This window comes from Oncorhynchus tshawytscha, linkage group LG10 (genome assembly GCF_018296145.1).
Source record: "Oncorhynchus tshawytscha isolate Ot180627B linkage group LG10, Otsh_v2.0, whole genome shotgun sequence".
Lineage (NCBI taxonomy): Eukaryota > Metazoa > Chordata > Actinopteri > Salmoniformes > Salmonidae > Oncorhynchus > Oncorhynchus tshawytscha.
In genome coordinates this window covers 27,150,479-27,222,567 of record NC_056438.1, presented here as the reverse complement: position 1 = coordinate 27,222,567, position 72,089 = coordinate 27,150,479, and the positions used below count along the sequence as shown (strand labels likewise).

The 72,089-nt window shown below is 41.3% G+C and overlaps 2 protein-coding genes across 2 annotated transcripts; both read left to right on the top strand.

The window, feature by feature from the left end:
- The first annotated feature begins 22,801 nt into the window (after window positions 1-22,801).
- LOC112260033 (G-protein coupled receptor 26-like) lies at window positions 22,802-27,715 on the top strand. The gene is made up of 3 exons (XM_024434813.1): window positions 22,802-23,836; window positions 24,049-24,162; window positions 25,790-27,715. Exons 1-3 carry the CDS (start codon window positions 23,169-23,171, stop codon window positions 26,025-26,027), a joined length of 1,020 nt encoding a protein of 339 aa, XP_024290581.1. The 5' UTR covers window positions 22,802-23,168; the 3' UTR covers window positions 26,028-27,715.
- A 597-nt stretch (window positions 27,716-28,312) lies between these two features.
- On the top strand, window positions 28,313-48,000 carry LOC112260032 (carboxypeptidase Z). Its single transcript, XM_024434812.2, has 12 exons — window positions 28,313-28,499; window positions 29,610-29,642; window positions 30,415-30,632; window positions 30,738-30,894; window positions 32,725-32,946; window positions 33,162-33,391; window positions 33,789-33,950; window positions 38,194-38,352; window positions 40,815-40,953; window positions 44,718-44,857; window positions 44,984-45,083; window positions 46,966-48,000. The coding sequence occupies exons 1-12, from the start codon at window positions 28,394-28,396 to the stop codon at window positions 47,316-47,318; spliced, it is 2,019 nt and encodes a 672-aa protein (XP_024290580.1). The 5' UTR covers window positions 28,313-28,393; the 3' UTR covers window positions 47,319-48,000.
- The last annotated feature ends 24,089 nt before the right edge of the window (window positions 48,001-72,089 follow it).

The following is a 72,089-nucleotide window of genomic DNA, read 5'->3' as shown; positions in this document are numbered from 1 at the left end:
TGTTTACAGTTCTACACAGACGAGTGTGCTTTAATGACCTGAGCAAGCTACTAAGCCATAGTGTCTCTTCCTCTATCCATCCCTCCCTTCCTCATTTCCTCCATGCACCTGGGAGAAATCAATCCTTTAAGAGCCCTGCCTGCTTTTCCACATCTGCTAAGATCCAAACAGCCAATCGACCCGCTGCCCCACATTTCACCTGGCAATGAGCGTGAAATTATCCAGGAAGTGACACACGCATGGGGCAGCAAGTAGCCTAGTATTTAGAGCGTTGGACTAGTAACCGAAAGGTTGCAATCTCGAATCCCCGAGCTAAGAAGGTCCAAATCTGTCGTTCTGCCCCTGAACAAGGCAGTTAACCCACTATTCCTAGGCCACCATTGAAAATAAGAATTTGTTCTTAACTGACTTGCCTAGTTAAATAAAGGTAAAAACACAACGCAACCAAGCCGCACTTCTTCTTAACAGAGCGCGCATCCAACCCGGAAGCCAGACGCACCAATGTGTCGGAGGAAACACCATGCACCTGGCAACCTTGGTTAGCGCGCACTGCTCCCGGCCCGCCACAGGAGTCGCTGGTGCGCGATGAGACAAGGACATCCCTACCGGCCAAGCCCTCCCTAACCCGTACGACGCGAGGCCAATTGTGCGTCGCCCCACAGACCTCCCGGTAGCGGCCGGTTACGACAGAGCCTGGGCGCAAACCCAGAGTCTCTGATGGCACAGCTGGCGCTGCAGTACAGCGCCCTTAACCACTGCGCTGGGTTTGATTACTTTGATTTGGTGGGTAGCAAGCAAGAAACAAAGTTCAACTTTGGTTTCAGTTTACTAAGTTTTCTCCAAAGGGAAGAAAAGGGTCTTGTCTGCAGTCTCTTTTAAAAGGGTTCATAGTCAATCATGTGGTATTTAAGACAAAACGTTTCCTCAATGCAGCAACAAGTTCAAAGTTCACCCAACTCCATGCACTGATTCACTGTTCATCCCCACATAATTGTCTTCTCGTAGTCATACACATTTGTACAGTATCTGTTCCCTGTATATCATTTGTGTGTGTGTGTGTGTGTGTGCGTGCGTGCTGTGTGTGGAGGAGGAAGTCTTAAGTCTCTCCAGCTGGAGAAGGTCTGAGCTCACTCCCTGGCTGGGCCGGACAGGCGGTTGGAACACACATCGAACCCATGTGGTCAGACTGAGGTCATTGGCACCGAGCGGTTCACTGAGCGGTAAACATCACACACCAGAAAGGCCCCAAGATTTACGGCTGTGTTGTTGTGGGGAATTTTTTTATGATTGGGGGTTTGGCTCGTGAGTGGCAGATTTCATTGTGCGTGTGTGTTGTCACTCATACAGATAAACCTAGAAAAGTTTGAGAAAAGACAAATTCAATCGTTAGAAGATCAATGAAATATTTAGTCTACTGTTGCTTGACAGGACTTTAGTTGGCTTGTCATCACTATAAAATGAGCAATTCCCTCTATAACACTTATCTGATTCCAATTTCCAGATTTTTTTCTCAAGAAAATAATGATTGAATTCATTCTTCCACCACTCCCTAATGAGCGTAGCCACATCTCATGTTACAGCAGCAAAACCTAGTAAATATCGAATGTGACATGAGTAATTCAATTGGCTTATAGGCTAACTCCACAATGGAGATCCAGGGTCAGATCCAAAGCAACAAGATACAAACACAAAATGTAAATGAGTCATTAGTTAATTAGGGATTAGAGTGAAATAAACACGGACATCCGTTTTGTGTGGTACAGATGCACGAGAGATAAAGGAGCAGGATCAGAGAAGTTCAGACACAACAGACTCTTGTGGGTCTTCGTGAAGGGTATGCAGAGTCTACTAGGCCCCTTTCCAAAAACCTGAAGGAAAGGAGGAAGGAATAAAGGATCCATTTGAAAAGTATTTGAACATGGCCCTATGATATGTTAAATATATGCAAATGTGTTTTATTTATTAATTTGTCACAGACTATGCACAACCTGAAGGGATAATTAGTAATTGTGCAATAATATCAAATCCTGTTTCTTTAATTTCCCAGTAAATGTATAATTATTCCCTAACAAGCTAAATAGGCAAAATCATCAGCATTATGTGTAAATGGTCACTGAGCCTACAATGCCATTTTATTACCATAGACAGCTGGACGACAACTTTCTGATCTCATTTGAATGGGATTTTTCTCATTTCTTCATTTCTTCTTGGTCAGACAAAACCACCAGACACTCTCCTTCAGACTCTAAGGGTTTAACACAAGACCGTGTGCAACAAGATAGCCCTTGTGGTTTCTTTTCACGAGCCAATCAAGAACAATTAACCAAAAAGAGCCAATTGTGTCCCAGATCCAGTGGCTCAGCGCACAGCTTACTCAATATGAGACTCACTCCGACTCCGGGGAGAAGTCTGTGTAGCCCCATCCATCTTGGAGTCTGTGTTTAAAACCACTGTCACTCTGCTCAGCAGTGTAAAACTAAATCCGCTCCGGGAAACATTCCTGGGAACTCACCAGACCAGGAAAATCAACCAAGGATTGGACAATGTATATAACAGTCTAACAGAGTATGAAAAAGACCAGGCGCAAAAGAAAATAAAAATATTTTGAACATGAACCACTCTCATGACAACTTTGATGACAATGTGGTTGCTATTTTCAATCAGGCACTACTCGGTCAATAATCCCTATTACAGGGAAAGGTAATAATATGGGTCCGTCTTGGTGCTCTACGATTTCAGACTCACTTTAACCTATGACTCACAAAGGACTACTTGCCACTTTCTAATGTAGCCCCTCTTTTCCTCCACACATCTCTGACACACAGCGATAAGAGGGATGAAAGCTGTCATCTCTGGTGTACCTCTCCCCTGTCCCCACCTCTATCGCGCCTGTTCCCACGCGATGACGGTGTGTGAGCTGTCCACTACCCCCATGCCCTTTCCTCTGCTCGGATACCTGACGACCTGCCACTGGAAACCGAGGGATTACCACCTCTACAGAGAGCGAGAGAGAAAGAGAGAGGGAGTCATGCTGAGTGACACTCCTCCATTCAAACCCATGTTATGTTACATTAATTCTTGTTATCACAAAGTTCTGCCTCAGGCTCCAGTGTCTATGCTATGTATAGAATTGAAAGTGTCAAGTGTGACTGCCTCATGTCATTGGTGCAGTATGGTACAGACACACTTCTTCTCCATGTGTTAATGTTGGTGAGTAATTACACCTCAAGATTAGCCTGGTTTGTTTGTTCTATCAGGCCAACTAATTTTCTCTAATTGTCATGACAAACATGTTTGGCTTGACAATGAGCAGTGGAGTTGGTAAGAGCACAAACAGATCTGGAACCCAGGCTACCTCAAGATAGTTTGCTCAAATGAAAACCAGCACCAGGAACACTGCTCGGATATCAAGGAGGAGGAAGTAGGGATATCTAGGGAATACCCAGATGCATGAATGTTGCATTATGAGGAAACGTTAGAGCTGGACTGAAAAACACAATTAGCCCTAAAGGAAAAACAGAAAGCTATGTCATTTCATTAAGTTCCCCAACCACACACATCATCATTTCCAACTTTCTTCTCCCAGGCTAAATTAAACAAACAATTATTGTGATCCAGACAACCACAAAATAAAGAGAAAATCCCACCAGTTGCCCAACACTAACCCGCCACCAGGTGGTAAGGGTAGGCAAAAACATGTCTGCCATGCTGATCCTAAACACTGGGGCCACTCAGGGGTGCGTGCTTAGTCCCCTCCTGTACTCCCTGTTCACCCACGACTGTGTGGCCAAACACGACTCCAACACCATCATTAAGTTTGCTGACGACACAACAGTGGTAGCCCTGATTACCGTCAACGATGAGACAGCCTAGACCTGGCAGTGTGGTGCCAGGACAACAACCTCTCCCTCAATGTGAGCAAGACAAAGGAGCTGATTGTGGACTACAGGAAAAGGCAGGCCGAACAGGTCCCCATTAACATTGACGTGGCTGTACGGGTAGTGCGTACGGCCCAGTACATCACTGGGGCCAAGCTTCCTGCCATCCAGGACCTATATACTAGGCGGTGTCAAAGGAAAGCCCAAAGAATTGTCAAAGACTCCAGTCACCCAAGTCATAGTCTGTTCTCTCTGCTACCACATGTCAAGTGGTACCAGAGCGCCAAGTCTAGGACCAAACAGCTTCTACCCCCAAGCCATAAGACTGCTGAACATTGACCCCCCCCCCTTCATTTGTTTTTACATTGCTTCCGCTTGCTGTTTATCTATGCATAGTCACTTTACCCCCACCTACATGTACAAATGACCTTGACTAACCTGTGTCCCTGCACATTGACACGGTACCCTGTATATAGCCTTGTTATTGTTATTTTATTGTGTTACTTTTTATAATTTTTTACTTTAGTTTATTTGGGAAATATTTTCTTAACTCTTTCTTGAACATTGTTGATTAAGGGCTTGTAAGTAAGCATTTCATGGTAAAGTCTACACCTGTTGTGTTTGGCGCATGTGACAAATAAAGTTTGATTTGATTTGTTTTGAAAGTCCCACCATTTGCACAACACTAACCCGGATCACACTTGTTTTGTGCTTTGACACACATGTTTACAGCTCTATTAGGAGGGATATGAGGCGTGAGGCATATTTATTTTGAAGTTCTAATTTGTCCAAATTGTCCAAATAGATTTTTGTCTAAAAATCGAAGCAAATGTAACTCCATAATTACTTGTCACTTTCACTTTGTGCTATAAAAGAGAACTCAACTCAGAAATGAAAACCTTTGCTACATGAAAAAATCATTCAGCATGGAAATATTCCCTCAGAGAATATGGGCAACTGCTTATCGTCTATTCCAGGAACATTTTGTCTCTCTCATCCTATTCAATTGCTTTATGTTTAGACTATGGATGGACGTGTCTTGAAGAGACAAAATTTGAAAATGATTGTCTATTGTTGAGAAAAGCTTTTGAAGACGGTGCTGCTCTATAAGATGTGAAAAATATTGCTCGGTTAATTTTCTTCCTCTAGGAGTTCCCTTCCAGCAGTAGGTAGACCATCACATATTCCCTTGGCAGGGCTTTTAATGGAACGACTGTAATGGAAAGAGGTGACTAAGAGTAAAAGTGCCAAAGAAACTCAGGCTGTCTCTGCCACTCCACTACCTACCTGTTTGGTCTGTCTGTGTCTGCCTGTTTGTCCATCTCTCTGCCTGCCTGGCTGCCTGGCTGCCTGCCTGCCCGCCAAATGGCTGTAAATGGATGACCTGGGGAAAGATGGGAACAGCATGTTCACCCTCAGAAACGCTGTACAAACACTCCCACTAACGCTTCGAACACCCCGACAGCGTCGTTGCGAAAAATAGAACGCAGCATCATCTGGATATGTGTGCGACAAAAGTTCAACATTCACCTTCTGCTACCATTTCTGTCAAGCCGTCCACGCATACAATTTGACGCTAATCGATACATCCAACATATGCACCACACCGAACGCACTGCAACTGTCTCTGCAACGCAATGCTGCAAGGCAAACGCAGCGTTTCATTGGAAATGAATGTAATTCTGGTGTACCAAAATGCAATATCACTGTCGCTGTGTTCAAAGCGTTACTGCAAACCTGAGGACTCCCTGTCACAACACTGACGGCACGATGACCTCATTCTGGGCGCAGTTGGCTACGGTTTTTCTGTCTCTTATCTCACTGGGCCCTTGACATTTTGTCCCAGATCATATCACAGGCAAATCCTACCAGGCCAGAGGCAACAGTATAGGAAGAGTCACTTGTACTGTACAATACAGTGAGCTGACCACAGAGAGAACACTAACAAACTCCCCTTACATAAAACAGTATGCACTTCATGTCATAGTATATACACACCCTGTCACACAGGGCGTCACTCCACATGACAACTGACATAGCCATTCAATACCTTAATACCTTAATGATATTTGGGCTAGGAAAATGTGGTTCCCTAGCTGACAAAGTGGGTGTTATATTGCCATACACAGCTTTGATGCAGGAAGGGGAATGGGGTTACCATAGATGCCAGACTGGAGGGGGTTGTTTCCATGGCATCCGAATCACAGCTGTGGTTAACAAACTGAGACGTAGACAGCTCTTTTTACACAATCGCCCCCAAATATTGCTGTTTGATAACGTCTAAATAACATTGTAACAGTGTCACACCCAGATTCCTTGTGAAAGTGCTGCCTACCTGTTGAGCCAGGCACACAAATAATCATCATAATACACTGTATTTGAACACAAAATGTGTATTTGCCTTGTGTATTTGCCTCTCCAAATACACTGACACAAGCCAGTGTTTAAGCTGGTCAGGCATGTTGTTGTCACGCCCTGACCTTAGATATCTCTGTTTTTCTATACATTTTGGTTAGGTCAGGGTGTGACTAGGGTGGGTACTCTAGTTTTTGTATGTATAGGGGTTTTTGTATGTCTATGTTGGCCTGATATGGTTCCCAATCAGAGACAGCTGTTTATCGTTGTCTCTGATTGGGGATCATATTTAGGTAGCCATTTTCCTCATTTGTGTTGTGGGATCTTGTCTACATTTAGTTGCCTGAGTGCACAACAGTAGCTTCACGTTTCGTTTGGTTGTTTGTTGTTTTTGTTCAGTGGGTTTCGGTTTATTAAAATTATGTGGAACTCTACGCACGCTGCGCCTTGATCTACTCATTTCGACTAGCGTGGCAGTTGTGTCTGGCAGCAAATATGAAAAAGTCAAACAGCAACATGTGGACCAGGAGTGGGCAAAAAGTAACATCAAAACATAGAGCCACTACTGTAAGCCGTGCTGTTTGTTTATTAAGGGGGTAAGATCAAATCGTACTATACCGGCTCTGACACTCGTCGGATGTGGCAGGGCTTGCAAACCATTACAGACTACAAAGGGAAGCACCGCTGAGAGCTGCCCGGTGGCACGAGCCTACCAGACGAGCTAAACTACTTCTATGCTCCGCTTCAAGGGAAATAACACTGAAACTTGCATGAGAGCACCAGCTGTTCCGGACGACTGTGTGATCACGCTCTCTGCAGCCGATGTGATTAAGACTCCAACACTATCATTAAGTTTGCCGATGACACAACAGTGGTAGGCTTGATCACCGACAAAGACGAAACAGCCTATAGAGAGGAGGTCAGAGACCTGGCCGTGTGGTGCCAGGACAATAACCTCTCCCTCAACGTGAGATGAGGAGATGATTTTGGACTACAGGAAAAGGAGGGCTGAGCATGCGCCCATTCTCATTGACAGGGCTGTAGTGGAGCAGGTTGAGAGCTTCATGTTCCTTGGTGTCCACATAATCAACAAACTAACATGGTCCAAGCACACCAAGACAGTCGTGAAGCGGGCACGACAAAACCTATTCCCCCTCAGGAGACTGAAAAGAATTGGCATGGGTCCTCAGATCCTCAAAAGGTTCTACAGCTGCACCATTGAGAGCATCCTGAATGGTTGCATCACTGCCTGATATGGCAACTACTCAGCCTCTGACCGCAAGGCACTACAGAGGGTAGTGCGTATGACCCAGTAAGGCTCCTGAACATGTTTCTGGACATTTTGAGCCTGTTATCGAACCCACAAATGCTGATGCTCCAGATACTCAACTAGTCTAAAGAAGATTTTATTGCTTCTTTAATCAGAACAACAGTTTTCAGCTGTGCTAACATAATTGCAAAAGGGTTTCCTAATGATCAATTAGCCTTTTAAAATGATCAACTTGGATTAGCTAACACTGAAAATTGGCCTCTGTACACCTATGTAGATATTCCATAAAGAATCAGCCGTTTCCAGCTACAATAGTCATTTACAACATTAACAATGTCTACACTGTATTTCTGATCAATTTGATGTTATTTTAATGGACAAAAAAATGTGCTTTTCTTTTAAAAAAAAGGACATTTCTAAGTGACCCCAAACTTTTGAACGGTAGTATTGCTGAGTAGATAGGAACAAACTGGTTTTAATACCTGCCTGACATGTCAAAAAACTAAACAGGTCCATTCTTTAAGGAAGTAGAGCTGTTCAATACAATCACATTTTACCAGGATATTTTTTATAGCCCTTCGTTCTTTTAAAGACTCCCCTCTTCCTTCCCCAGAGAGTGTCGGAGAGTGGGCAACGACGGCTGAAAATAGATCTTGTCGAGTACAGATGAATCAACGCTGCACCTTATGCTTAATTAAAGATGAACGAGAAATCGGCTGGTGGTGCGGCGGAGGTTTCTAGAAGCCTTCACTTACTTCCCTGATTAGACTTATGTAACACTGGTTAGTTAATACTGCATGGGCCTGTTGAAAAAGTAATGACATCCGAGACTGTGGCAGAATCATTCTTCTGATGACTGCCTTGTGTGAAATTGGGACCCAATATATTGGCAAAGTGCTCGTTTATAAAAGAGAAAGTTTCCCAATTGCAACTACTCAATCACTTACAAAGTACATTTTTATGAAATCACTTTGAATAGATAATGAAGCCCTCCCAAAAAGCATGTCACAGGTTTTGTTTTTCTTGCCTCTCATGCAACAAGTTACAGTGCCTTCAGAAAGTATTCACACCCCTTGCCTTTTTCCACATTTTGTTGTGTTACAGCCTGAATTTAAAATGGATTACATTGAGATTTTATGTCACTGGCCTACACACAATACCCCATAATGTCAAAGTTGAATTAAGTTTATAGCAATTTTTACAAATTAGTAAAAAATGAAAAGCTGAAACTCCTTGAGTCAATTAGTTAAATAAGTTAAGGAGTAAACATTTGCTTAACAAGTCACATAATAAGTTGCATGGACTCAATAATAGTGTTCAGCATGATTGTTTTGTGACTACCTCATCTTTGTAAACCACACATTATCTGTAAGGTCCCTCAGTCGAGCAGTGAATTTCAAACACAGATTCAATTACAAAGACCAGGGAGGTTTCCCAATGTCGCCTATTGGTAGATGGGTAAAAAAAAAAGCAGACACTGAATATCCTTTTGAGCATGGTGAAGTTATTAATTACACTTTTGATGGTTAATCAATACACCCAGTCACTACAAAGATACAGGAGTCCTTCCTAACTCAGTTGTCGGAGAGGAAGGAAACAGCACAGGGATTTCACCATGAGGACATTGGTGACTTTAAAACAGCTACAGAATTGAATGGCTGTGATTGGAGAAAACTGAGGATGGATCAACAACATTGTAGTTACTCCACAAGACTAACCTAAATGACAGAGTGAAAAGTAGGAGGCCTGTACAGAATAAAAGTATTCCAAAACATGCATCCTGTTTTCAATAAGGCACGAAAGTACAACTGAAAAAAAAATGGGGCACAAAGGTTAACTTTATGTCCTGAATACAACGAGTTATGTTTGGGGCAAGTCCAATAGAACATATCATTCAGTTCCACGTGTTTTCAAGCATGGTGGTGGTTGCATCATGTAATGGGTATGTTTGTCATCGGCATGGACTAGGCAGTTCTTTTGGGGAATAAAAGGAAACGGAATGGAGCTAAGCACAGGCAAAATCCTAGAGGAAAACCTGGTTCAGTCTCCTTTCCAACAGACATTGTGCGACAAATTCACCTTTCAGCAGGACAATAACCTAAAACACAAGGCCAAATATACACAAGGCTAAATATACACTTGAGATGCTTACCAAGACAACACTGAATGTTCCTGAGTGACTTAGTTATAGTTTTGACTTAAAATGGCTTGAAAATCTATGGCCATACTTGAAAATGGCTGTCTAGCAATGATCAACAATGAACTTGACAGAGCTTGAAGAATTTAAAAAATAATAATGTGCATATATTGTACAATCTTGGCGTGCAAAGCTCTTAGAGAGTTACCCAGAAAGACTCACAGCTGTAATTGCTGCTAAATATGATTCTAACATGTATACTCAGGGATATGAATACTTAAATTAACGAGATATTTCTGTATTTCATTTTCAATAAATGAGCAACAGTTTATAAAAACGGGTTTTCATTTTGCCATTATGGGGTATTGTGTGTAGATGGGCGAGGAAAACGTTGATTTATTAAATGATGAATTAAGGCTGTAACACACCAACATGTAGAATAAGTCAAGAGGCATGAATACTTTCCGAAGGCACTGTATGTTAAACATATATAACAACATTGCCCAACACACTCACTTACCACAATAACACATCCCAAATGATTATAACAGGTGACATAATGTAGTTGTTTAGTGCTAGATCAGAGTGCATTATGGAGGCCCTTATAATGTTCAATGAATGTATTGCTCAGCAATGTAAGCATAAGACCTCCTGCTCCAGGCTGAGTGCTGAAGTCTGTATAGTAGTGAGTGTGGTGCCCAGGGGCTTTGGGACATAAGTCATGCATCGTTCACCCATTACGTAACACTGGCCCAGCACTTTCAGGGGCCCCCGGTCGAACCCAGGAACAGAGTGGCCATGTCTGTGTGGCGTTGATGGATCTTGATGGATGGCTTAAGTGCCGAAACTGTCAGTTTACTTCTTCTGTATTAGATGCAGACCATGTATAACTGCCCGCTAGGACATTTCCTCCCCCTGGGAAAAGGAAAAGGTAAAGAAGGGGATGGGGGACGAACGAGAGAAAAATGGTTATTGTGGGAAGAACTGAGGGATGTTTCTTAGAACTCGGCCTTTTTAAACTGCAATCTATTAAATCAAATCAAATCAAATTGTATTTGTCACATACACACAGTTAGCAGATGTTAATGCGAGTGTAGCGAAATGCTTGTGCTTCTAGTTCCGACAATGCAGTAATAACCAACCAGTAATCTAACCTAACAATTCCACAACTACTACCTTTTACACACACGTGTAAAGGGATAAATAATATGTACATAAAGATATATGAATGAGTGACAGAACGGCACAGAACGGCATAGGCGAGATGCAGTAGATGGTATCGAGTACAGTATACACATATGAGATGAGTAATGTAGGGTATGTAAACATAAAGTGGCATAGTTTAAAGTGGCTAGTGATACATGTATTACATAAAGATGGCAAGATACAGTAGATGATATAGAGTACAGTATATACATATACATATGAGATGAGTAATGTAGGGTATGTAAATATTATATTAAGTGGCATTGTTTAAAGTGGCTAGTGATACATTTTTTACATCAATTTCCATTATTAAAGTGGCTGGAGTTGAGTCAGTATGTTGGCAGCAGCCACTCAATGTTAGTGGTGGCTGTTTAACAGTCTGATGGCCTTGAGATAGAAGCTGTTTTTCAGTCTCTCGGTCCCTGCTTTGATGCACCTGTACTGACCTCGCCTTCTGGATGATAGCGGGGTGAACAGGCAGTGGCTCGGGTGGTTGTTGTCCTTGATGATCTTTATGGCCTTCCTGTGACATCGGGTGGTGTAGGTGTCCTGGAGGGCAGGTAGTTTTCCCCCAGTGATGCGTTGTGCAGACCTCACTACCCTCTGGAGAGCCTTACGGTTGTGGGCGGAGCAGTTGCCGTACCAGTCGGTGATACAGCCCGACAGGATGCTCTCGATTGTGCATCTGTAGAAGTTTGTGAGTGCTTTTGGTGACAAGCCGAATTTCTTCAGCCTCCTGAGGTTGAAGAGGCGCTGCTGCTGTGTGGGTGGACCAATTCAGTTTGTCCGTGATGTGTACGCCGGGGAACTTAAAACTTACTACCCTCTCCACTACTGTCCCGTCGATGTGGATAGGGGGGTGCTCCCTCTGCTGTTTCCTGAAGTCCACAATTATCTCCATTGTTTTGTTGACGTTGAGTGTGAGGTTATTTTCCTGACACCACACTCCGAGGGCCCTCACCTCCTCCCTGTATGCCGTCTCGTCGTTGTTGGTAATCAAGCCTACCACTGTAGTGTCGTCCGCAAACTTGATGATTGAGTTGGAGGCGTGGGTGAACAGGGAGTACAGGAGAGTGCTCAGAACGCACCTTTGTGGGGCCCCAGTGTTGAGGATCAGCGGGGTGGAGATGTTGTTACCTACCCTCACCACCTGATGGTGTGTGTGTGTGGACTTGTATGTATGGGGGGTGAACAGGTGGTGAAATCCTGAATATCCTACATATCCGCTGAACAGAAGAGAAAGTGAGAGGAGAGCACTTTCAAAGCACACCTGTTTTGTTTGCCTTAATGATTTACTGTCAAAGGTTGTAAAAGCCAAATCAATCAGAATTTCTCAGAACAACAAACCCATAAAAACAACACTAGAATATCGAGAACTGGGATCAAAAACCAGTGCTCAGATAACCGGCATATCATCAAATAACACTCGCCAGGCATTAGTAATCAATCATCATCAACTCCAATCTGCAGTCTTCCAATCATAGAATTATATTTCTATGTTTACAATAACATTAAAGAATTATGTAACACAGACAGTAGTACAACATTAATCTATGTTACATAGTAGCTCCATTTAACATGATGATATAATTGCAGGGGGTCATAATATGAATGGGATCATTATCGTGTAGAGACGATTGTTATCACTGTATAGACAAGTGTCAACAACCTGCACTTCCATTTTACTCCCTCCGTTGCAGAACCAAACGTGATACACTAAACTTTTCTTCAGTAGGCACACAGAGGCAGCTCAAATCTGCCAAATATTTCAGATGTACAATCTGTATTTCAATCTGTGTTCAAACAAACATATCAAACTTTGACAGTGGCCGTGTAACCGTTAATAAAACTCCCTAAACATATTTTTGTCACCGCCACACAAATAACATTATACACACATAATCCCAAGTGACCCATTATGTCATTACACCATCACCCTTTTTATAAGCTGTTTGGTGGTGTTTTCTCTATCACTGGTCTAGTTTTTTTTTACGAGGGCCTTTTCATTGCGTGCTGCAGAAGCTGTTAGCGCTGCCTGCCTGCCGGCCACTCCTGTCTGCTAGTTGATTCCTGGGCTGGCTTCAAAGAGATCCTGTCTCCGGATGATAATGAATGCAGCGTGTCTGCCTGTGCTGTGCCATGGCTCACTGTCAATCTGTTCCCACAGTCTCCGTTTACACGTTACTGTAAACTCACTGAGTTCAGAGCTCGACTTTCATAGTCCTCTCTCACTGAATAGCTGCTATGGGCTTTTCCTCAGTTACCTCAGTCACTTTCTGAATTCTGTTCATTCTTTTAATGTATTTTGTTGTCTATTTTACTGTAAAGTGTATGAGGACGTTCAAAGCTTTAATTATATAAATGCTCTTTGAATATAGTTTAATTTGATTTGTTCACTTCTTTGTTTGCGAAAGGGCTGTTAATGGTCAGTCACTGAATGTTCTCACTTCAATGTCCGTCTTGCATGGCATGACCTTATAGCACCCCTATGCTCTACAGGGAGTGAAGAGGACACAGTTAGTATGGTGAGTCAGAAATGTGACCTCTTTCTACCCAATTAAAATGACTATCTGCATGATGACTCAACAGTTATGAGCAGTCAAGGCAGAGAGTAGGGATCGTACACGTGCTATATACTACTGCTGATATCGTTGAAGAAAATGAAAAAAACACATGGATAGAATGATAGATAACCAAATACTGTAGAGAAACCGGGTCATCAATAAAAGAAGAAAGGAGCCCTTTCAAAAGTGACCACACTGTGTTATGGCCGGGTCGAAGGGATTCATTCTATTCATCCAACTGAAAAGGCATTATTTATGCGTCCTGCCTACCTCTCTACCTGCTTGCTCTCTGTCCACACTGTTTGGTCTCCACATAAAAGAGGGTGGCCTGGTGAACAAAGCAAAGGTTTGACAGAGCTCTGGCCACCTGTGGTCGAGCAACCAAAACATTTCATCAGCAAGGGGTTGAGTCAGGCTGTAGTCATGTGAAGTGGGCTAGACCATTTCACCTACTCCTACTGTATGGGGGTGGGTAAGCAAGTCTAACTCGCAAAAAGGAATTTGGTTATTATAGAGAAACACACCTTCTTAGAGGCTATTGATGGTACAGTTTAACTAGGAAAGTGTTGTAATATTAGGGCATATGATACAAATATCATGTGGAATGTTTAGATATTGGCAAGGTTATTGGACTTTAAGCTTGCAACACACACTCAGGCCATGTCTAGACAGCTCGTGCAGCTTTAGTGTTCTGCTCATGGAATTACAAATGCATCATTTTATTTATTTAACCAGGCAAGTCAGTTGAGAACAAATTCTTATTTACAATGACAGCCTACCCCTAACAACACTGGGCCAATTGTGCACCGCCCTATGGGACTCCCAATCCCAGCCGGTTATCGAACCTCTAGCACTGAGATGCAGTGCCTTAGACCACTGCGCCACTCTGGAGCCCACGTCTACACTTACATTTAAATGTGTCTACCGTATCCACAATGTGTCCGGATTCCCTTTTCCTGCACTATATTCAAATGCCAGTATGCATTCTACAAACGGTGGAATAAGCTAAATAGATAATAACACGACACCTGATGTCAGTAGCTAACTACTGGAGCTAACTACACAGCTAACCTCTGTAGCTACAGTAGCTAGCAAGCTAGCAAGCAACGCTAAAGGGATTGCAAACGTGTTAGCATAACTCTAGCCAAACCAAAAAGCGTTTTTTGAAATATTAGCTAGCTGGCTAGCATTTATGAGGCCAGTAAGCACGTTCCTCACACGCTAGGAACATATTTCCTCTAACTTTATAATGAAAAGGTCCCTCTCGGTCCCAAAACAGTTTTCTGGAGACTTGTGGGAGGAGTGCTGATGGCGTCGCCCACTGTATGTGCTATCGGTAGCCTGATTGTGTCCAGACTGAGGAGAAATCCAAACACAATGCATCCCTGACCACCTCCTGAAGCGGTCAGCCAGATCTGAAGACAATTAGACCACAAACCCATCTTTTCAATACGATTTTCATATTCCGATAGCAGAAATCGCATGTAAATGTCAAGTGTAGGCAGTTGTGTAAAATACATAAGTACAAATATCTGTACTTTACTATTTATATTTTTGACAACTTGTACTTTTACTTCACTACATTCCTTATGAAAATATTTTACATTTTACTCCATACATTTTCCCTGACACCCAAAAGTACTTGTTACATTTTGAATGCTTAGCAGGACAGGAAAATGGTCCAATTCACACACTTATCAACAGAACATCCCTGGTCATCCCTATGTCTGCATGTAGGAGTGTGCCCCTGGCTGTGCGTAAATGTAAAAAACAAGAAAATGGTGCCATCTGGTTTAGGTAATATAAGGAATTTGAAAGGATTTATACTTTTACTTTTGATACTTAAGTATATTTTAGCAATTACATTTACTTTTGATACTTAAGTATATTTTAAACCAAACACTTGTAGACTTTTGCTCAAGTAGAATTTTACTGGGTGACTTTTACATTTACTTGAGTCCTTTTCTATTAAGGTATCTTTACCATTACTCAAGTATGACAATTGGGTACTTTTTTCCACCACTGAGTGTAGACACTTAGTGCGCTGGAATACTGTCAAAAAAAGTTACTATTATTACAACTATTAAACGTGAGAAGCAGAGTCACAGTTGACATGATTCCTTTACTCCCCATGTCAGAGAGGAAATACTGTTCTACAAAATATATATCTATCTGAATGTTCCGCAATGTTGTTCCCTGTTGAATTTGGCCCATGTCAAAATCTCATTTTGCAGTGGAGTTCCCCTTCAAATATAGAAATCAAGGATCTCATTGTTTTTATGGTAGCTATTAAGAACAACAACCTGTTGACTTTTTCACAGTCAACTTTTGTATTTATTTATTTTATTTAACCTTTATTTAACCAGGTAGGCAAGTTGAGAACAAGTTCTCATTTACAATTGCGACCTGGCCAAGATAAAGCAAAGCAGTTCGACACATACGACACAGAGTTACACATGGAGTAAAACAAACATACAGTCAATAATACAGTAGAAACAAGTCTGTATACGATGTGAGCAAATGAGGTGAGATAAGGGAGGTAAAGGTAAAAAAAAAAGGTCATGGTGGCAAAGTAAATACAATATAGCAAGTAAAACACTGGAATGGTGGATTTGCAGTGGAAGAATGTGCAAAGTAGAAATAAAAATAATGGGGTGCAAAGGAGCAAAATAAAAAATAAAAAATAAATAAATACAGTAGGGAAAGAGGTAGTTGTTTGGGCTAAATTATAAGTGGGCTATGTACAGGTGCAGTAATCTGTGAGCTGCTCTGACAGCTGATGCTTAAAGCTAGTGAGGGAGTTCCAGTCATTGGCAGCAGAGAACTGGAAGGAGACGCGGCCAAAGAAAGAATTGGTTCTGGGGGTGACCAGAGAGATATACCTGCTGGAGCGCGTGCTACAGGTGGGTGATGCTATGGTGACCAGCGAGCTGAGATAAGGGGGGACTTTACCTAGCAGGGTCTTGTAGATGACATGGAGCCAGTGGGTTTGGCGACGAGTATGAAGCGAGGGCCAGCCAATGAGAGCGTACAGGTCGCAATGGTGGGTAGTATATGGGGCTGGCTGACCAATAAACAAAGGTTAAATAAGGTGCCACACATATCTATCTATAGGCAATTAAAGGAAAACTCCACCTAAAAACAATATTTTGGTATTTGTTTCATAAGTCCGTTGTTGATATAGTCCCAGCATTTTTTTGCTTGTCAGCAATCAAGTTTTCAAGATATGTAACATTCAAAATACAGAAATCATCAATCCGAATGATGCATTTTGTGTCATATGATGCTGCGTTTTATTCCATAATATTTCTATGTTTTGAAAGTCAAATGTCTTGTAAACTTGGTTGCTGGCAAGCGTCAAATTAGTATGCTAGACCTGAGAATGTAATGCGTTTAGTGTTCTAGTGTCTGGGGTTTCAGGTATGTTGTGCAGTATGCTGTGCAGACCTGTCCCTGACTGCTATTAACTGTAAACACTACACAAAGCAGACAATCAACATCAGCCTAGCCAGTGCCATATATCTAGATCATAAATAAATATACATTTTGTATAAATATACTGTATGTCCCTGGCCTAGCCCAGCTCTATCGCTGCACCCCCATTGGGTTACTTTTCTATTACTTCCCATTCAGGTTTGAATGGCATTGTCAAACCTATGCCTTAGGATGTTGACTGTATGTTAAAAAATGATAATGTATGACCCTAATGTCATAGTACAGAGCTGTCTTTTACGTCTGTCTCTGCCAATGACGAAGAACTAAGTGACATAATTACATAAGAATTAAGTGAAGTATAATCATTATTTTCAGAACTATAGGCCTACTTTCACAATATTTCTAACCTCGGAGATAAGACAATGATCTATACTTGACGGTGTAATGTTCCTTGAGGGTGAGGAAAGATTGACAGGCTTAAGGATTAAATGACCTTATAACCTTATGTTCCTAGCCCTAGGTAACTATCTCTACATCATCAAACCGACTGAATAAGTCGTGAGGTGACCTCTGACTCTTAGGTCTCTATTGGAATCAATTACTTCTAACTAACTGTTTTATAATGTTTTTCCAAACGTTTTCATAATGTATAAACTGTGCTTTTTTCCCACTGTCTCTGGACCAGACATGGTTTAGGCATGTAGCATTTCGAACAGGCACAAAAAGTTAACTTTGCTGCAAGGGAATGCTCATGCCAACTGCACTTGGAATTTGCATCTATCCGTATAAATAGGCCGCATTTCTTGAAATAAACTTTACTCACTGCTGCTCCAGAACTCATGGGTGTATAAGCCATAGAATGTGCATTCTCCCTACTTCCACTTCCGCTACAACCAGCACTACAGCTGCATTGAAGGAGTAGCTTATAGCAAAGTGTTTCTGATAAGTTTGCGTTGTTATCATTAGCAGCATGTGTCTTTTTTAATATCTAGGAATATTTCACTTTATCTGATCATAGGAGTAACAGCATGAATTAGTGCATGAGGAATTAATGCAGTGCAACTTCAGTTTCGCCATCAGCTGGAAGACTGTGTCCCCTTTTCTCAGCCAAGGGAGGGAGAGAGAAGGGACAGTGAGTCGGGAGCCTCACCGTTGATCCCTCCCTCCCCTCAGACTGACCATCAGATGCAGGCCACCAGTCCAGTAAAATATATATACAGTGCCTTGCGAAAGTATTTGGCCCCCTTGAACTTTGCGACCTTTTGCCACATTTCAGGCTTCAAACATAAAGATATAAAACTGTATTTTTTTGTGAAGAATCAACAACAAGTGGGACACAATCATGAAGTGGAACGACATTTATTGGATATTTCATATTTCTGAAAACTGCTGTTCACAAATGCTCTCCATCCAACCTCACTGAGCTCGAGCTGTTTTGCAAGGAGGAATGGGAAAAAATTTGAGTCTCTCGATGTGCAAAACTGATAGAGACATACCCCAAGCGACTTACAGCTGTAATCGCAGCAAAAGGTGGCGCTACAAAGTATTAACTTAAGGGGGCTGAATAATTTTGCACGCCCAATTTTTCAGTTTTTGATTTGTTAAAAAAGTTTGAAATATCCAATAAATGTTGTTCCACTTCATGATTGTGTCCCACTTGTTGTTGATTCTTCACAAAAAAATACAGTTTTATATCTTTATGTTTGAAGCCTGAAATGTGGCAAAAGGTCGCAAAGTTCAAGGAGGCCGAATACTTTCGCAAGGCACTGTATATATATATTATTATGTTCAGTCAGCTGTGCCTCACAAGTAATACAACAAATTTACCAGTGTGGTCATATACCTCGTTTTTTCAAATCTAATCTTAAGATGGTCTGAGATGAACAACATTAACAGGGCAATTGAAGCATAGCAATATTCAATGATAATGTATTGGGCCTGTAGCCTACTGCACATACCTCATTGCAACATAACTGTTTTAATTGGTTAATGTTGCATAGGTTAACGTTTAAGTCATGTTTAAAAAAATCTGAGTGGTAGATCTCGGTTTGCATTTTGACTACCAAACTTGCCAACTGCCTGGTATTCAGCACTCTATCGCCCAACTAATCACTCTGACATCAATGCAGATGTCATTAAAATCTAATCAAACACTACATGAGAGCCCATGAGCTCATGTTGCGCAACATATGCAATTGCACGAGAAAACAGAGTGATGGCCTCTATTATCTAAACATGTAGCCCAACCTTTGTAGAACAACTCAAATTACATTAATAATTCTAAATTAAGCATATAGGAGTACCTATTTCTTTGTTAACCCCTCAATGTGAAATAGCTGCATGTGCACACTCCCTCAAATATCCTTTCTATTTTATTCAACTTTGTTCAATTGTATTCTTCATACTATAAAATAGTATAAAATTATGCCACGGAATTCTATGCAAATCTTGTCTGCTAAATTAACTAGTGTAGCCCACAGTCATTTGGCATAGCTAGATCAGGGCCTAATATAGGGACAACTCAGAGTATGCTATTCTGTTCTTCTGAAATAGATTACATTTTCTTCATATCATGCTTCTTTAGACCTGTCTAAAATAAATCATGGATTTACTGTAAAGGTGTATTCTATATTATATGGATTTATAAGACTTCTTGAAATGTAGATGTTCCAAAGGTCTGCATCAGTAGCTTGTAGTCTATGTGTGAAAGCCAGGAAATCCTAAATGTGCTTATTTTAATTAATGTCAATTACCATGAGACCGACAGTTAATTGCTTGACAATCACCGGCTGATGACATTTCGGGACCGCCACAGTCCTTGTGACCACTGCTGATTCTCAGAAACCTGCCATTCTGTGGGTGACTTCCTCAACCTGTGACCATCCAAGAGCCATTTTCCCTCACCTATGCTATGTACTTACATGCACTTCACAGCAGGCTGCTATTTTAAGGTTGCTACCGTATGGCTACACACTAACAGACATCCCAGGTACATTGTCAGCCATGGGGGAATATGAGGGGAATAACATCACTTCTCTTGATCGTCTTAGTTGCTATCCTAAGGTGAGGACTGTTGGTTTGGGTGAAGCTCAACCACGGTTACATAAGCGCCGAAGAACATAGCCTCACACTGAGCACTGTGATGCACTTTTGCAAAGCAATATAGAAGTGCAAAGTAAACACATTCCTTGTCAGACAGACACCTCTTCATCTCTGTGATCCATTGTCAGTTGGTGCCAATTGTGTAAATCATTGCTCAGGGGACAGTACACATCCACTGTTCTAAATGACATGATGTCAAGTGTGTAATCCCCATTTGACTAACCTGTCAGACTATACCGTATTTTATGTATTTATGCACTTCCAATCTTCAGTAAGTCCTCATAGATCTTGTGCCAACAAAGAAAGATTATCATCAATCAAATTGTAAAGCCTGCCTTTAACTAGGTCACAGTAAGTGTAAACTTAGAGCCGTTATTAATCCAGACCTGTTGTCTTCAAATAGCACGGCTAACAACTCCAACAAAGCAAACCCTCCAAGAACCTTATCATATTTGGTGCCCAATACTGCGCTTCACACCAGTGCCCACCTGAGGTTTGTTAATGCAGCGGGAGCTGGGAGAGTTATATTGGATGTGACACCCAATCATGGCTATAAATAGCCATCCATTTCCCTCCCAGGAGCTCAGTTATAGCTAGCCCGCTCACAGCCATTTGATCAGTCATTTGTAGGGAGCTGACATTGCACGCTGCCTCACTTCACCTCCCTTAATCTCTGACACACACACACACACACACACACACACACACACACACACACACACACACACACACACACACACACACACACACACACACACACACACACACACACACACACACACACACACACACACACACACACACACAGAGAGAATGCATGGGCTAACCAAGGCTGTATAGCCCAGGGGCCCCAGCTGGGTAGGGGGTCATTGGCCAGATCATTTTTTATTTATTTTGGGGGTGGGTTGCCCCCCCCCCCGCCTCCCAAAAAGGCATTATTAGGAACACATCATAAGGATATCAAACATTTTTTGAATGACAGGAAATTAGCTTTACAACAGCAACATTTTCTCCCAGACTCATGGCAAAATGTGTAGAATAGCATGAGATTAGCTATAAAACTGCACATGTTTCTCTTTGCTCCATGTCAAAATGTGTAGAATAGTAGGAAGTTAGCTGTTTTCCTCATAAAACAGGGGAGGGGGACTCATAAAGTGCCTTACCTTCATCAGGGCTGTTTATTAGTTATAATACTAGTCTGCAGTAACTAGCACATTGATTTAGTACTGCAAATGTGGGTTATATTCACTGATTTACTTGCTTAGAGCTGGAGATTAGTTTTCATGGCCTACATTACAGTAACCATTTACTCCTTTGGTATTGAACTGTTGCACCTTCTATAACCACTATGGTTATTATTTGAACATCATAAAGAACGATCTTACCTTGTACTTTTATTATCTCCACCCGTAACAGCCAGAAGAGGCCTGGCCACCCTTCGGAGCCTGGTTTCCCTCTAGGCTTCTGCATCTGCACTGCTGGCTATTTGGCGTTTTAGGCTGGGTTTCTGTATAACACTTTGTGACACATGCTTATGTAAAAAGTGCTTTGTAAAATACATTTGATTGATTGTGTAGCACTGCTTTTACTTGGAAGAGTTATTCATACAATAGAGACAGTACAGGTGGTACATATGGTCTTGCATACTGTCATTTATTCTGTATTTTAACAGTAGACTTACCATATTAGTGATTGTGATTATAAGAGCCAGATGGACTCTGTGGGGGCTGGATTTTATTGCTCCTTGTGGAATTATAAAAAAATGAGAAATACATGAGGAATCAATTGGACTAGCAAAAACCATAGCTATAAGAGACTATCTGACATTTATTGACCCCCATTGACCAATGACGCATATTAGTCTTTGTCCATTACAAGGCTGCTATTCTGGGCTTTGGAGTTCTAATATATTAGAACTGTTATATTTTCACTTTATGTTTGACAAAATATTAATTTACATAATTGAGGCCGGTGATGACAGTTATAGTTGCTCTGATGATGGTTATTTTCAGATACAGGACATTTACTGCATTAGCATCAGTGATGAGTTAATCTCTGGCATGTCAATTATGCTAGTAGGCTGTAGGGATGTACAGTACTTTTCCACCAAATGAGGTAAGAGTTATTGCCTCATGAATATGCAAACACATCATTTTCCAGTGTGTCTTTCTTTGACATGATGATATCCAGTCAAATATTACACCAATATTATAATGAAAGAATCTAAACCTTTGGGGCTGCATGGATTTCAGCAATACAGGTATGTCTACCTTCTCTTCCAACCTTGCATTCATAATTGGTCACATTCATATTTTACTACAAAACAGTTGAGACAGATTTCAGTTCTAACAATCGTACACAATTGTTCAGGGTTTGTGAATAATTCATGTCAGGGAAACGGATATATTTGCCTGTTTCCCTGCATGCCTCTCCAATGTGCAGCTGGTGCCGTTCGACTACGGGAGACGCGCATAATTATTGAATATCTGTCAAGCAGGCCTATCACTGCTCGGTGTCGCTGAGCCACTATCGATTTGGGAAAGTTAATCATTAAATGAGGATGCAGTAAAGGTGTATATATTCGTTCATTATGAAACATAATTTTGCCATCTGTAGTCTAATGTGTATCACTTCGCAAACACATCAGTAAATTACAAAACTTATCAATGACCCAATGGGGGAAACTTCCCCATATTATAAAACTATATGGATGACATTCTCTTTAGCTTAATGTGATAGCTTATTTTTATTATTCAAACGACTGCGCTAGACAGGGCAGGCTCCCCTAACAGTCACCTTGTTTCTCTAGTACGCATGTTCTGTTTACAAGACAATGCGGCACGTAGCGGTCCCACTGTGTTCTTGTGGAGGTAGTCGTAGGAGGGAGAGGAGATATGAAACATCAGCCCATGTGGGACCCAAACGCTAAATTACACATACCAGTGAATGCTGTTCCAAATACGTGTGTGATCTGTTGTGAGAGTAGAACAATCCACAAGTTTGACTAACGAAATGGTCTGCGGTTCGAAAGGCGCGCCCGCGTCTCCTCACTTCAGCACTCTGGACAGCGCTCCGCCAACTTGGAGACGGCGAGACTTGCAGGAGTTACGTTCTGTAATGAGGACCAACTGGAGATAAACGACGGTGCAATCATGGTGGATATTACGTGTTTATTATTTACAGGTGTATGTAAAACGCAAGTGGACTTTTCGAAGTGAGACATGGACTTTGTGGAAATTATCTTCGCGTTGTTCATTATTGTGGTCGCAATTGTCTCGTTGTTGTCGAACTTGTTGGTGCTGCTATGTTTTGTCCAGAGCACCGAGATCCGCCGACAGGTGCCGGGAATATTCACCATGAACCTGTCTTTCTGCAACATACTTATCACCCTTTTGAACATGCCATCGACATTGGTGGGGATTATCGGAAACCAGCAGCCTTTTGGGGATTGCCTTTGCCATACAGTGAGCTTTCTGGAGACCTTTTTGACTGCGAACACTATGTTGAGTATGGCAGCACTCAGTATAGACCGCTGGATAGCGGTGGTCTTTCCCTTGAGTTACTCCAGTAAAATGCGCTACAAGGACGCAGTGATCATGATGTGCTACTCGTGGCTCCACTCCCTCACGTTTTCCGTCATCGCCCTCCTGTTCTCCTGGGTTGACTATAGCCACATTTACGCCTCGTGCACCTTGCATTTGAGCGAGGAGAGCGACAGGATAAAGTTTACCATTTTCACCGTCGTTTTCCACGCCACTAGTTTCATGCTCTCTCTACTGATCCTGTGCTTCACCTATCTGAAGGTGTTAAAAGTTGCACGCTTCCACTGCAAGAGGATTGACGTTATAACCATGCAGACCCTGTTCTTGCTGGTGGATATTCACCCAACGTATGTATGTTCCTTTACTTATGTGGTGTGGAATGAATAGCCGTTACAATGGGCTGTAATAACTTTACAGTAGTCTATGATAAGAGGTTATAGCGTCAACCCTGAGGAAACATGCTTAGAAGAAGGTGTTCGAAAAATGTAAGGAAATATTACATGTATAATGTTTTGTCATTTGTTCTGCTGGACTAATACAAGTTCATTTCTGTTTTCAGTGTGAAACAAAGGTGCCTGGTAGAGCAAAAGCGGAGGAAACAGAGAGCCACCAAGAAAATCAGCATTTTCATTGGGTCGTTCATCATCTGTTTTGCTCCCTATGTTATTACGAGGTAAGTGGATTTCCAGTAAACTGCAATACAGGCAGCTGTACAAACAGGTGTTTTATTCACCTACTGTAAACACACACTATTAAAGGGGTATTATAAGGTTTATGAGATTAACACATCACCTGGTGAACAGACTTCGCTCATAAAACTCAGTTAATGAACAGTAAATATGTAGGCTATAATCAAATGGTATATACACTGTCTAATAACTTTTGCCACACAGCAAAATAACTGATTGAACAAAGTTCAGTTGTAAGGTGAGGCAATATGCATGCAAGATTGAGCCATATGCATGCACAACAGAAGGTTTAATTCAATTTCACCCAATGAGGATTTTTTGGTGTTTATGACAATGATCTCCATCTGTAACTGAAACATCCATCATTAAACAATCCATTATCTGTTGTCATCTAATTTCACTGAACCATGAGATTACATTTATCATACAAAGAGACTTTAATTAACAAGAATGCACAGCATGACCTAGAGCAGTGGTTCCCAACTCCAGTCCTCCAGTACCCACAACAGTACACATTTCTATTGTAGCCCCGGACAAGAACAACAGTTTCAACTCATCAACTAATCATCAGGACCTAAATTAGTTGAAACAGGTTTTTTTTTCTGGGGCTACAACAAAAGTGTGTGCTGTTGGGGGTACTCGACAACTGGAGTTGGGAACCACTGGTCTAGAGATGGTAGTTATGGGCAGGTGCCTAACTAGGAATAACAGGGGTTCCATAGAACTCCACATTAATTCAAGAGGAATGTTTTTAGATGCATCAGTCCGAAACTTTACTTCAGAGCAATAAAAATGCATCAAAGAACATTACATGAAATCCGATGCAGGTGTGTTATACAGACCTGGGTGATAGTTTAGATCCCTAAAACTAAACTCTGGACCTCGAAGCCAGTTCCACTACTTGTTTTAATTGTTCCGCGCCAGGTTTAGACCTGGCACACCAGGTGGGTGCAATTAATTATCAGGTAGAAGAACAGAAAACCAGCTCCGGCTCCGGACCTCGTAGGGTAAGAGTGAAATACCCCTGGTTTAGATAGTGTGTGGGTGTGGGACTCTAGACCCCACCTGACCCCACCTGATAGGTGGGGTCTAGAGGGGGGTGGGGGTGGTATAACGGAAAACATTTTAATGAGGAAATCTGTCTCAGTAATTGGCATGACTTTTAACCTCCTATGCACACAATGGAAAGAGTCGGAATTACTTGATGAAGGGGAAATTTCTGCTTATTGGCAGGATTTATCCTCTATCACTCAACTGCATGCGTCATTAGCATTTATGCATACCAGTGGGCCATAATAATGTAGCAATGTTCATGTTATACATATTTCTTATGAATAAATATTTTATGTGTATTATTATTACCTTTAGTACAATGTTAGTCGACCACGCTGTTTATCGGCTGAACAATAAAGCCACATTTATTCTGTTCTACCTTGCAACCTTAGAGCCTCATGGCATTTCATAAAATAACAACTGAGTTACCACAAAACACTCTCAATAGCAAACAGAACAACTCGCTGCAAGATAAATACCATGCTTTGAATATGGGATTACATTTGCCCTTTCTAAAAGGCTATTTTCCGAACTCTAACTTGACCTCTGCCTTCTCAGGCTGACGGAGCTGCTTCCCGTCGTGGGCATCAATCGCCACTGGGGAATCTTCAGTAAGTGCCTGACATACAGCAAGGCTGCGTCCGACCCCTTTGCCTACTCCCTCCTGCGTCAACAGTACAAGAAGGTCCTGGTTACCGTCATCAACCGGCTGCTGCGCCGTGACCTGTACCCATCATCTGGCCACAACAGCTCTCTGGACACAGAGAATGACTACTCTCTCCATAGGATCAGTTAATAGCACCATTTTGGACATAACAAATATACCACAGACAGACAGCCCAAAAATAAAGGTTTCCTTATGGCAAAAGGGCAGGAGCTGAGAGAGAGATGGTCAGAAAAAGGGATTGTTGGAGAAGAAAAGAGATAGTGAGAGAGAGAGAGGGAGATGTTGTGGGAGGAAAAGCAAGAGGGGAGGAGTAGGATAGAGGGAGACAGGAAAACCGGAGGGGTAGACAGAGGAAGATGGCAAGATGGACTGTGCAAAGAATGATCGTATTCGGGGACGTTTGCTCCAGGCTTATTGGTAAAAAAGGAAGTTTATTGATCTATGGTTCACTGGTAGAACCACACACACACTCGATGGCACAGAGCCAGAATCAAATGAATCAATGTTATTGAATCAGCCAGGGGCTCGGGTTGAATCATAAACGGATGAATCACACCATTAGAGACTGAATTATTGTCTCTGCTGAGTAGCAAGGTATGCTAGTGGGCACTTATCTACCATATAACAACCTCTTTATAAAGAAGCTGACATAGCCAAATGTACAGACCTTTTGACACCCATATAGAACACAGGGAAGTGCTATGAAGGTTATTAATTTCTTGTTGACAGATGCACATAACATACATGGTAGTACCATATGCCGACAGACTGTTGGATGCGACGACTAACGAGGAACTCTGTTCCGGTACGCTGTTTTTTCGTCACTGATCAGTTGAACGAATCACAATTTCGCAGGTGCTCACATCTTTCGAATTTCGGTAGGGGAAGGGACATTAGGCCCATGGACTTGCCTGAAATGGCTGAGAGTTTCCGTTTAGAGGGGTGGCGACTTCGCTCGTCACGTTCGTAAATTTTCTATCACGTCTCCCCCCCAGAACTTAATGGAGCATTTGACGCAATTACTCAAAATGTTAGTTCTGGGTGCCCGAGCTTACAAGGTTATGGACTGTTAACAGTGCATAGGGAGGATGGGAACGCTTAACTAGCTGCTGGCTAGTAGCCATTGGGCCACTGGTGCAATTTCTTGAAGTTAAAATGTGTACTTGTCAATGAATGGTACTCGCTGTGGCAAGTACTGCTAAATAGATGGCCATGTTATGTAGACTATGGACTGTGTTAGACTCATTGGGTTACACTACTACTGCAGTTGTTCACAATTTCTTCATGTCAATCACTGGAAATTAATGCACTTTGTATTTCTCTCAGAGCTACTAGTTACAGGAGCCAAAGGCAAATATCATGTTTACTATGATATTAGCATGTTGTAACTGAATGTACTACATAAAGATCATTTTGACTGAAATGGCTTTGTACTACTGTGTATAATACTTTATTTTGCCAAATATCCATATAAATATTTCCAGTGATTGCTGGTAATATTGGATATTTATAAGTACCTGATGTTATCTTTATCAAACTATGTTGCACTGTATTAGAAACGATATTATTTATTTGATCTTAAAATGCTAAAGGGGAATAATGTTATGTTCAATAAGTGCTTTAAACACGTTATTGTGTGTGTGCCAGAATTCAATATACAGTATGACTGTTTAGCTCCTATAGTTGCTTTATCAGAACTGGTTTCATTAGATGTATAGACACAAAGTATGTCATACTGTAAGCCACTTGCTGTAGCCTACATTGGCAGTGTGTGAGTAAAGATGTTGGTGAAAAATGTGCAATAAAGCTGTCCAATAACAAGCATCATTTGATACCAGGCCATATGAGACAACATAACAGGGACATTTAGAAGCATTATCTCATATCTTAATGCCCAATCTGGCATTTTATCTTGGCAGATGCATCACCAGCTGTTTTGCAGGTGCTAGACTAGAGGCTGCCTGGATACACAATTCAACGTTTGTGTCACCACACCTCGATCGAATAACCCAATAACTAGTTGCCATGCAGTAAGTAGGAGTACAGCGATATTATTAAACGCCTCTGTATGATTGATTGTTGATTAGTTAAAAGGGGTCAAAGGATTGGCTCGAGCGACTGAAGGGCGGGAAAAATTTATCGAGCAACAGGTATCAAGCCTATTTATCTTATAGAGCATATGTACTGTCAACATACATGTCCAATAAATTAATGCACTTTAAGGTAAGAAATTAAAGGTTAATATATGTGGAAATGGTTGAGTAAAACTGTTTACAGTATAGGATTGGTAAAAGGTGTATTTCAGAAAGTTTATTTGCAGCATGTTTTCAAGCACAATCCTCCCAACTCCAGCCTTCTGCCACTTCTGTCCGGAACATTTCCCTCTGTAATTTGATAGTCGACCGTAATACTTGTAATAAATTCACTTTTTAGGGAAGCTCTCAAAGTTTTCGTGTAATTAGGCGCAGTAGGCTTGAGGTGCCACATCACAAAATATGGAATTTATGCGGAGGAAAATGAAGACTATTGTTTTTCTGAATGCACTTGTAACGGTTATCTGGTGTGCCTCTCCGCGCTGCAACCCTGAAGACGAATTTCTCGGTAAAGTACTCCGCTTGCTATGATAACACACATGGTGTGTTTTGTTCCTAGGAGTGATGTGACAGTGTTTAGGCTATTCCTGAAATATGTTTATCTACAAGGCAATGGTTCAGAGGAATTTAATCTAAAACATAGAGAAACTATTGTGGCCTATTTTAATTCACAAGCTGCCAACAGTAACAAAAGTAAAAGTAACCTCTTACAGCATGTGTCTTAAATGAGTGCGAAATAAAATGCTTAATTTCTTTAGAGAATTATAGAATTGTAGAGTTATATAGAAATATTGAGGTAGATATTCATCACTAGTGAGAGGTCATCTGATCCTAAGAATGAGAGTTCTTAGAAAATGAATACGATTTTACTGACAGACCAACCTGGTCTCAGAGCATTTCGTTTTTTTATTTTTACGTAAATCCGATACTTTCTCTTTAGTATGATATGTTAAGTTTCGTATGGTATGTATTAATTTGTGGTTGTCCATCAGCCATTTAGTATGACATGTTAGAAAGTACAATTTGTATTATATGTTACAAATTTGCAAATGTACAATTTGTTAAGAATTTGCTAAACGTATTCTATGTTACGAATTCTAGCTAGGTGGCTAGGTGACTAACGTTAGCTAGCTGGCTAACATTTAAAGGGTTATGGTTAGCATCAGGGGAAGGGTTAGCTAAAATAGTTAAGGTTAGGGTTAGGAAAAGGGTTAAGGTTGGGATTAGGGTTACGTGAAAGGTTAGCTAACATGCTAAGTAAGTTACAAAGAGCTAAATAGTAGTAAGTAGTTGAAAAGTTGCTAATTAGATAAAAAGTTGTGCGTGATGAGATATGAACTTGTAACCTTCATTTTTGCCTAAAGTAACCATCTGTCTTTTGTAACCATACCAATCATAACATATCATACTAATTTAAGTGTCTTGGATTCATGTTTACTATATTACGTCTAATCTATGAGATCAGGCTGGACAGGCAGACATTTGTGAGGAGAGATGTTAAAGCCAGATAGAGGGTTCATAAAAACAAACTAAAGTCACCAATAACGGTGGTGATAAATGTTATTCTGCCATCTAGTGTTGAAGATATGAAATAAACTAACAATGGTTTGTCTTTCAGGTCGTTTTTGCAAAGAACCAGAACCTGAAAAACGTATGTATTTCTTTCATCAAGAAACCCTTCAAACTTATGTAAATGTAATGTGTGTACAGGCTTGACTGACAACATCTAGTAAGGTTATTATGGCTTTAGGTGGGCAGTGGGATATTCAATGGGATATTATGGCCTTAAGGCATCTCCGAGCTACCAAGTGTATTTTTGGATGATAAATAGCTGTATGAAATATTCACATTTTAATCTCCAGACATAATAGAAATATTTGGACTTCATCCTTTTTGGTACTGCATAGAGGTAGCTATATATGAGATAATAAAAACGTTTTAGACAAAGGGATGGATTCTTGCATGCATATACATATGAGAATTTAATATCAGGTTATGTATATTTTCCATGTCAAGGAAATGAGTGATGGTTGCTTACTGAACATCTTAGCTATATTTCTTAAATAAATGAACTGAGAACAAATGTAAAGATACAAGAGGAAAACACCTGGCCAATACCTCTAAACATACTGATTTACAATGGAGAGAACATATGGAACCATAGAAACCATCTTGCAAGCGAGTTGACACTACGCCCCCACCTGAAAATAATTGATAACAAATCAATTGTTATAAGATTATTTTGCCACCCACATTTGCATAATGATGTTACATTACAGCCTTTTGATGTACTATGTGTATTTTATACATGAATGATTCAACATGGTAAACTATGAGTCTACATTCAGATCAGTCACCATATAACACTTAATCTCTTCCATCTTTCTGAACCTGCTTCTTGGTTGCTTCTCTCCTCTACCCAGCCAAGTGCGTGGACATCATGATGAACTACTGCGACGACATGTCCTACATCCACACCATGTTCCCCAACATCCTGGGCCACAGGACCCGTGAGGAGGCCGAGCTGGGCCCCGAGTACCTCCTCCTCAGTGTGGTCCACAACCTGCTCAATGGAGAGTGCACCCCGGACATCCGCATGCTGGGCTGCTCAGTGCTGGTGCCACGCTGTGAGAAGGAGAAAGTGTGTAGCTAACAAAGGATAATGTAATAACACTGGATAATGTAATAACGTTCAATAATGTCATAACTTTCATTAAAGTCAGAACGTTTTATTTTATAATGTAAGGTGCTCAAGCCGTGCAGGAGTACCTGCGAGGCAGTGCGTAAGAGTTGTCGCCACGCCTTCGAGGGCATCGAGATGGCCTGGCCCTACTTCTTGGACTGTGACCGTTTCTTTGTCAGCGACCAGGAGGGTTGTTACGACCCACTGGAGGGCCTACGAGGTAACAACCACAGTTTAACTGGTGTCATATCATACAAGTAACTACCAATCTATGATAGAGACTACAATAGGACACTAACTACTGTACAGTAGGATGTTGACTCAAATAGTATTTACAGACATAAAACAACCACATGAGCAAAATGTACGACTAGGGAGAACCATGTGTGCCAATATTATTACAAGATTATATCAATCTAAAGAAAAATAACACCCAAACCCCCTCTAATAACAGAAGCATCCTTGGACGGCCAACGGAGAATGGTGTTGCTACGCAGATTTATGATAGTCGCCTGGTTGCCACATGAGCCCTTATGGTAAGGTGACCAGATGTCCCCGATTTCCCCAATTTTAATGGCCTGTCCCCGGCTCGAGTTGTCTCCGAAAATGTCCCCAATTAGCCCCTCAGAAAGAAAAAAACAACTCTGAAGTTAGAGGGCTGATATTTCAATAATCAAACTTTGTATCCAATCAGATTTGAATGTAAAAATTATGTCTAACACAGTACCAAACTTGTTTGCTCTGCTTCGCCGCTGACCTTTTATGAGAATGTTTGATTACTTCACAGGATTAAGAAAATTGTGGAAGGGTAATCAATTCCTGTGTTATAATTAATACAAGTAGCCTATTAGAAAGGAACATAGCGAAAATGTGTAGTTAAATATTGTTCCATGCCATTGTTTATTATATTTCCGTGCAGCTGCCCCCACGTAGGCTTTTGTGACCTAGAAAGGATCTATATTTGTAGCAACTATACAAAGCCCTCAAAAAGAACCCATAAGCAAGATGTTAGAGATTTGACAACTGCAATAACATCATGTGAGCCATATGGGAACACATACAAATGATGTCACCTTATGTCCACAGGCAACGCTGTTATCATATCTGCCATTAATATCTTGACTCAAAGCAAGATATACTTTGTGCTTTTTAACAAGTCTATGAATTCACGCAGAGAAGTGATCAGTCTAACTTGAGTTCCGTACAGTTTGTTTCTCTCTGTGGCTGCAACCAATGCACACTCCAGCTGTGAAATTGCTCTCAATGAGTGTTAATGAGTCCTCTATTCCTATGTACCCTCTCTATTTAACTCCACAGCTACTCTTTCCCACCATAAACAGGTCCTACAGTAGCCTATACCGTCAAAATAACCGTTGAATGTTCATATAGCCACTTCCCAGAAACATATCATAGATATGAATTTACATATTACACATACAATATGATATGGTTATAGATATGCACACAGATGTTGGTATAAAGTTTTGCATAACAGTTTTTAGTATAGTATGAAATCTGTTTCCAAACCGATCTTAGATTCTAACTGAAACACAAGTCTGGCAACCCTACTAAGGTTTATAATTATTTCCATGCAGATATTTATGTTGAACTGATATCTTTGGTCTTATGTCTCAACTTTGATTGGTTGCTTACCTTTCAGGTCTGGCACATTTGCCTAAATGAGCACATTTATATAGAAGTGCAGACCGGGGCTAGAATGTAGACTTTCCACTTTCTCTAATTCGTCAGTCTCCTGACATTTTACAGGGCTTTACTCGGCATGAGATGAAAGACTAAGGCCGTATTTGGTAAAATGGTATTCTGATATGGATCCAATTTATTTAAGTGAGGCGGTTTGTTGAAGCATGGTTATGCTTTCAAATGTAAACTTTTCTATGACATTGAATCAAAGTCACGCTTGCTAGTTAATACAAAAGTGTCTTAACTGGCTTGAAACACTATTGATCTTTATATCTTTGGCTACACTTTATAACAACTTTTACGAATAAGCCATTATTATAAAAATGTCACCATCTCTTCTTTCTCATAGTAACACAGGAAGAAGACCAGGCCAGTATAGATAATACCCCTGAGGAGCCTCATACTGTCATCCAGTTTAGCTATCAGTCTAACACCCAGATGAACAGCATCCTGAAGAAGACTGCAGCGCAATGCCCCGAAATCGCCACAACTTACAGCATCGGCCGCAGTGTGGAGGGCAAAGACCTGCTAGTGATTGAGTTCTCAAACAACCCTGGAGTACATGAATTACGTGAGTACAAATGGTCCTCAAATATACAGTACAGTGAGAGGGAGTCCTCGGTTCAGAGTTCAACCGGAGATAGTGTGTCTTTTTTGATTGTTGCACTAGACTGTAAGCTGCTGTCTTGGCCAGGTATCCCTTGAAAAACAGATCATTCATCTCAAGCGACTTTCTTGCTGAATAAATGTTAAGTAAGTCCCTATCCTGTTGCCTCATATCAACAGTTGAACCGGAGATGAAGTACATAGGCAACATGCACGGGAACGAGGTGCTGGGTCGCCAGCTGTTGATCTATCTGACCCAGTACCTGTGTTCAGAATACCTGCTGGGGAACCAGCGCATCCAGAGCCTGATCAACACCACGCGTATCCACATCCTGCCCTCCATGAACCCTGACGGCTATGAGTTGGCTGCTGCTGAGGTCCAGGGCACCAACGACCCCGAGAATGAGGAGGTAGGTTGAATCAATGTTGTTGCTATGTTATTTGAACGTAATTCCAACATGATGGTGAATCAACATGGAAGACTTATTGGCTTTGAAAGTATACACACATTCTACCAGGTTTTTACCAGAATTCAACGGCAGGTCGGAACGTTAAGTTTATTCAGCACCACATTAGGTTGGTGGCACCTTAATTGGGGAGGCCAGATTTGTGGTCATGGTTGGAACAGAATCAGTGGAATGGTATCATCAGACACATGGTTTCCATTATTATGAGCTGCCTCCCCTCAGCAGTCTCCTGTGTTCAACACTGAATTCACATTAGTCAACAACACCAATCAAATATCAATCATATAATATTCACTGCTCGATACTTACAGTATACTACCCACTGTATGAAACTCTACAGGCTCAGAACTACTACAGCTGGACGCTGGGTCGAGGTAATGCCCAAAACATTGACCTGAACAGGAACTTCCCTGACCTGACCGCTGTCGCCTACGGCCGCCGCAGACACCGGCATTTCCGTAGCGACCACATCCCAATCCCAGACGCTTACTGGTTTGATAAGGTACAGTATGAATTCCTATCGATTTATATGCATGTTTGCATTGATTGTGTGGTGTTTATGCTACTGGATATAAATACTTGACAATTGACAATGCCTTACGTGTATTTTGGCATTAGGACAGACAAAGTTTATTTACTGTTTAACTGATTTTAGTTCCCGAAAGTGAGGCAAAAAAACTAAACAGAAAAACAAATGAATCCAAATTGATACCAAGTGAGAGGGTTTTTCATAAATAGTGGAGAAGGAAAAAATGAGTACTTTACCACATTGTCCTACACACCTGTGCAAGCTCTAGGCCTAATGTGGGTTTCAAGAGTTATATTATTTCAAGTGAAAATCTACGCTAGGAAATCCTTCTTGTGTTATTTTGAAAAAGAATGCAGATGATGTTACAATGTTAATTGTTATAATCATGGGAAATTAAGCAATGGGCAGTATATCTTGTAACAGTTTCTTTATTCTGAACATATCACTGATAAACATCAATAGCAGTATTATTAACATATGATGTATAATAGGATACAATATAAACTGTGTGAAAAAATTATTGACTTAATGTATAATCAGTTAATTCCTTAAATGTATAGCCTAACTCGACTTCAACAAAATATTAATACAATACAAATATTAAAAGGCCTATCATAGACGAGACATTATAGGAGAAATAGACTACTGAATGTAAAGAGGGCCAATCATTCAAGTTAGGTCTGTCAAATGAATGCAGCACGGGAAAAAGTACAATCCAATCCCTGTCATCTACAGGATAAAAACTTAATTTAATGTTCAGTGGCTTGCGAAAGTTTTCACCCCCCTGGCATTTTTCCTATTTTGTTGCCTTATAACCTGGAATAAAATAGATTTTGGGGGGGTATGTATAATTTGATTTACACAACATGCCTACCACTTTGAAGATGCTAAATATTTTTTATTGTGAAACAAACAAGAAAAGGACAAAAAAGCAGAAAACTTGAGCGTGCATAACTATTCACCCCCCCACCCCACCAAATCAATACTTTGTAGAGCCACCCTTTGCAGCAATTACAGCTGCAAGTCTCTTGGGGTATGTCTCTATAAGCTTGGCACATCTAGCCATTGGGATTTCTGCCCATTCTTCAATGCAAAACGGCTTCAGCTCCTTCAAGTTGGATGGGTTCCGCTTGTGTATAGCAATTTTTAAGTCATACCACAGCTTCTCAATTGGATTGAGGTCTGGGCTTTGACTAGGCCATTCCAAGACATTTACATGTTTCCCTTTAAACCACTCGAGTGTTGCTTTAGCAGTATGCTTAGGGTCATTGTCCTGCTGGAAGGTGAACCCCCGTCCCAGTCTCAAATCTCTGGAAGACTGAAACAGGTTTCCCTCAAGAATTTCCCTGTATTTAGCGCCATCCATCATTCCTTACATTCTGACCAGTTTCCCAGTCCCTGCCAATGAAAAACATCCCCACAGCATGATGATGCCACCACCATGCTTCACTGTGGGGATGTTGTTCTTGGGGTGATGAGAGGTGTTGGGTTTGCGCCAGACATGGCGTTTTCCTTGATGGCCAAAAAGCTCAGTTTTAGTCTCATCTGACCAGAGTACCTTCTTCTATATGTTTGGGGAGTCTCCCACATGCCTTTTGGCGAACACAAAACATGTTTGCTTATTTTTTTCTGGCCACACTTCTGTAAAGCCCAGCTCTGTGGAGTGTACGGCTTAAAGTGGTCCTATGGACAGATACTCCAATCTCCGCTGTGGAGCTTTGCAGCTTCTTCAGGGTTATCTTTGGTATCTTTGTTGCCTCACTGATTAATGACCTCCATGCCTGGTCCATGAGTGGGTGGCCCTCGCTTGGCAGGTTTGTTGTGGTGCCATATTCTTTCATTTTTTAAATAATGGATTTAATGGTGCTCCGTGGGATGTTCAAAGTTTCAGATTTTTTATGACCCAACCCTGATCTGTACTTCCCTAACTTTGTCCCTGACCTGTTTGGAGACCTCCTTGGTCTTCATAATGCCGCTTGCTTGGTGGTGTTGCAGACTCTGGGGCCTCTCAGAACAGGTCTATATATACTAAGATCATGTGATAGATCATGTGACACTTAGATTGCGCACAGTTGGACTTTATTTAACTAATTATGTGACTTCTGAAGGTAATTGGTTAAACCAGATCTTATTTAGGGGCTTCATAGCAAAGGGGGTGAATACATATGCATGCACAACTTTTTTTTTTTTTTTTTTTTTTTGAATTTCTTTTTTTTTTTAAAGTTATTTAATTTCACTTCACCGTTTTGGACTATATTGTGTATGTCCATTACATGAAATCCAAATAAAAATCAATTTAAATTACAGGTTGTAATGCAACACAATAGGAAAAACGCCAAAGGGGTGAATACCTTTGCAAGGCACTGTATATAGGGTAATAGAGTAGAATATTTGTATTTTTTTCTAATTCAAGATTGATTGACAATAAATAATTGTAATAAAAGGAAATGTTAATGTATAATGAGTTCATTACCTGAATGTATCATATACTGTAGCCTATAGGCTTTAACAAAATATGTGTAAAGGAGTGCGTAACTGGCTGCAGGGAAGTCAGGCGCAGGAGAGCAGAAATGGGTAGCAAACGGGTGCCCTTTATTGAGGCGAACAGAACACGGTACTAAGAAAACTAAACACACACGAGTTGCAATAACCCGGCGCAAACCAGCCTGGAGTACACATACATTTACATATAACAATTCCACACACAGACATGGGGGGAAACAGAGGGTTATATACAAAACGAGTAATGAGGGAATGCAAACCAGGTGTGCGGGAAAACAAGACAAAACAAACGGAAAATGAAAGGTGGATCGGCGATGGCTAGAAGACCGGTGACATCGACGGGCGAATGCCGCCCGAACAAGGAGAGGGACCGACCTTGGCGGAAGTCGTGACAATATGAATAGGCCTATCATAGACAAGGCCTTTAATTTGAAGAAAGAGGGACACTCATTCAAGTTAGGTCTGTCAAATTAATGTAGCTTTGAAAAAAGTTAATTTAAATCTGGCAATAGAGTATAGCCTATCTATCGTATAATCTACAGAATATTTGTTTTATTTAAAATGCGCAATTAGAAGCATCATTCCATTACAGAGTAAGCGTTATTAAATTCGAGGTCAGTAGGCCTATACAGTCAATCACTCACAGCATCCTCCTTCAATTTCCTCATCCGGCTGCCAGGAAAACCACACAGCTTGGAGATAGTCGACCACATCATTGTGGAGGTCCTTATCTGCGCAAAGTGTGTGTGTGCCACTGGCGATGCATTTTGCAGGATATGCTGTTCTCGGTGCACATGATAACTTCAAACACATTCTGTCTACTGGCAGTAGGCTTCTGGTCAAATGTAAGTTATGATTCGCAAATCATCATACAGCCGACACACTTCAATGTCATCACTCATTTTGACTTCAATTTGGTTTTGCAAAATACTCTCAGCTTGCACTGGGGAATGCTGAGGAATGCCCTGATCTCTGGTCAGTCGTTTGGTTCGATGATGACATTGTTGTTTTGGGTTATTAATTGAGGCGACGGCCTCAATTATGCTGGCATGCAAGAGAAATTAAACGTCTTCACATACATGTCCCGAGCATGTGTCACTGTTCAATTAGAGGCCTGAACATAACAATCGCATGATCTGAAGGGCTTAGGTATTTTATTCTCACGTATCAGTTTGGGAAATCTTCAAGGTAGAGCGGACAGTGCATTACAGAAAATGAACAAAGTACAGCATAAATTGAGAAGGGTGCAATTGTGGCCTGCAATTCGGGGCATTCCTGCATCTGCAGGAACCCCGCTTTATACTTCAATTTGTCCATTTTTAAACTAGGACAGGCGGGAGGCATTCATGCAGGAACCAATGAGATGCTCGATGGGGGGTGATCATGAAGGAACCAATGGGATGCTTGAGGGGTGGCATTCCTGCAGAATCAGGAATGTCCACATGCAGGAACGCCCTGAATAGCGGGCTGCAGTTGCACACTATTGCATTTTTAAAAGAAAAGTCAAGCAGGGCATCCGTTAAATAGTAAATCAAGTTTGTGTGTCCTTATTGATGTATTGTCAATATTTGATATCAAGATATGTAATTGAGCTTTGAGCTTCACCAATAATTTCCTGTTGTCATGCCATCATTCATTTTTGTTGTGATATGACCAGCTGAAGATGGTGACATTTGATTTATAAGCCGGTCTGTATGTGTTTTAAATAAATCAGGTAGCTCCAGAGACATACGCAGTCATGAAGTGGATCAGGTCCATTCCCTTTGTGCTCTCAGCTAACTTCCACGGAGGAGAGCTGGTGGTGTCCTATCCCTACGACCTCTCCAAACACCCACTAGAGGAGAAGATGTTCTCCCCCACGCCAGACGAACAGGTACAGTGCCTTGCGAAAGTATTCGGCCCCCTTGAACTTTGCGACCTTTTGCCACATTTCAGGCTTCAAACATAAAGATATAAAACTGTATTTTTTTGTGAAGAATCAACAACAAGTGGGACACAATCATGAAGTGGAACGACATTTATTGGATATTTCAAACTTTTTTAACAAATCAAAAACTGAAAAATTGGGCGTGCAACATTATTCAGCCCCTTTACTTTCAGTGCAGCAAACTCTCTCCAGAAGTTCAGTGAGGATCTCTGAATGATCCAATGTTGACCTAAGTGACTAATGATGATAAATACAATCCACCTGTGTGTAATCAAGTCTCTGTATAAATGCACCTGCACTGTGATAGTCTCGTTAAAAGCGTCCGTTAAAAGCGCAGAGAGCATCATGAAGAACAAGGAACACACCAGGCAGGTCCGAGATACTGTTGTGAAGAAGTTTAAAGCCGGATTTGGATACAAAAAGATTTCCCAAGCTTTAAACATCCCAAGGAGCACTGTGCAAGCGATAATATTGAAATGGAAGGAGTATCAGACCACTGCAAATCTACCAAGACCTGGCCGTCCCTCTAAACTTTCAGCTCATACAAGGAGAAGACTGATCAGAGATGCAGCCAAGAGGCCCATGATCACTCTGGATGAACTGCAGAGATCTACAGCTGACGTGGGAGACTCTGTCCATCGGACAACAATCAGTCGTATATTGCACAAATCTGGCCTTTATGGAAGAGTGGCAAGAAGAAAGCCATTTCTTAAAGATATCCATAAAAAGTGTCGTTTAAAGTTTGCCACAAGCCACCTGGGAGACACACCAAACATGTGGAAGAAGGTGCTCTGGTCAGATGAAACCAAAATTGAACTTTTTGGTAACAATGCAAAACGTTATGTTTGGCGTAAAAGCAACACAGCTCATCACCCAGAACACACCATCCCCACTGTCAAACATGGTGGTGGCAGCATCATGGTTTGGGCCTGCTTTTCTTCAGCAGGGACAGGGAAGATGGTTAAAATTGATGGGAAGATGGATGGAGCCAAATACAGGACCATTCTGGAAGAAAACCTGATGGAGTCTGCAAAAGACCTGAGACTGGGACGGAGATTTGTCTTCCAACAAGACAATGATCCAAAACATAAAGCAAAATCTACAATGGAATGGTTCAAAAATAAACATATCCAGGTGTTAGAATGGCCAAGTCAAAGTCCAGACCTGAATCCAATCGAGAATCTGTGGAAAGAACTGAAAACTGCTGTTCACAAATGCTCTCCATCCAACCTCACTGAGCTTGAGCTGTTTTGCAAGGAGGAATGGGAAAAAATTTCCGTCTCTCGATGTGCAAAACTGATAGAGACATACCCCAAGCGACTTACAGCTGTAATCGCAGCAAAAGGTGGCGCTACAAAGTATTAACTTAAGGGGGCTGAATAATTTTGCACGCCCAATTTTTCAGTTTCTGATTTGTTAAAAAAGTTTGAAATATCCAATAAATGTCGTTCCACTTCATGATTGTGTCCCACTTGTTGATGATTCTTCACAAAAAAATACAGTTTTATATCTTTATGTTTGAAGCCTGAAATGTGGCAAAAGGTCGCAAAGTTCAAGGGGGCCGAATACTTTCGCAAGGCACTGTATGTAGGACTGACAGCAAAATGTATCCTTCACTCCAACATGAACAATACTCTCCAGAATGGACTGCACTCTATGACCTGAAGTGTGTCTATTGCAGAGAGCTGTCCAATTGATTGTTCATGCTCTGCATTTATGATGATTCATTACCACATTCTTGAGAAAAAAAGGTTCATTTTGGAGATTACCTTTGCGGTCACATGTAAAGGAAATGTATCTTAGCTGCAAACAAATCAAACTAACATTTCAAATCTATTTTTTTTTGTAAATGTATCTGTTATTTTACCAGGTAAGTTGACTGAGAACACATTCTCATTTGCAGCAATAACCTTGGGAATAGTTACAGGAGGAGAGGAGAGGGATGAATGAGCCAATTGTAAACTGGGGATTATTAGGTGACCGTGAGATGGCCAGATTGGGAATTTAGTCAGGACACCGGGGTTAACACCCTTACTCTTACAATAAGTGCCATGGGATCTTTAATGACCGCAGAGATTCAGGACACCCATTTAATGTCCCATCTGAAAGACAGCACCCTACACAGAGCAGTGTCCCCAATCACTGCCCTGGGGCATTGGGATATTTTTTTAGACCAGAGGAAAGAGTGCCTCCTACTGGCCCTCCAACACCACTTCCAGCAGCATCTGGTCTCCCAACCAGAGACTGACCAGGACCAACCCTGCTTAGCTTCTGAAGCAAGCCAGCAGTGGTATGGAGGGTGGTATGCTGCTGGCAAGGGTGGTATGCTGCTATTTAACAGTAAACAGAACTTGCTGTTATCTTGCCGTTATCTCGAGAAAGACATATGTTTTATTTTTTTGCTGCAGGTATTCAAGCAGATAGCGAGAACATATGCAGATGCCCATGCCACCATGTCAGGAAATAACTCTGAAAGGTGTGGGAGCTTTGGCAGCATCGGCCAGGATGGAATCATTAATGGAGCAAAGTGGTACAGTTTCGCAGGTGGTGAGTTTAAAGTAACTGTCCAGTGTTTCCAGATTTCTAATAAATACGACCTATAAATATAGCTGCGAGCAGCATTGAACAGGGTTCACAGGATGACAGAAAGGAGACAATATCAGTTGGATAACAAAGCAAGCACTCCATCATGTAGGAACTATCCCCCTTTATGTGCCATCAGTGAAAGCATTACCATGTTTATCTCTCAAAACCACAAGGATGACACAAGTGAAGTTTAGTCTAGTGCTGTAGCTTGAAATACAGCAGGTATTCATTCTTAAAGTAATTACTTGATGTTTTGAGTTTATATACAATGCTTGGGTCAATTTCACTAATGCTAAGATTTGTTGAATATTTTCATCTTATTTTCATGATATTTCACGTTGTTCATCTGCATAATTTATATCTAGCATTCATTTGCACAAGACAAAGTCTGCTTGATCAATAGTTATTGGTGCCACTGGTGCCAATGACCTCTATAGTGCCACCGGGTGAAGCCACCTAAGGTTGCAGTGACTATAGCCACACAGATTCTAAGGACATATACATAAGGTTTACATACCAAATTTCATGGCTCCATGTCCATCAGTTAAGTTCTTATAGCCCTGGTGTGATATGGTGCCATCTAGTGGTTTAGCGTGGCCGACTTTGAATGCAGCAACTAATCATTCTCAAATTCATCAGAGGCTAATTCATTGAGTATATCTGGAGTCAATCTGACTTATTAGGGATGTGCATCTCTCCTTACAAGCACGATTCGTTATGCATCTAGATACATGTGCTCCGATACGATACAACACACATTTCGTTTTAATCAATTTGGTGCGATTCAGTTTGATTAGTGGAACGAATCGATGTGATTCTTTTTGATACGATTCATGTGTGTCTAGGGACCTGAGCTAAGCCTTAGGGCAGACTGAGCATCTACCACTATGAGATAAGGATGGGCTATTTATGTTTTTGTCCCCCTACCTTTTATCTGAAATCCACATCACCCACTGATTAATTTGTCATATAGCAGATTAAAATGTTTTGAGCTAGTAACATGTCAATATTTATCTTTCAAAATTAGCTATGACATACAGTACATGGCAAATTAATATAACACAGCTTTTGTTTTCACCCCGTCTCAAAAGGTAATGGTTTTGACCGTTTGGAGCTTTACTGAGGAGAGGTGTCCAACCAGAGCGGCTCTCAAAAAGTATTGCTGTCCTTGTTATAAAATGACAACTGCCCTGTCCATGTAAAAATGACCAAATGCACTGACTGGTTAAAGCAGAACTACCAAATATATTGAAATCTCATATGCAATTAAATCCATAAAAGTAAAGGAAAAAAAATAAAAGGATAGGACGCATCAATTCAGTCACAAAAGATTATCTGTATTTTCAGAACAATGTTTCGTAGCGTTTTAATCGATTTTTTTACCGTTTGGATCGGTTCGGGCTCCCGTGGACCGATGCACTCATATCTTAAACATTTGAACCGGGATTAAACATTTGAACCGGGGCCGATGCCTATCAGCGAATCGATACATCCCTATTACTTATGATTCATGAGAAGTTTTTTGTTCGTTTGTGTTTTTAGCATTAGGATAATATGCTAATGCTAAAAATGATGTGCTAGCCATATTTGAATGCAGCAACAATTATTTTTCAAAACCATTAAAGACTGATGTAATGAGTCTAAATACAACATCTGGAGAGAATCTGATGTATGGTTCATGTGGAGAAGATGATTGCAGATGATTTTGAGCGTAAGCGTTTCATATGCAAAGAATGAGTTGTCAAAAATGTCCTTGTTTTTTGAGATATCAATACCAAATTCAGTGTCTTAGGGACCTCCATGATAGCGAGTTTCAAGTTGAATAGGCCAAATGGACATGTTTAAATGGACACGTAAATGGACACGTAAAATCTGATTTTCTCAAGCTAAGTTAAGACGTAAATAAAGGTTACAATTTTTTTAAATTTTTAAAAATGCACCATGGGCCTACATGAGAAGATTTTTGAAAGTTTTCTTGAGCATATGTTAGCGTATTAGCATATGTACTCATATGCATCTACTGGTATTGTGTGGACATCTTTGAATGCATCAACGTTATTTTATCAAACTCTTTAGGGACTATTGTAATGAGTCCAAAGACCAAATTTGGAGTGAATCTGACTTTTAGATGATTTTTTAATTTTTTAATACTGAACAAAAATATAAACGCAACATGTAAAGTGTTGGTCCCATGTTTCATGAGCTGAAATAAAAGATCCCTGAAATGTTCCATAAGCACAAAATGTTTCAGCATGATAATGCACTGCCCCATGTTGCAAGGATCTGTACAGAATTCCTGAAATCTGAAAATGTCCCAGTTCTTCCACAGCCATTGAAGAGTAGTGGGACAACATTCCACAGGCCACAATCAACAGCCTGATAAATTCTATATGAAGGAGATGTGTCGCACTGCATGAGAAAAACAGTGGTCACACAATATACTGACTGATATTCTGATCCACACCCCTACCTTTTTTTAAAAGTATCCGTGACCAGATGCATATATGTATTCCCAGTCATGTGAAATCCACAGATAAGGGCCTCATTTATTTATTTAAATTGAATGATTTTCTTATATGAACTGTAACACATTAAAATCTTTGAAATTGTTGCATGTTGCATTTATAATTTTATTCAGTGTATTTTAAGCATTAGCATAACATAGTCAAAAAAGTTCATTATTAATAGTTTCCTTATTCTTTAAGATATCAATGCCAAACTAACATGGCTCATCATGGTAATGTCTTTGATGACCCTAAAAAGTTTCAAGTTGATAAGCCATTGTGAAGTGGATTTAAAAAAGGATTTAAATGGATGCATAAAATCTGATTTCCTGATTTATCACTAACTCAGACATTTCTTAACCAACGCCTTAGCTTTTCTCAAACTAAATTAAGAGATGTACCATGGGCCTACTACATAACACATGTGGTGTTATCTGGTCTTATGGTTCATGAGAAGTTTTCCCAAGGTTTTCCAAAATCTATACTGATGGACCTTATGGTTCCTTGATACAAATGTGTTAATCATCAGGAAAGACACCTACATACAATGTTTCAAGTCTATAGGTCAAATGGGGCGACAGATATGAGGGTTTAAGTGAGACTGCTAATAACAGCGCCGCCTATAGGCCAATCAGTGCCATTATTTTTGACCAAGTTACATATGGCCTGAAGTATCTGTGTCAAATTAGAAAAAAGTTACCAATCTATGCTTGAGTTATTTGACCATATCAAGGGGGAAAAATGTATAATAACAATAGGTTTCACAGCTTCGCTAATTGGAATAGTTTTCCTTCCAAAAAAGCTAATCTCAGGAGCCTTACATCATCCTCTATGAGAAAATTGCAAATATTAAAAAAAATATATAAATACATTCTCCACTTTAAGCTTTGGCCACGAATAGCATATAGGAGTGTAAGATGAGTCAACAACATTATTTGGGTATGAGTTAACAGAATATTAACTTTTATAAGTTAGATTTTCAGTGGACATTTACTTTAAAAAACAACGTAAAATCAGTCGATAAGTCTAGGACTGTTGAAGTGAATGTATAACATTAGATTAAAATAGCTGATGAAGGCTCAATGAAAACCTGCACTTACTAAGCAAATTGTATTTTGAAGTATGAATGCCACCTGGTGGTGCTTCTAGTTATTGTCTTTCTATGATGATGAGTTTGTCATTTCTTTCACTGGTACATATTTCCTCTTGTAATGTGGCCAGGTATGCAGGACTTCAACTACCTCCACACTAACTGTTTGGAAGTGACGGTGGAGTTGGGCTGTGATAAATTCCCAGCTGAGGAGGAGTTATACACAGGCTGGCAGGACAACAAAGAGGCTCTGCTCACATTCATGGAGTCGGTGAGAGACCTCAAACCCAGCAATTTATTCCAAAACATCCCCCAATCAACCCTTCTGTTTTCAATCACTCCTTTTAACAGATCTGAGAGGACTTCTCCACTAACACTGCTTCTCAATGTTTCCCAGGTCCACCGTGGAATAAAGGGAATAGTAAAGGATGCGGATGGGAATGGAATCAAAGGTGCAAGGATATCTGTCCGAGGAATAAGGCATGACATCACAACAGGTAATATCTATAGTCTGCCTTACAGATTGCGATTGGTCATTTTTATTGTATGCTTTGGGAATCTAAGTGATAGTTATTAGATGAATACATACATTTGAAGTCTGAATTTTACATACACTTAGGTTGGAGTCATTAAAACTTGTTTTTAAACAACTCCAAAAATTTCTTGATAACAAACTATAGTTTTGGCAAGTCGATTAGGACATCTACTTTGTGCATGACACAAGTAATTTTTCCAACAATTGTTGACAGACAGATTATTTCATTCATAATTCACTGTATCACAATTCCAGTGGGTCACAAGTTTACATACACTAAGTTGACTGTGCCTTTAAACAGCTTGGAAAATTCCAGAAAATTATGTCATGGCTTTAGAAGCTTCTGATAGGCTAATTGACATAATTTGAGTCAATTGGAGGTGTACATGTGGATGTAGTTCAAGGCCTACCTTCTAACGCAGTGCCTCTGCTTGACATCATGGGAAAATCCAAAGAAATCAGCCAAGACCTCAGAAAAAAAGTTGTAGACCTCCACAAGTCTGGTTCATCCTTGGGAGCAATTTCCAAACGCCTGAAGGTACCACGTTCATCTGTACAAATAATAGTGCGCAACTATAACACCATGGGACCACATAGCCGTCATACCGCTCAGGAAGGAGATGTGTTCTGTCTTCTAGAGATGAACGTACTTTGGTGCAAAAAGTGCAAATCAATCCCAAAACAACAGCAAAGGACCTTGTGAAGATGCTAGAGGAAACAGGTACAAAAGTATCTATACCTACAGTAAAACGAGTCCTATATCGACATATCCTGAAAGGCCGCTCAGCAAGGAAGAAGCCACTGCTCAAAAACCGCCATGAAAAAGCCAGACTACGGTTTGCAACTGCACATGGGGACAAAGATTGTACTTTTTGGAGAAATGTCCTCTGGTCTGATGAAACAAAAATAGAACTGTTTGGCCATAATGGCTATTCTTATGTTTGGAGGAAAAAGGGGGAGGCTTGCAAGCCAAAGAACACCATCCCAACCATGAAGCACGGGGGTGGCAGCATCATGTTGTGGGGGTGCCTTGCTGCAGGAGGGCCTGGTACACTTCACAAAATAGATGGCAACATCAGGAAGCAAAATGGTGTGGATATATTGAAGCAACATCTCAAGACATCAGTTAAAGCTTGGTCGCAAATGGGTCTTCCAAATGGACAATGACCCCAAGCGTACTTCAAAGTTGTGGCAAAATGGCTTAAGGACAACAAAGTCAATGTATTGGAGTGGCCATCACAAAGCCCTAACCTCAATCCTATAGAAAATTTGTGGGCAGAACTGAAAAAGCGTGTGCGAGCAAGGAGGCCTACAAACCTGACTCAGTTACACCAGCTCTGTCAGGAGGAATGGGCCGAAATTCACCCAACTTATTGTTGGAAGTTTGTGGAAGGCTGCCCGAAACGTTTGACCCAAGTGAAACAATTTAAAGGCAATGCTACCAAATATTAATTGAGTGTATGTAAACTTCTGACCCACTGGGAATGTGATGAAAGAAATAAAAGCTTAAATAAATCATTCTCTCTGCTATTATTCTGACATTTCACATACTTAAAATAAAGTGGTGATCGTAACTGACCTAAGACAGGGAATTTTTACTAGGATTAAATGTCAGGAATTGTGAAAAACTGAGTTTCAATGTGTTTGGCTAAGGTGTATGTAAACTTCCAACTTCAACTGTAGCTTTGAGGATTTTAGTAGTAGTTTGAAGTAGTTTCATTTTCTATAATGCTAAAGCTCTAAGAGATCCCATTTTAATTGTGTAAAATAACAGTCATGTCCTGTTTGAGATGTCAGGCTATTGAGTCAAAAGACCCTCTCTCCCTTCCACCCTTTCTTTCTAGCTGAAAACGGAGACTACTGGCGCATGCTAACTGCTGGCATCCACATCCTGACTGCCTCTGCACCAGGCTACACCAGGGCCATGAAGAAGATCCACCTCCCGGCACGCATGCAGAAAGCAGGCCGGGTGGACTTTGTTCTACAGAAGGCAGTGGTGGAGCCTGACATAGAGGAGGACTATAACATCCCTTCCATGGGAACCTATGAGCGCTTTGACCCCTACAACCAGTTTGAGCGCTATTCCATTAGGGAGCAGAACCAGAACAGAGAGGAGAGGCAGGAGAAACCATGGTGGTGGAGCTACTTTAGCCGCGCCCACGGATCTGCTCCCACCTGGCTTCTCAGAATTGATTAGAGCTTCTCCACTCCAATAAAATAGAATATTCTATGGCTAATTCTATGGCTCTCGTTCCTCCTATAGCCCTCTTTCTCAACTCTGGTCCCTGAGTACCATCAAGGTTTGCAGATGTCTGTTACAACTCAATACTAGCAAACATAATTCAATTCATCAACGGCTTGATAATTAGTTGAATCATGTGTGCCTGTATAGGGCTTGAATAAAAAATGTGCAACCCTGGGGTTTCTCGGGGACCAGATTTGAGAACACTGCATTACAGGATCAAAGACAGGCTACTATTTGAGTTGAATATGATTTACATAATCTTATCATAAAAGTAACACATTTTAACGTTACCATTATTATCCGTTGCTTCAAACTTGTCATAACTGAATTTAAAGAGGAAATAGCTAGTTGGCTGGCCATCAAGTTGTTCATGATAGCAATATGTAAATTTAACAAGGCATAGTTAATTTAAAGTGTTTTCTCCTAAAGGTAGCCCCCATTCTCAAGCTTTTGCCCTGTTATGCTGCTTCACTTTATGCCCATAATGCAACACCGGAAGGTTGAACGACTCAAACCATTTGTCTCTCCACCCTCACATATTTGTACGTGTTTATAATAAAACATGATTAAATAACAATAACTATTGCTACTACTGGCTTTTTGTATGTTAAATAAAATAGAGAAACATTGTTAACACATTCTCTTCAGTTAAATTTGACCTCCTTTTAAATCTTCCAAAATGAGGTAAGTTCAATTCTTATAACACTGTAAAGTATCTAATTCTCAGACAGTCACAGTTCCACTTTACAATAAGTGTTCCTAAAATGTGTCTACATGGTAGTAAATGGGTCCCTAGTCTCTTTAAAAGATGTAATGAAACTCATTGGCCAGAAGAGGGCAGCCTAATTTCACTTGTTGTTGCCCATGTTACATATTCAACTGACCTGCCATCCCAGACAAGACAACCATTCCAGCCAACCCCATACTGCATCCCCCCTCTCTACCACACAACCACGTATAGCATCTGTTAAAGTAGAACCAGAGGCAGTGATATGTCAGTCTGTGGTACCAGTCAACCGTGCTTTATGAACTAGAAAGTGTGTCATTTCACATAGCGCTCGGCATCAATTTACTCTTGTGGCTCTAGATGTTATCTTCAGTATTTGTCTTACATTTTACCTAGATATGAATTGATCTGAAACAAAATGTTTAGTCATATCTTGTAATGTCTTGTTTGGCCACCAATGTCACAATTGATGTTAACTTGTGAATATCATTAAGGTAACCCCTTAACAGGTATGCCAACACTGTGCCTGTTCCTTGAAAGAAGAGAACAATCTCCTTTGCTAATGGTAAAGGAGGCTGTATAGGCTTGCAATAGCTTACATTATTTAATACCAATGGACACCACTCCACAGTATTCAGCTAGCAATGAGAATAAATGCTTTCTTCAATCTCCCCTACATACATTTGAGCTGATGTTTAGTTATGATTAGTAAACGGAGGTCTAATCTGATTTGTGTTTGTGTATATTTCCAGATGTCAGCATTCCTGACATACCAAACAGTTGACCACTGTCTGCTGTACTTGCGAGGCTGTTGTCCCTTGACCCTATCTGACCAAACATCATCTCCTTGAATCACAAAGCTAGACCCAACTCTGGCAAACACATCCCTCATTGAGCCACTGCTGGTAAGAATTTATAAGCACTTCAATAATGCATAAATATACATTATTTTAAAGGGATTATTCACACAAATTATGAAATTACTTAGTTTCATTACCTTGAAAGCATGGGCAAAGGGAGATTGCTACCCACACTTAGTCAAACATGGCTTCACACAGACCCTTTTAGAATTCATGACCAAAAATGTAATCGAGTGGATGGATCCCAATTAGCATTTTGGTGTTTGCATGCACAAATCATACACATTGCATAGTAAAAAAAATTCTCAGTAATATTGTAATTTCGGTGGTCTATCCCTTTTAGATAACCCAATGGCATGGACTTCTCTCTCTTGCTCCACAATGATGTGCATTTATCATTCATGTAATTCAGTCTGTTATAAATAAATAACACATAACATTTACATTTTAGTTATTTAGCAGATGCTCTTATCCAGTGCATTCATCTTAAAGCTACATGTAAACCTTTTGGGCGACCTGACCAAATTCATATAGAAATGTGAGTTATAGGTCTTTCATTCCCATTGAAAGCAAGTCTAGGTGCACTATGTCTATGCTTCCTGTTCTTAAATTTAGTTTTTGAGAATGTACTTCCGGTTTTGTACACCAGCGTCAAAAGCTGAAAATACAATATTTCTGGTTATGGAAAAGATATTTCACAGCGGTTTAGATGGAACAATGATTCTCTACACAATGACTGCTTGTTATGTTACAAATCAAATCAAATCAATCAAATCAAATTTTATTTGTCACATACACATGGTTAGCAGATGTTAATGCGAGTGTAGCGAAATGCTTGTGCTTCTAGTTCCGACAATGCAGTAATAACCAACAAGTAATCTAACTAACAATTCCAAAACTACTGTCTTATACACAGTGTAAGGGGATAAAGAATATGTACATAAGGATATATGAATGAGTGATGGTACAGAGCAGCATAGGCAAGATACAGTAGATGGTATTGAGTACAGTATATACATATGAGATGAGTATGTAAACAAAGTGGCATAGTTAAAGTGGCTAGTGATACATGTATTACATAAGGATACAGTCGATGATATAGAGTACAGTATATACGTATGCATATGAGATGAATAATGTAGGGTAAGTAACATTATATAAGGTAGCATTGTTTAAAGTGGCTAGTGATATATTTACATCATTTCCCATCAATTCCCATTATTAAAGTGGCTGGAGTTGAGTCAGTTTCAGTGTGTTGGCAGCAGCCACTCAATGTTAGTGGTGGCTGTTTAACAGTCTGATGGCCTTGAGATGGAAGCTGTTTTTCAGTCTCTCGGTCCCAGCTTTGATGCACCTGTACTGACCTCGCCTTCTGGATGATAGCAGGGTGAACAGGCAGTGGCTCGGGTGGTTGATGTCCTTGATGATCTTTATGGCCTTCCTGTAACATCGGGTGGTGTAGGTGTCCTGGAGGGCAGGTAGTTTGCCCCCGGTGATGCGTTGTGCAGACCTCACTACCCTCTGGAGAGCCTTACGGTTGAGGGCGGAGCAGTTGCCGTACCAGGCGGTGATACAGCCCGCCAGGATGCTCTCGATTGTGCATCTGTAGAAGTTTGTGAGTGCTTTTGGTGACAAGCCGAATTTCTTCAGCCTCCTGAGGTTGAAGAGGCGCTGCTGCGCCTTCTTCACGATGCTGTCTGTGTGAGTGGACCAATTCAATTTGTCTGTGATGTGTATGCAGAGGAACTTAAAACTTGCTACCCTCTCCACTACTGTTCCATCGATGTGGATAGGGGGGTGTTCCCTCTGCTGTTTCCTGAAGTCCACAATCATCTCCTTAGTTTTGTTGACGTACATAAACTGAAATTAGGATAAATGTTATAATTTTAGCAACCAGGAAATGGCATGGCAATTTCTGCATAGTGCATTTTTAAAATAGCTTGTGGGACAACCTTATACAGGTAACTGACATAATGGAAACACTTGAGTAAATGAGGGATACAAAATATTTTGAAATCAGGTGCTTCCACACAGGTGTGGTTCCTGAGTTAATTAAGCAATTAACATCCCATCAAGCTTAGGGTCATGTATAAAAATGCTGGGCAGGCCATTATTTTGGCTACCATGGCTATGCTCCCATAGGATAACAATACCCCCATCCACAGGGCACAAGTGTTTACAGAATGGTTTGATGAGCATGAAAACGATGTAATTATTTATATAGCCCTTCGTACATCAGCTGATATCTCAAAGTGCTGTACAGAAACCCAGCCTAAAACCCCAAACAGCAAGCAATGCAGGTGTAGAAGCACGGTGGCTAGGAAAAACTCCCTAGAAAGGTCAAAACCTAGGAAGAAACCTAGAGAGGAACCAGGCTATGTGGGGTGGCCAGTCCTCTTCTGGCTGTGCCGGGTGGAGATTATAACAGAACATGGCCAAGATGTTCAAATGTTCATAAATTACCAGCATGGTCCAATAATAATAAGGCAGAACAGTTGAAAATGGAGCAGCAGCACGGCCAGGTGGACTGGGGACAGCAAGGAGTCATCATGTCAGGTAGTCCTGAGGCATGGTCCTAGGGCTCAGGTCCTCTGAGAGAGAGAAAGAAAGAGAGAAAGAGAGAATTAGAGAGAGCACACTTAAATTCACACAGGACACTGAATAGGACAGGAGAAGTACTCCAGATATAACAAACTGACCCTAGCCCCCCGACACATAAACTACTGCAGCATAAATACTGGAGGCTGAGACAGGAGGGTTCAGGAGACACTGTGGCCACATCCGAGGGGAATTCTGGGGAATTCTGGAGCAGCGCCTGAGACTGTTTTCCACCACCATCAACAAAACACCAAATGATGGACTCATGGATGAATGGTGCCTCATCAAAAGCAAATTGTATTTGTCACATGCTCAGAATACAACAGATGTAGACCTTAAAGTTAAATGCTTACATACAAGCCCTTCAACAATGCAGTTCCAATAGAGTTCGCGACACTTGTAGAATCTATGCCAAGTTACATTGGAGCTGTTCTGGCTTCTACACCTGCATTGCTTGCTGTTTGGGGTTTTAGGCTGGGTTTCTGTACAGCACTTTGATATATCAGCTGATGTAAGAAGGGCTATACACATACATTTGATTTCAATTTGATTTGATTCTGGCTCTGGGTGGCCAAGTGACCTATTAAGAGACTTTATGTTGGTGTTTCCTTTATTTTGGAAGTTACCTGAATCTCAGTAATAGTAAGTGAATGTTTTCTCAATCAGCAAAGTCAGTGCTAGTTGGAAAAAAAGTATAAAGTGCAAGTGTTAGTTCAGGAAATGCAAGTGAGTTATTTTCTTTTGGGGCGGGGGGTAAGGGGGGTGGGTGGGGGGTTCTATGGGATTATTTAGCAAACTCTTTGAAGAGGTAGGGTTTCAGAAATTTTTGGAAGATGAGCAGAGACTTTGTTGTCCTCAGGTAGGTTTGTAAGGTTTGAGCATAGCCTGAAGGTAGACATCTACATGAAAGTAGGGTACTGTAGATTAGAACAGAGTTTATTAGTCTTTGTTTAAGTCCGGGGTATAAGCAGGATAATCAACTCCACTTCTATGGAAAATACCACTTCCCAATTTATGCCTTGGGAGCCGTATCACCTCCTGCATCATGGTATATTTCCATAAAACTGCACAAAGCATCATTGATGATCCCGCACAAAGCCTCATTGATGATCCCTTACATAACACAAGAAAATATAGCAGAAAAGTTTTATAGAAAATATGCACTGTGTGTGAACACAGTGGACACAAGCACCGCAGGCCTACCGACTCTTACTGTCGGCCTACACTGACATTAGGCTGCTCCTGTACGTCTGACTGGACTGATGCTCAAGACAAACTGAACAGCGTGCACTGTTCAAACTGAAATCTCATGGGCCTGAGGCCAGCCAAGGACTTCCTCTCTGACTATGAGAGAGGGAATAATGGGAAGAAGGTCACATGCTTCCTAGTGAGTCTGAGGACAATTCTATATGGGATTGACCTGTTTGCCTTGGTGGGACCTGCTCATGTGAGTTGGGGTGCTGGGTCACCAATTACTAAGGAAGGCTGAGAAAGTTTCATGGAGCTGCTCTTCTCTGCTATGTCATGTTAGCATCGGGCTGCTTAGGTAGGTAGAGTCTACTGCAAAGCAATGCTTCGGTTCAGTTCAATGAATCTGCTGCTTTTATTCCCAAATCAGCTGTAAAAGTATCTTCCTCAAGCCATATCTACTTCAGGACTGATTATGAACACAGCTGTCTACTCAAAATAGTTACAGCTTTCAGGTGAACTATGAAGTATTTGACTATCGGTGTTTAGTTTCAATGCTATGATCACGTTGATAAACAGTACTGTAGGCCTACTAGGGATGTAACAATGAGTTTCAAACTTTGTTTTGTTCAATGTCTTTTTTCTCTTGCTTTACTTTTAAAACAAAAACAAAATAAGATGTAATTTATGGTACCATCAGTTCATGTTTTTGAATTCAATTCAAAACCCAGACTGGTGGTGCCTCTGAATGGGAATGGGATGGTACATAACCACATCACAGTTGTAGAAATGTCCCACCAATGCCCTAAATAACCCTTTCTTGTTGAAAATAATTAAATAAACTCAAATGCCCCCACAGTCAAAACAAACAAACTTTAAAACTGTGGTAGGGATGTACCTTTAATGTCCAGTCCACCATTTCACAAACCCCCCCCACCCCATTCACATTCAGAGGCACCACAATTCTGGGTTTGGATAGTGGAGCTCCGAGTCGCTGCTCTCAAACTTTTCCTGCGGCCTCATTGTCCTTCACGTGGTACCGCTGAAGCCCTGTGATTGTGGCTAGATTAACTTTTTATGGGCTTCACAAGGGCGATTCACTGTGCTCAGCCAAACTAACATAATTGCAAAAACAGCATTTGATTTCCTAATAATGGCTCAGTGTCACGTCCAATTCAGTCTGCTTGTTCAGCGGCAGCAATTACTGAATCGTACATGTGCAGACAACTCCTCCAGCGGGCGATAATAAGCCACTTTCTTTGTTACAGACCCTGAACAAACTTGGGTGAAACACGTGAAGCAGAGATAATGTGCCAAGTCGAGCGTGAACGCATACAAAAACCAGCAGATCGTTCGTTGTCGAAAACTCCTCAACTATAACAAAAGCAGGTCCAACTGGGTTAAGGTGATTCCACTTTAATAGTGTTGGGATCCCTGACCACAATAGAAATATAACAAGACGAAATACAGCTGCTCGTTTGTGGAAGTCACTTCCTTGAGAATCTAAAGAGGGCGCTTACGGCTTGATTGACCACCAGGGGTTTATGAACCGGGGAGGCTTATGGAAGGATGGGTGGGTTTCTGTTGATTTATTTGGTGTTCCCTCCAGAAGCATGACGACCGGAGGTCACTGTACAAAAAGGCCTGTTCAGACGTGACCCTAAGATTAATTTGACTCCCTTGTGAATGATGACTGAGATACAGCCGCCAAGTTTGTCTTTATTTTGTTTGTTTTGATCCGTCTCTGAAACGCTCTGCTACTTCCTCGTTGTTCCTGTCCAAAGGCGAGGCCCTATAACGAGTGGGCCTTTTTTTCCAGGTCAAAACCTGACCCTAGTGGGCCCCTCCTCTTGGCAGAGGAGCAGCTTAAATGTGTGAGACAGCTAACCCTCTACCCAGTGTTAACCCAATTCAAGCTTACCTACTTATTTCAATTGGCAACACTATCAAAGGGAAGGTGTGATTTGAATGAAGGATTTATTTTGCTATATTATACAGTACTTTATGGGGCTTGGGCAGGCAGCGGGGCCTAAAAATAATTTTCACCTTCATTTCAGAAAGGTATGAAATTGTAAAAATTTGACTCTGAATCCACCTAATCCATAGGCCTGCTGTAAATAAACTTAAACTAGGCAGAAGTGTACACATCACCTTAACCTTAGTGGTAGAGTTTGGTTTCAAACATGTTTTTCACAAGAAATAGAATACTGCTGGAGGTATGTATTTGACTGATGACAAACACGCAGCATCAAACAACTTCTCTGTAACGTAGACATTCTGTTATTCTCATGTGAGTTCTGCCCCCTTGAGACAGATACTATAAAACCCAGAGGAAAATTACAAACGTCTGCCTTCGTCTTCCATCTGACAATAGCTGTATGCTGTACGATACATCCAGACGTTTTTGCCAAACACCTGAGAGGATTTCATAGAGAGCAATGGTGAAAAATAGGGCACTCAGTTCACAGAACCCAGACGGCAGTGAGGCGGAGCAGTCTAACCCAACAGAAGGTCTGAGGAGCCTGAGGCACAACCACTTCAGATCAAATTGCAGCATGAGAAGCATCCTACTACATTGTAGTAGTGTGTAGCTCAACTAAGGAAAACTGGAAGAATGTACCTCGTCTATGCATTATAAAGCAAAAATGATTTGATCGTAAACGTAATGTTCAGTAGCATAGCCAGTAATGCTGTCAAATTAACCTTAGGTTAAGCATGATAAAGTAGTTCAAACTGGGCTCTGTAAGAATCATTATTTGATTGTTTAGTCTCGACCAATTTTATGTGTTTCCTTGCTTAAAATAACTGACACTTTAAAAATCTATTTACATGCATCCACAGTCCAACCCAATTTACCAAGGTTGAATAGGTGCATGCCTTGAAGCAAATGAAGTTCAAACAATACAAGTGGACTCTGAAGTCTGTGGGAACATTAGGGCACTTGGGAAGATAGTAATGAATGCATATGCCTAAGGTAAAAAGTCATAATCGGATCATTTGCTTGAGCGAAATTAAATTTACATTTTTTGTAAAGTTAACATAGCAGGAGATGAATTCCACAGTCCACCATGGCCCTATCCTTGGTGTGTGTGTGTGTGTGTGTGTGTGTGTGTGTGTGTGTGTGTGTGTGTGTGTGTGTGTGTGTGTGTGTGTGTGTGTGTGTGTGTGTGTGTGTGTGTGTGTGTGTGTGTGTGTGTGTGAACTCGCTGTGAAAATAATACATGAACATGGGTTATACAACACACAAAAAAATTATATGACCTGAGATGTTAATTCATTATAATGCATAGCAATTTTTTTGTATGGTAAATAAGCGAAATGCCTTATTAATAGCACTACGATGTGGGTTATGGGGTTTTGTAATTGAGTCTTATTTACATTAAGCACTTTTAGTCATTAGGCAGTACTTTTTGCCTTTGCATAAATGTACTTAGTGTAGTAACTATTCTATTCAATTGGATCCAGCCCCTAGGCACTGGTGATGCAGCCCTTTTTGATCTGAAGTTCTCATGCACTTACATAACACATTAGTCTACCAAATACATGCTTGTGAACATTATGCTTGCTTTTGAATACGATACAGGGAACCTTTTATGAACTCTTTCTTTAGGCTATGCATTGTACAGAACACTTAAGAGTGTGCATTATTTCCGCAGTGCAATAATGAATAAATGCTTGAAGTATAAACACATTAAAACAGATAACAAGTAGATGACTAGGCTTCAGTGGTAGTTTCAATGTGCAAAACAAAAATGTGCTTGCTTACTTTTTGTAAAAGACCTGTATTACATTTTGCAAGCTGTTTTAGTGACGCCATGGCAGATGTAAGGTCACATTTCACTCGAGCCACTTTGGTGACATGTTGTTGTGGTGGACTTGGCATCAGATGGTGTCCTGTGATGCACTGAGATCGTAGATCATGTGTCAACACTCTGTCTGACTAAGATTTACAGTGACTGTGACTGTCTGCTAAAATGTGATCCACGTTTGGGGGGATGCCAGTGCCTGCAGCTTATGAGTATAGGTATTTATTAATATTTGGGCTGTTCTACATCAGGATGTATTTGTGATCATTGGAGAAAGCATGTCACCAAGAGTATTCTATTACAGGCCCAATTCATGTTCAGTTTCTAGCTTTGGCTTTAGGGTTTAGTGTTCTCAATATCTTGTGTAAAAGTTTCAAGATCTTGATATCAGCCTTGTCTCTATCTTTGCTGGCTTAAAAACAAATCAGGGCCAGACAACAATGGGCTTTTTTTTTTAAGCATAATGACAACACCCCCTGTTATGGAAAGAGCAAGTGTTCTTAATGTTTTGTACACTCAGTGTACACAGTGTTATGTTGGTGAAAAGCCTGTACTAATTTGTTTTGTTTTCTATAGAAAGCAATGCAAACATTTAAAAAATGCACAACATTTGAATTTTTGGACCATTTACATGGTAAATTTATTCCTACACTTTCTTCCAATTTTTATTTTTTAAAACTTTTCAAACCCATTAACTATTAACCATTCTGTACTATACTTCCTAAAATGCCTTGCAAAAATTTAGAACAAATCATTTGTCATAAACTATGATGAAAATTATGAAGAGTGTCATGTTGTCTATTATACACAGTCGACTGACTCACAGTTGATGTCAAGTGTTCGTGCTCAGGCATTTGACTGCCCTGAATGTTCCTGAGGCAGCCTGTAGCTGTGACTGTGTCACTACTGAACAGACGTTGCAGAGGTTTGCCTGTCTGAATAAGCCACAGGGGCTAAAGCAAGAGCTGCCATATGTGTCCTTCCAACATCAAATGCATTACACACTGTACAGCACTTTTCCTCTGAACTCAGTCCCTTATGGCACTATGTACGTTTCGTCTCTTTGCAATCTGTTGAGGAAAGATTTCTCAGTGCCCTCTGGTTTTCAGAGTGAATAACTCAATAAGCATGGGAGGGACTGTGCTAATACACTGAAGCTTATACACCCAACTGCTCTCTCGCAATGGGGGGTTCTCTCTCTTGCATATGTGAGCTATTCTAGACTTAGCACAGTCTAGACACAGCCAAATTAAAGGGCAGGAATAAAACATAAAGCGCAATCAAAATAAGTGTTCTTGATCTTAATGCACATTATTGCCGTGTCCCACAGATAAAACACTTAAAAGTGAGTCAGGAAGAAGAGAAAAGCCGGAGGGCTCTGGAAGCTGGGTACATGTCCGTGATGCACCCGGCTACTTTAGCTGTCATGCAGCAATATCTCAGTGCATTCGCTGAGTGCACTCATGCTTGGCCTAAGCCATTTAGCAGCGCCCTGGTTAACTGAAACTGACAAAACTTCTGATTCCAGCCTGATCTTAGAAAAACACCCCTGGCGAGTGTGAAGCTGTCTTTGTGAATTTCGTCCCAGCAAAGCCCCATAACTGCATTTGTAGCTGACACAAATACAGATGAAGATTCCTTATGATGTTGCCAATGTTGCCCAGAGAGGGATATTAAATGACAAATAGCCAAGGATGCAAAAGCCAAGGCTTTGAAAGTGCTATAACTCAAATTAAATAAGACGACATTGGGGCCTTTTGAGCTAATGGGTGCTCCATAGGGTAAAGTGCAGGCTGGTTTCAGCCTAATATTGGCCAAGATTTGCCTGTTTAATAGGGTAGTTACCCAAATCCATCTGGTTCCACATCAATACATCACAAGATGTTGTGATGTTTACAATCAACTGGAGAAGTCTAATTGTCCAATGGGCATGTGAAATGTCTGATTTAATCAAGCACTAAATTTCACTGAACATAACAAATAAGGCAAGTGGTACAATGGTTAATGAGGTAAAAGCACCAGGCACTTGAGAATATGACGTTGGCTGCTAAGGCCTACAGGGCAGCATAATACTTCTGGTGCTAACGTACATGCAATTGAGGTCATTTAGTCAACTTCCACTTTTTCTCGGTAATCTCCAGATTGTATTAGATAATAAGAGGGTGAAAACAAGACTAATGATGTAGTATTAGTGGAGTACAGTAGAAATGTGATGATAGCTACAACAGCAGGGGACCAAATATTGAGCCCTGTTGGTCACCAGAATCAGAAGGTTGTTAAGTCGAAACATCTGTTTATGAGCAGATCCCCTGTGCAGTGAAACTGATTTATATTTTTGTGTGCGGATCTATTATATTTTTGTTTATCACTTCTGTGAATTCATTATTGGAGCGAAAAAAAAGACTGACTAGTTGTGTTTATCATGGAATAATCCATTGCCCGGGAAATACTTCCCGTGGATCAGCTTTCCTTACCTAAAGTCCAAATGTAATATAAGGTACTGGACCAGTTCATTACCTTATACATTTTGACATAGTCCCAAAATGTTTGGCATGTCAGCAATCAAGTTTTCAAGATGTACATTTCAAAATACAGAAATCTGGCCCGGTATGATGCATTTTGTAACTTTCTGTATTTTGAAAGTTACATATCTTGAAAACTTGGTTTCTGACATGCCAAACTATATCAACAATGGACTAATGAAACAAATACCAAAAGATAGTTTTCGGGTGGAGATTTCCTTTAAAGACAAAACACGTATGCCATTTTTGAGGAACTAACTTTGAATATGCACCAATTGCAAAACCTTGCAAAAACTTTCATGTGCACATTTGTGTAAGCAGCAGTGTCTTCCAGATTCTCTCTTGCTTCTTGTTTCCGGAATATAAATGAGATAACGATATTTCACATCCCTGCTGTGATGAGACAAAAAAGTAGCCCTAAGCTATTTCAGGCATTTTTAAGTAATATTCTTCAAAAACCAAAGAGAAGTCGACATGATTGTTGAATGTTACAGACAGCACCTTTAAGACACTCCAAACGCCTGTCACTTTGACACATAATTGCTGTACTTGTCAAAGCAATATCTCATTCTAAACTGTTGCCCATGCCACCCTGCAGTTGTTATGAAGGTATAACATAACACACAAGCACCGAGCCTGGACAATTTCTATTATAAACGTGGTAAAATAAAAAAATGTAATGCTCATCATAGCGTGTACAAGCTAACAAGTTAATTAAGCGTAATCCTCTGCACATGAACTTTAAGCTCGTATTAGTAGTCAAAACCGATCTGCCGTTAGGTGCACTGAGATAATTATGTGATGATAAATCTTCTACGGCGTGAGGTAATTTCTCAATGCTCTTAAAAGATAGCGGAGGATATGGCAGATAACTGCTTGAAGCTTTTGCGAGTCAGGCTGCGGCTAGGCTAAATGTGGCAGCAAGTGTCAGGTCAAATCAATATACGCTTCCCAGGGTTCCTTTGGTGCTGTAATCCAGGCCTTGGTGGGCACTGACCCAGAGGGATGCCTGAGCTCTTGTTTTCTTGTCCCATTTTTTCAAGAGCAACTGCACTTATGGATATGACAGCAATGAGCAGAAGCTAATTACCTTAAAAAAAACATAGTTTGTCTGTGCGCTAAACCGCTTAGCTCACATCTGAGACACTTTTAACTTCCCGTTTCAACACTTGACAGCTAATGTAAAGGGCTGCTCATGGGAAATGGAATATAATGGTACACTATATATACAAAAGTATGTGGACACACCTTCAAATGCACACAGTCATGCAATCTCCATAGACAAACATTGGCAGTAGAATAGCCTTACTGAAGAGCTCAGAGACTTTCAAGGTGGAGCTGTCATAGGATGCCACCTTTCCAACAAGTCAGTTAGTCAAATTCCTGCCCTGCTAGACCTGCCCTGGTCAACTGTAAGGACTGTTATTGTGAAGTGGAAACGTCTACAAGCAATAATGGCTCAGCTGCGAAGTGGCAGAAAACACAAGATCACAGAACGGGACTACCGAGTGCTGAAGCATGTAGCGTGTAAAGATTGTTTGTCCTCGGTTGCAAAACTTACTACCGAGTTCCAAACGGCCTCTGGAAACAACGTCAGCACAGGAACTGTTCGTCAGGAGCTTCATGAAATGGGTTTCATGGCCAAGCAGCCGCACACAAGCCTACGATCATCAAGCGCCATGGGAAGCGTCGGCTGAAGTGGTGTAAAGCTCGCCGCCATTGGACTCTGGAGCAGTGGAAACGCATTCTCTGAAGTGATGAATCACGCGTCACCATCTGGCAGTCTGATGGACAAATCTGTGTTTGGCGGATGCCAGGAGAACGCTACCTGCCCCAATGCAGGGTGCCAACTGTAAAGTGTGGTGGAGGAGAAATAATGGTCAGGGGCTGTTTTTCATGGTTCGGGCTAGGCCCCTTAGTTCCATTGAAGAGAAATCTTAACGCTACAGCATACAATGACATTCTAGATGATTCTGTGCTTCCAACTTTGTGGCAACAGTTTGGGGAAAGCCCTTTCCTGTTTTAGCATGGCAATGCCCTCATGCACAAAGCGAGGTCCATACAGAAATGGTTTGAGAGATCGGTGTGGAAGAACTTGACTGGCCTGTACAGAGCCCTGACCTCATCCCCATCGAACACCTTTTGGATGAATTGAAACGCTGACTGCGAGCCAGTCCTAATCACCCAACATCAGTGCCCGACTTCACTAATGTTCTTGTGGCTGAAGGGAAACAAGTCCCAGCAGCAATGTTCCAACATCTAGTGGAAAGCCTTCCCAAAAGAGTGGAGTCTGTTAAAGCAGACTGGTGGAACCAATTCCACATTCATTCCCATGATTTTGGAATGAGATGTTTGACGAACAGGTGTCCACATACTTTTGGTAATGTATTGTATGTAACGCTTTACACATTCTTTAATTCTGAACATTGTATATAGTGAGTACATAACATGTGTCTGCCATATAAGGCCAATGAGCCTAATCTGATGAAAATGCACTTCAGACAAGGAATTCTAAGGACCTAACAGAGCACATGAGGATCGCTATGGGATCCCCCAACTGCATACTATGTACTGCATTCACATGTTGCTAGTAAAATGAATTCATGTGCCAAAAATCCTCTTCAGACATAGATTAGTGGTTAACCCCCTGCTCCCTTCGTACCAATGTCAGGGTGCAACAAGAGGGTTCACTGTAGTTGTAATTTGATATACAGCAGGCCTATATAAATATGAACTGCACGATGCCAAGGTTTACCCTCCCGGACACTAGGTTACTGTTTGAGAGAGTAACCTAGTATATTCTGTCTAATCTTGTATTATCTGCCTTAAAATAAACATAGATAATCCCATCGTAGTGGTTATCAGTCATGAAATTGAGGAGACTCCCATGCCGCTGCAACACATTCAATGCAAGCCAACTCATGTGTGATGCAAAAATACGTATCCAGCAAACAAGGAGGTCAAACAAGGAGGTCAAACCTTTGCAAATTACACTCATTTACATGTAGTATTCTTGAATACATGTATTATAGTTGTGAAAGGACCACGTATGTACTAAAAGTTATTGAAGTCCAAGTGTGAACAGACGATTAAAATCATTCATTGCAACAGGAGTTCATCAGAATTTGTCCTCAACGGACAGCCACAGTTGTATTCTTTATTCACCAGGACAAATTATTTAATCCATCAGGAGTGATTGAAGGCAGGGAGAAAGTTTGCTGGAATGTTACAGCTCCCCTTGTAAGTGCTACTCACTCACTTAAGCCATCAGCCGCATCATTAAAAATGTACAATTAACGTGTTTAAAGTGGAACACGATTCCATTCCGTGCTCTGGGGGCACTGAAGCGCATGCTTGCACACAAAATGCTTTTGGTCATCCCCCTTGCAACAGGGAAGGGAAGAAAAGGTACACTAAGTGAAATGGGAGAAGATTGTTTTGATTCTTTATTTAGAGAGTTTTTCTAGCCAGTGAGTCATACAGATGCCCTGCTGATGTAAATCTGCCTTGCTCAATTGAGGCTGTTGTGGATAGAATATCTGGGGCAAACAGTAAGGCTCTGTGGGAGAGTAGAACACTTCATTCAAGGCATCCCGTTTGTCTTTAGACAGGTTCCTATCATGGTAAGGATACTAGAAAGCTACACTAATCACTGTGACAGCACCTCTTGTAAGAGGATGAGACGTTGAATATCACTCTATGTCACACTCACATTTGGGAATGTTATTAGACTGCATACATGAGGTCTGGGGAACCACTTTGAAATGGTATGATTCTTCAAATCAAATGTTAGTTGTCACATGCTTCATGAACAACAGGTGTAGAGTAACAGTGAAACTATTACTTAGGGACCCTTCCCAACAATGCAGAGAGAGAAAAAAAGACATTTTAGAAAATTAATAACACTAGGAACAAATACACAATGAGTAACGATAATTTGGCTATATACACGGGGTACCAGTACCGAGTCGATGTGTAGGGGTATGAGGTAATTCAGGTAGATATGTACAGCTGAAGTCGGAAGTTTACATACACCTTAGCCAAATATATTTCTACTCAGTTTTTCACAATTCCTGATATTCAATCCTAGTAAAATTTCCCTGTCTTAGGTCAGTTATGATCACCACTTTATTTTAAGAATGTGAAATGTCAGAATAATAGTTGAGAGAATGATTTATTTCAGCTTTTATTTCTTTCATCACATTCCCAGTGGGTCAGAAGTTTACATACACTCAATTAGTATTTGGTAGTGTTGCCTTCAAATTGTTTAACTTGGGTCAAACATTTTGGGCAGCCTTCCACAAGCTTCCCACAATAAGTTGGGTGAATTTTGGCCCATTCCTCCTGACAGAGCTGGTGTAACTGAGTCAGGTTTGTAGGCCTCCTTGCTCACACACGCTTTTTCAGTTCTGCCCACAAATTTTCGATAGATTTGAGGTCAAGGTTTTGTGATGGCCACTTCAATACCTTGACTTTGTTGTCCTTAAGCCATTTTGCCACAACTTTGGAAGTATGCTTGGGGTCATTGTCCATTTGGAAGACCCATTTGCGACCAAGCTTTAACTTCCTGACTGATGTCTTGAGATTGCTTCAATATATCCACATAATTTTGCTTCCTCATGATGCCATCTAGTTTGTGTAGTGCACCAGTCCTTCCTGCAGCAAAGCACCCCCGCAACATGATGCTGCCACCCCAGTGCTTCACGGTTGGGGTGGTGTTCTTCGGCTTGCAAGCCTCCCCTTCCCCCGTCATTATGTCACGTTCTGACCTTAGTTCCTATGTTTTGTCTTTGTTTATTATGGTCAGGGCGTGAGTTGGGGTGGGCAGTCTATGTTGGTTTTTCTATGTTGGTTTCTGTGTTCGGCCTAGCATGGTTCTCAATCAGAGGCAGGTGTCGTTAGTTGTCTCTGATTGAGAATCATACTTAGTAAGTCTTTTTTCCACCTGTGTTTCGTGGGTGTTTGTCTTCCATGTCAGTGTTTGTCGCCACACGGGACTGTTTCGTTATTATGTTCCAGTGTTCTGTTGTTTTTATTAAAAATGATGGACAGTTACCACGCTGCTTTTTGGTCCTCCGATCCTTCTCGCTACTCCTCCTCAGAAGAGGAGGACGAGATACGTTTCACATTATGGCCAAACAGTTCTATTTTGTTTCAAAAGGCCAGAGGACATTTCTCCAAAAAGTATGATCTTTGGCTTTTTTATGGCGGTTTTGGAGCAGTGGCTTCTTCCTTGCTGAGCGGCCTTTCAGGTTATGTGGATGTAGGACTAATTTTTACTGTGAATATAGATACTTTTGTACCTGTTTCCTCCAGCATCTTCACAAGGTCCTTTGCCGTTGTTCTGGGATTGACTTGCACTTTTCGCATCAAAGTACGTTCATCTCTAGGAGACAGAACGCGTCTTCTTCCTGAACGGTATGATGGCTGCGTGATCCCATGGTGTTTAAACTTGCTACCTATTGTTTGTACAGATGAATGTGGTACCTTCAGGCATTTGGAAATTGCTCCCAAGGAGGAACCAGACTTGTGGAGGTCTGCAATTGTGGAGATCTTGGCTGATTTCATTTGATTTTCCCATGATGTCAAGCAAAGAGGCACTGAGATTGAAGGTAGTCCTTGAAATACATCCACAGGTACACCTCCAATTGACTCAAATTATGTAAATTAGCCTATCAGAAGCTTCTAAAGCCATGACATCATTTTCTGGAATTGTGATACAGATTATTTCACTTATAATTCACTGTCTGTAAACAATTGTTGGAAAAATTACTTGTGACATGCACAAAGTAGATGTCCTAACCTAAACTATATTTTGTTAACAAGAAATTTGTGGAGTGGTTGAAAAACAAGTTTTAATGACTCCAACCTAAGTGGATGTAAACTTCTGACTTCAACTGTAGGTATTGGTAAAGTGACTAGGCAACAGGATAGATAAACAGTAGCAGCAGTGTATGTGATGAGTCAAAAGAGTTCTTGCAAATAGGGTCAATGCAAATCGTCCAGGTAGCTATTTGGTTAACTATTTAGTCGTTTTATGGCTTGGGGGTGTTCAGGGTCCTGTTGGTTTCAGACTTGGTGCATTGATACAGCTTGCTGTGCCAGTAGCAGTTAACAGTCTGTGACTTGGGTGGCTGGAGTCTTTGACAATTTTTAGGGGTTTCCTCTGGAAACCGCCTGGTATAGAGGTCCTGGATGGCAGGGAGCTCAGCCCCAGTGATGTACTGGGCTATACGCACTACAATCCCTCCATTGACTGGGCTACTGGTGCCATCGTAGGCTGGAGCCCATCCTGCCATACTCATTGCCTGAAGTCAGCTCCGCCTGCCCAGGGACGTCTCCTGGGGACATGGAAATTGCCCCGGACCTCTCTGTCAGCTCCGCAGAGTACCAGGACCTCCGGGAGGGGTTCAGCAGAGCCCGGGCCACTTCGCTTCTGCAGCACCGACCGGTATCCGAGAAGGTCAAGTCTGAGGCAGTTGGCACGTCGCAATAGGGCCATGGCTACACCCCCGGAAGCCGAGACCTGTCCCCTCCCCCCTCGCCAAGATCATTAGCCCCTCTGCTGTTCATCCTCTGTTGCCCTGTATACTCTGTATTATTTCTACATTTTCTGTGTCTAGAGTCAAAACCATGTCTGACTGCCCCTTGTCTTCTGTTTCTAGGCCCATCCCTCCCCCAGTGTCAAGGGCCAGCCAGCATACACAGTGAGATGCCTCCCGAGGGTTCGACCACTGGGCAGGGGTTTCCAGTACCTGGTTGAATGGGAAAGTTATGGCCTGGAGGAGAGGTGCTGGGTTCCCACTAAAGACATCTTGGAACCGGCCCTCATTGCCGACTTTCACCACTGACACCCCAGGGTACTGTCACACCCTGATCTGTTTCACCTGTCCTTGTGCTTGTCTCCACCCCCCTCCAGGTGTTGCCCATCTTCCCTATTATCCCCTGTGTATTTATACCTGTGTTCTCTGTCTGCTTGTTGCCAGTTTGTCTTGTTTGTTCAAGCTTACCAGCGTTTTTCCTGTCAGCTCCTATCGTTTCCCAGCCCCTCTTTGCTCATCCTCCCAGTTTTGACTTTTGCCTGTCCTGACCCTGTACCCGCCCGCCTGACCTCTCTGCCTGACCCTGAGCCTACCTGCCGTCCTGTACCTTTGCTCCACCTCTGGATTACTGAACCCTGCCTGTCCTTGACGGAGTCCGCCTGCCGTCCTGTACCTCTGCCTTACCCTGGATTTTAGACCCCTGCCTGCCTTGACCTGTCTTTGTCTGCCCCTGTTGGCTACAATAAACAGTGTTACTTCGACAGTCTGCATCTGGGTCTTACCTTGATCCCTGATAATGCCAAGCAATTGCCATACCAAGCGGTGATGCAGCCAGTCAAGATGCTCTCAATGGTGCAGCTGTAGAACTTTTTGAGGATCTGAGGGGCCCATGATGAATTCTTTATACCGGTTTGATGTTCTCTGAATCGAAAAAGAAAATGTTATTTTTGTTGGTTTGTTCTATTGTCTATGGAGGTGTGTCCCAGTGTGAGAGAGGGCTTTTTTCCCCCTTTTCTTATTAGATGTTTTCTACAAAATGTCATGGCATTACTAATCATGTTAATAACTACTTCTGTACACAGTAGAGGTGAGGTGAGCTTGGTTATGGTTGGGCGCCAGCCTACTGGGCAACATGGTTCCGTTTTGCCTCTCCCGCATTTGTAGGATCATGTGACTTGAATAATTATGTATTAAAGTGCAATATTAATTTGTATCACTCCTCTAGTGTTTCACTATACTGTGCTATAACACATTTATATCACAGCACTAGCTGCTCCTGAATTGTGTGGCCATGTATTGTCGCATGTCATTTTACCAACGTTACGTTTAAAAGTTAAAACTCTTTAGATTACTGTACTATGCTATTTATTTGATGTACTGCAATTCATCATAATACATCATTATAATTCATTACATTCCAAAACAGATTATATGCAAAAACAAGAATACTTAATCAAAGGGAATGTAACATAACAAATTATTTTGCCCACTTGTCATCATCAATCATAATTACTTAACAATTTCATCACCTTGGATCAATTTGTGCCATTGAGATCAAACAGTAGTCCTAATGGAGGCCCAGGTCTCCACAAAGGTAATGTATTTCATGTGGGGTGACCCATTTCGGTAGCTGTGCAAACTTCTACCATTGCTTTCACCATGCAAGCTAACTCGAGTTATTTCCCTCTTGGTTTGACACTGAAATATTATATCATCAAATTGTTAATGAATTACCCTGTAAATACATAATTAAATCCTATATTGGACATTATTAGTCTGTCCTTTAGATGACAATAGCCAATGGCAATATGCCTGCAAGTCCACTTTATGTGCATTAGCATGAATTATCTAAATACATGTTATAACACTATGACTAAGCCATGGGAGTGTTTAAAAAAACAACTAGTTAGCATTAGCTATTTACCCTTTGTACTTAATGTAGGGATCTGCCTTATAAATATGAATGTTATTCTTTATTGCTAATGACAAGTGAAAGGGGTCCTTAAAGTCATCAGTGCCAGAGAGTCTTAAGATAAACTGTGTCTTCAAAGCTTTCACCCACACTGCAATTACTACTAATTGTCACTGCAGGCAGAGTTCTGGGAGAGAGTGTCCCCCTGCTCTCTTAATGGGTCGCAGAATAACACTGATGCTGGTCAGTTCCCACAATCCAACAGCTCACATCAAAGAGAACAAAATAGGAAGTTGGTTCTTTGAGGACAGGAAATGGAAAAAGTGGTGTAGGTACAGCCAACAGGGGGCTGATGACCAGTTTGAATTAAACACGACCTGGAGGCCGGTAACACTTCTTCATCTAGATTACAAGGTGTGACAATTTTTTTAGTTATTGTACTGTACAATGACTTGTGTTTGAATAGGGTCACTACGGGCCTTGAGTTTCAATTTGAGGATGTTCTGCCAATCATTACACTTTTAACCTATTGTAAACGAACAAAAGTGGGAGTATTAGAAAAGGCTTAAATGGAATTGGCATGTTCATGCCTAAGAGGAGTAACGTTATAGTGTTGAGGAATATGAAACATGGTGTTGGATAGATGAAAAAGGCGTTGGGGCCCCTCCACTATGTCTTACATAATATGTTTGTGGTTAGCAAGAGGTGCTTGTTTCAGACCCCATGTACTGTAGTTTAAGCAGCACGTCAGTTTAAACTAATGTGAGTTGAAATATTGCTGGGGGACTGCTGGGAATGCTAATGCCTTGGGAGACGTATCCTGTGGGTCCGGGGCTAAAATCAAACCCAGATAGGCATGAGAAAGACCAGAGCTGCAACAATGCCACTAGAGGAAGGGTGCCTCGTAATGAAATCCTTTTGAAAGTCCAGCTTTGATCATAAGGCTTGGTAATTCATCATTACCTACACATCGTTTGTTGTTGATATCGGTGCCCATGGGACTACAGTAAATAAATTACAATATATCTCCTTCTGAGGTGATTTGTTAGGTTTATTATACTATATTCCTTTGAGTGTAGGCTGCTCCTCCCATTCCCCAAACGGTGTGTTCATTGAAACAGTCATATATTCGAAATTATATTCTCTGAAATGATGTTTTTTTGACTCTCGCTCAAATAGAAAGACAGTCAAAGACTTATAGGCCATTTGAAGGGAAATGTCAGCACCAAATTAACGTTAGCTAATATTAACTTGCAATTGACATTTTGAAGACAGTTACACATAGTGTCTCAGGCATGACTCTAAACCTGTTATTCAACTGGGGAATAAACTATGTTTTGAAATGTTAATACATTGTCGATATTCTATATTCATTAAATGTTGAAGAGGATGAAGCCTATGAGATTATTACACTGGTTTGAGTAGGCAGAGATATGGAGATTGTACTCCTATTAGAAAGGCTTTGAGAGAGACAGTTCCTCAGTTTAGGGTTCTTTAATGTTGATCGTAGATTAACAAAAGTTCAAACTTCTGTGCCATTATCACTCAGTTATGATCATTCAGTAACCTATCCATTTATCCGTACACGATGTGATCTGGAAATAATAAACATGAATACAATGGCATCAATACTAGGAAGGCAAATATTAATTTAGCAATAACGATAACAAGATACAGCTTTAATCTGTTATGTTAATACAGTGACTGATACAAAAATACAGGTATCTAGCTACAACAAGACTAGGCAGCTAACAATGAAAGGCAAAAATGTAACAATGCTACAGAGCTAGCATAAAAACGAGATACATAAATGCTTTAATAACGCCGAAAATATGATTTAACTATTGACGGGTTGTTGCCTACATGAGGACTTTATATTTGGTGAACCTGCTGATGTTTGGAAGCTGAGGACTGGAACTAACGGACACAGGTCCACAGAAGACTGATTCCTTCAGTTTGCTGTTAATAGGCTCCAGCTCATCAGAGATCATTGTTGGCCATTGTTTGGGGAAATCCACATTTGTTTGGGGAATACCATATTTCTGAAGAGCTCAAGAGCAGGCGGGACTGTGGTGGGGCCTTGTAAAGACAACAATGGGTCAACCTGATGGGCCTTCACATACTGGCTGTAAAGTTATCAGTATGTGAGGCATGTACGATACCGATCAGCAGCAGAGGTTGGGCAGGTTCCAGAGGTGGTTGTGATGCCTTTGGAGAGCTGCAATTGAATCGGAGTGTTTGGTAAGGCCTAAGTTGTCAGCGGTGGATGCCTGATGCATCTGATACTTCTTGGAGGGTTCGAGCAGAGGGGAAACATCACAGGATACTAAGGCACCTTGTACAACATCTTGGCAAACAGTTTTGAGGGTGAGTCTCTCAGGTTCAGTAGTGAGGTTCAGTTGTAACACAGCTTGTGGCAGGCCAATGCTTTCCTCTGAGCCATCGTCGAGCACGGCGTATGTCTCCATGGCTCCATCTCCATTGTGTAGTAGAACTTTCTGGTCTTGCTGCATGGATTCATGAAGCACTGTTAGGTGCAGCTTGTTGCATTTCTTACAGGGTCATTTGAGGTTGCAAGCTGTCACGTCCTTAGTTCCTTTTTTATGTCTCTGTTTTAGCTTGGTCAGGGCGTGAGTTGGGGTGGGCATTCAATGTTTTTGTTCTATGTTTTGTATTTCTGCTTTTGGCCTGGTATGGTTCCCGATCAGAGGCAGCTGTCAATCGTTGTCTCTGATTGAGAACCATACTTAGGTAGCCTGTGTTCCCACTATGATTGATGCGTAGTTGTTTTCAGTTTAGTGTATGTCTCCTTACAAAACTGTTTTGTTTCTTCCATTTCACTTTGTTATTTTGTTTTGTGCGTTCAGTCAAATAAATTATGACGAACACTTACCACGCTGCATATTGGTCCGATATTTCCTACTCCTCCTCAGACGATGAAGAGATTTGTTACACAAGCATCCAGTTTGTGGGATCGTCCTCCGAGTGGGCTTGAGCGTGACACATTCGTAGAGGGCCACAGCTCTGCTTACAATACGCTTAGCCTGGGACTTGCAACCAGGCCGCCAGGTCAGATAAGGTGTATATTTGGTCTGTGCCTGTCTTGAGAATGCTGTGAGTAAAGCAATACACTACAAAGACATACCAGGAGTTCTGTGGCATCTTTCTTAAGAGCCGGTTGAAAATCATCAAAGGCTTCTGCATCATCAAGCTCGACGGTGGGGGAGTTTAGGATGGTGGCTAGCTCATACTGGATGAGTTGCCGGGGCTGACCGTACTTATCCTGCAAGGCTTGTAGGCCACAGTGTAAGGTCTCGGCTCATGCATGTAGGTCTTGGAGAGCTGGAGTGGACTTGGTAGTTTTAGGTGTCCAAGGAGCACTTGATGCTTGTACAACTCATTCAGGTGTCTGTGATTGCTCGTCATGTTCACCAGTGTCATTTTGAGAAATGCAAATTCACTCTTTCTGCTGCTCTTGAAATGGGGCATCAACAACTTTGGAAGGCCGTATGATGAGGCAATCAGATGTTCCATGATAGGTGGCAGAGCAGGTACAGGGAAGTGTCTGGTCTGGAGTGTTGTGCTGGATTGGGATAACCCGGATGGAAGTAGGGTGCTACCGTAACCGGGTATGGTGGAAATCCCGGAACAGGCACTTCTGGATGTGCAGCAGGGTGCGGAACCACGGGAGCTGGAGCAGGGTGTGGAACCACAGGGGTTTGAAAGGGGGTGTGGAACTGCAGATGCTGGAGCTGGGATGTGGGACTGTGGGACTATGGGTGCTGGAGCTGGTTGTGGAGATAGTCATGCTGGGTCAGCCAGCTGGAGCTTGGTTGCTGGTCCATGGTACCATGGAGGGAGACGAAGGGGAGGTGAGGAGCTTCTTCCCTTTGGGTTGGTGTTTTGTGGTTTTTCCTGTGGCAAAGACACAAAGCTTTCCTGTGATGAGTTGGATGACTTAGTGCTGGAGAGGTTCTCCTCTGGTTGTTATCTGGCTCATGAGTTGTTGGGGCTCTGGGGGTAACAACATCTTCCTCTTTCTCTTTAAGGAACGATATGACGAGTTTGGCTAGTTCATTCTCTGTTTTCTTAAGATGCCGCTGCCTTGTCAGTTGTCTAGTTATTGCTTTACGGGCTCAGTGAGCTTCCTCCTTTTGCTGCTGACCGTCTGGCTTGGGTGTCAAGGCGTTGACACACCATGTCAACACGATGATCTTCCTCAAACTGATGTTGAGGAAGCTTCATTCTGTCCTCCTCTGTTGCTGCTTGGAGGTCGGAAGGGCTGGGAATAGGCTCACTCAGCGGGTACTAGATCTGAAACTGAGTACACTCCTTTCTGATGTCTGCTTGACTACTCCATCATCCTGGGGAGAGGGGTGGCTGTGTTGTGGCTGAGTGTTGTTCTTGGTGAAGGAGTTATTCAACTGCATCGTCAGCCAGGCATGCTGAGGGATGTCTCTCTCTGGGATTACGGGGCCGCACGGATGAGTCAGGTGTGTACTTATGTGCTGTTGCCATATCTTTAGGTGGTTACTTAATCCGACTCTGAAGGACCATGTTGAAGAGGA

What these genes read in the sequence shown, in the direction of transcription:
- LOC112260032 (XM_024434812.2), top strand. Translation starts at nt 28,394, where the DNA reads ATGGAATTTATGCGGAGGAAAATGAAGACTATTGTTTTTCTGAATGCA. An exon ending in ACGCTTACTGGTTTGATAAG is followed by an intron (nt 33,951 to 38,193) that starts GTACAGTATGAA and finishes TAAATAAATCAG; the next exon opens with GTAGCTCCAGAGACATACGC. An exon ending in TGCTCACATTCATGGAGTCG is followed by an intron (nt 44,858 to 44,983) that starts GTGAGAGACCTC and finishes AATGTTTCCCAG; the next exon opens with GTCCACCGTGGAATAAAGGG.
- LOC112260033 (XM_024434813.1), top strand. Translation starts at nt 23,169, where the DNA reads ATGGACTTTGTGGAAATTATCTTCGCGTTGTTCATTATTGTGGTCGCA. An exon ending in CTGGTGGATATTCACCCAAC is followed by an intron (nt 23,837 to 24,048) that starts GTATGTATGTTC and finishes TTCTGTTTTCAG; the next exon opens with TGTGAAACAAAGGTGCCTGG. An exon ending in GCTCCCTATGTTATTACGAG is followed by an intron (nt 24,163 to 25,789) that starts GTAAGTGGATTT and finishes CTGCCTTCTCAG; the next exon opens with GCTGACGGAGCTGCTTCCCG.